Source organism: Lissotriton helveticus, chromosome 2_1 (assembly GCF_964261635.1).
Source record: "Lissotriton helveticus chromosome 2_1, aLisHel1.1, whole genome shotgun sequence".
NCBI lineage: Eukaryota > Metazoa > Chordata > Amphibia > Caudata > Salamandridae > Lissotriton > Lissotriton helveticus.
In genome coordinates, this window is record NC_136059.1 from 1772258295 (window position 1) to 1772330383 (window position 72089).

Consider the following 72089-nt stretch of genomic DNA (forward strand, 5'->3'; position numbering starts at 1 on the left):
ACTCCTGCTCGTCTCAATGCCTGAGTCATTCTGCAAGTGCATAGACAGTGACTGGGTACCTGGAGAGCTATTAGTTGACAGCAGGATAAGTTTATAAGCGCTTATGTTTCAGCAGAGAGATAAGGACATGCTTCTCTCAGGATGATTGTAGGAGTTGACACGGACTCACAGTGTGATTCCAGAGAAGCATGACTATTACCTGGAATTTTGCAGGACTGACTCAGTAGTCTGCAAAGTGTTAGGGGACCGCATACATTGTGCACATTAGATTGTACTACTGCTTGTCTCAATACCTGAGTCATTCTGCAAGTGGATAGACAGTGACTGGGTACTTGGAGTGCTAGTAGTTGACAGCAGGATTCATTTATAAGCGCTTATGTTTCAGCAGAGTGATTAGATAAGGACATCCACTCTCAGGATGATTGTAGGAGTGGACAGAGACTCACAGTGTGATTCCAGACAAGCATGACTATTACCTGAATTTTTGAAGGACTGACTCAGTAGTCTGCAGAGGGTTAGGGGACCGCATATATTGTGCACATTTGACTGTACCACTGCTTATCTCAATGACTGAGTCTTTCTGCAAGCGCATGGACAGTGACTGGGTACCTAGAGTGCTAGTAGTTGACAGCAGGATGAGTTTATACGTGCTTATGTTTCAGCAGAGTGATTAGATAAGGACATTCTTTTCTAAAGATGATTGTAGGAGTGGACACGAACTCACAGTGTGATTCCATGCAAGCAAGACTATTACCTGAATTTTTGCAGGATTGACTCAGTAGTTTGTAGAGGGTTAGGGTACCGCATATATTGTGCACATTAGATTGTACTACTGCTTGTCTCAATACCTGAGTCATTCTGCAAGTGCATAGACAGTGACTGGGTACCTAGAGGGCTAGTAGTTGACAGCAGGATACATTTATAAGCGCTAATGTTTGAGCGGAGTGATTAGATAAGGACATGATTCTCTCAGGATGATTTTTTGAAGTGGACACAGACTCACAGTTTGAATCCAGACAAGCATGACTATTACATGGATTTTTACAGGACTGAATCAGTAGTCTACAAAGGGTTAGGGGACCGCATACATTTTGCACATTTGATTGTACCACTGTTTGTCTCAATACCTTAGTAATTCTGCAAATGCATAGAAAGTGACTGGATACCTAGAGGGATAGTAGTTGACAGCAGGATACATTTATTAGCGCTTATGTTTCAGCAGAGTGATTAGATAAGGACATGCTTCTTTCAGGATGATTGTAGGAGTGGACACAGACTCACAGTGTGATTCCAGACAAGCATGACCATTACTTGGAATTTTGAAAGGACTTACTCAGTAGTCTAAAAAGTATTAGGGGACCGCTTACATTGGGCACATTTGATTGTACTGCTGCTTTTCTCAATGCCTCAGTCATTCTGCAAGGGCATAGACAGTGACTAGGTAAATAGAGTGCTGGTAGTTGACAGCAGGATACGTTTATAAGCGTTTATTTTTCAGCAGAGTGATTAGATAGTGACATGCTTCTCTCAGGATGATTCTAGGAGTGGGCACAGACTCACACTGTGATTCCCAGACAAGAATGACTATAACCTGGATTTTTGCAGGACTGTCTCAGTAGCCTGCAAAGTGTTAGGGGACCGCATACATTGTGCACATTTGATTGTAACACTGCTTTTCTCAATACATCAGTCATTCTGCAAATGCATAGACAGTGAGGTACCTAGAGTGCTGGTAGTTGACTGCAGGATACGTTTATAAGCGCGTATTTTTCAGCAGAGTGAGTAGATAAGGAAATACTTATCTCAGGATATTTGTAGAAGTGGACACAGACTCACAGTGTGATTCCAGACAAGCATGACTATTAACTGAATTTTTGCAGGACTGACTTAGTAGTCTGCAAAGTGTTAGGGTACCGCACGCCTTGTGCACATTTGATTGTACCACTGCTTGCCTCAATGCCAGAGTATTTCTGCAAGTGCATAGACAGTGACTGGGTTTTTAGAGTGCTAGTAGTTGACAGCAGGATACGTTTAAAAGCGCTTAAGTTTCAGCAGAGTGATTAGATAAGGATATGCTTCTCTCAGGATGATTGTAGGAGTCGACACAGACTCACAGTGTGATTCCAGACAAGTATGACTAATAACTGGATTTTTGCAGGACTGACGCAGTAGTCTCCAAAGGGTTAGGGGACCACATACATTGTACACATTTGATTGTACCACTGCTTGTCTCAATCCCTGAGTCAATAGGGAGAGGGGTTGGCCTAACGGCTAGGGCGCTCGACCTCGGACCTGGAGAAACTGGGTTCGAGTCTCGGTAACGACGCTAAACTTCCTGTGATTCTGGGCAAATCACTTAATCTCCCCGTGCCTAAAATGAATGCTTGTCATCATGTAACGTAACTGGTGCTATGTAAAGCGCTCTGATACCTGATTCAGTTCGGGTCTAGTTCGCGCTATATAAACCTCTGCAAAAAAAAAAGAAAAAAAAAAGTGCAAAGACAGTGACTGGGTACCTCGAGTGCTAGTAGTTGACACAAGGATAAGAATATAATCACTTATCTTTCAGCAGAGTGATTAGATAAGTACATGCACTATCTGGATGATTGTAGGAGTGGACATAGACTCACAGTGTGATTCCAGACAAGCATGACTATTACCTGAATTTTAGCAGGACTGACTCAGTAGTCTGCAAAGGGTTAGGGGACCACATATATTGTGCACATTTGATTGTACCACTGCTTATCTCAATGACTGAGTTTCTCTGAAAGTGCATGGAGAGTGACTGGGTACCTAGAGTGCTAGTAGATGACAGCAGGATAAGTTAATAAGCACTTATGTTTCAGCAGAGTGATTAGATAAGGACATGCTATTCTCAGGATAAATCTAGGAGTAGACATAGATTCACAGTGTGATTCCAGACAATCATGACTATTACTTTGACTTTTGCAGGACGGACACAGTAGTCTGCAAAGGGTTAGGGGGACTGCATACATTGTGCGCATTCGGTTGTACTCCTGCTCGTCTCAATGCCTGAGTCATTCTGCAAGTGCATAGACAGTGACTGGGTACCTGGAGAGCTATTAGTTGACAGCAGGATAAGTTTTAAGCGCTTATGTTTCAGCAGAGAGATAAGGACATGCTTCTCTCAGGATGATTGTAGGAGTTGACACGGACTCACAGTGTGATTCCAGAGAAGCATGACTATTACCTGGAATTTTGCAGGACTGACTCAGTAGTCTGCAAAGTGTTAGGGGACCGCATACATTGTGCACATTAGATTGTACTACTGCTTGTCTCAATACCTGAGTCATTCTGCAAGTGGATAGACAGTGACTGGGTACTTGGAGTGCTAGTAGTTGACAGCAGGATTCATTTATAAGCGCTTATGTTTCAGCAGAGTGATTAGATAAGGACATCCACTCTCAGGATGATTGTAGGAGTGGACAGAGACTCACAGTGTGATTCCAGACAAGCATGACTATTACCTGAATTTTTGAAGGACTGACTCAGTAGTCTGCAGAGGGTTAGGGGACCGCATATATTGTGCACATTTGACTGTACCACTGCTTATCTCAATGACTGAGTCTTTCTGCAAGCGCATGGACAGTGACTGGGTACCTAGAGTGCTAGTAGTTGACAGCAGGATGAGTTTATACGTGCTTATGTTTCAGCAGAGTGATTAGATAAGGACATTCTTTTCTAAAGATGATTGTAGGAGTGGACACGAACTCACAGTGTGATTCCATGCAAGCAAGACTATTACCTGAATTTTTGCAGGATTGACTCAGTAGTTTGTAGAGGGTTAGGGTACCGCATATATTGTGCACATTAGATTGTACTACTGCTTGTCTCAATACCTGAGTCATTCTGCAAGTGCATAGACAGTGACTGGGTACCTAGAGGGCTAGTAGTTGACAGCAGGATACATTTATAAGCGCTAATGTTTGAGCGGAGTGATTAGATAAGGACATGATTCTCTCAGGATGATTTTTTGAAGTGGACACAGACTCACAGTTTGAATCCAGACAAGCATGACTATTACATGGATTTTTACAGGACTGAATCAGTAGTCTACAAAGGGTTAGGGGACCGCATACATTTTGCACATTTGATTGTACCACTGTTTGTCTCAATACCTTAGTAATTCTGCAAATGCATAGAAAGTGACTGGATACCTAGAGGGATAGTAGTTGACAGCAGGATACATTTATTAGCGCTTATGTTTCAGCAGAGTGATTAGATAAGGACATGCTTCTTTCAGGATGATTGTAGGAGTGGACACAGACTCACAGTGTGATTCCAGACAAGCATGACCATTACTTGGAATTTTGAAAGGACTTACTCAGTAGTCTAAAAAGTATTAGGGGACCGCTTACATTGGGCACATTTGATTGTACCACTGCTTTTTTTAATGCCTGATGTTGGATTCCGACCAGCCCAAGCACTGCAGGAACGTAGCATGCACCAGTCCCCTTCCCCTGCCCACTGGACACTCGCAGGACAACCACTATGAGTGCGCCAATGAACATGAAAAGAGGGTGGTAATGTTGAGGAGACACCAAGTCTTCCACCCTTTATTTACAATAGGACACAGCTCCCTCCTTCCTTTACGCTTCTGCACCAGTGTGAAGCGCAGGCTTTGCTTCGTAAAGGTATAGAGTACAAAAAATGTGGCACTCTGGAATCTGCAGTAAAGTGTCTTATAGCAGATAATCAGTTGGGAGTACTTTAGTCAGTGTCCTTAATAAATATACAACGAGGGGAAAAAAGGACTTGCAATGAGTAATACAATTGCCAGAAAAAAAACCTTCGTTTTTGCAGGTTTGACCAAGGGGGCAGGAACAGATAATTACAAATTGGGGATACAGAAAATCCCGGCGTTCAACAACAAAGCCTTCGCGGAGTGACCTAAAACGTCACTTCCGCCTAAAACGAAGCACAGCGGCGTCTAAACAAAGACGCACTGAAACGAAGCAAAGCTTTGTTTACTCCTTGCGTTATCCCAAAACCCCACTTAACAAGGGCAGAAAGGTCTTAGAATGCCACAGTGAACGGGAGCCCCCAAACACCCAGAACCAAGGCAAACACAGGGAAAAGCAAACAAGGGACAGAAAGGGAAAGGGAAACCCCGGGACCCGATACTCGCTAACTAAAGGGGGGAAAGGGGGCAGTCAATACCAGCAGGGATTAAAAATACCCTTCTCACGAGCCCGTGAGAAAGGGAAAAAACAAAAGGAATCCGAATAACAGGAATCGTCTTCAAGCAGCAACCAACAGCCAGGATACAGGAATCCGAACAAACGGCAATATCAAGCATTGAAGTAGAGGTAGGACCAAACATTTATCCTACTTGCCACAAGTCATGTGATGTCAAGGCATGGTCACTAAAAAGGGACTAACCCCAAACCCTAACACCTGAGTCATTCTGTAAGTGCATGGACAGTGACTGGGTACCTAGAGTGCTAGAAGTTGACAGCAGGATCAGTTTATAAGCGCTTATGTTTCACAGAGTGATTAGATAGGGACATGCATCTCTCAGGATGATTGTAGGAGTGGACACAGACTCACAGTGAGATTCGAGACAAGCATGACTATTACGTGGATTTTTACAGGACTGATTCAGTAGTCTTGAAAGGGTTAGGGGTCCGCATCTATTGTGCGCATTTGATTGTACCTCAAGGCTAACAACCTGCTCGACCCGTCCCAGTCTGGATTTCGAGCCAACCACAGCACTGAGACTGCCCTCATCGCAGCCACCGACGACATCAGGACCATGATGGACAATGGAGAAACAACCGCCCTCATCCTCCTGGACCTCTCGGCAGCCTTCGATACCATCTGCCACCGCACCCTAATAACCCGCCTCTCCAACACCGGGATCCAAGGAAAGGCCCTGGACTGGATCACCTCGTTCCTCTCCAACAGAACCCAGAGAGTTCGCCTCCCTCCCTTCCAATCAGAGGCCACCAGGATCATCTGCGGCATACCCCAGGGCTCCTAGCTCAGCCCAACCCTCTTCAACATCTACTTTAGCCCCCTCGCCGCCATCGCACGCAAACACATCAACATCATCTCCTACGCCGACGACACCCAGCTGATACTCTCCCTCACCAAAGACCCAACGACCACCAAAACCAACCTCCAGGAAGGAATGAAAGACGTCGCAGAATGGATGAGACTCAGCCGCCTGAAACTGAACTCAGGTTGTACAGGAAACTGTAGGTCCTCATCCTTGGACAATCCCCCTCCGCCTGGGACGACTCCTGGTGGCCCACAGCACTGGGCTCCGCCCCAGCACCAGCAGACAACGCACGCAACCTGGGATTCATCCTGGACACATCCCTCACGATGACCAAGCAAGTCAACACTGTCTCGTCCTCCTGCTTCATCACCCTGCGCATGCTCCGAAAAATCTTCAGATGGATCCCCACCAGAACCAGAAAGACCGTCACCCAGGCCCTCGTCACCAGCCGACTGGACTACGGAAACGCCCTATACGCAGGAACCACCGCCAAACTTCAGAACCGACTACAACGCATACAAAACGCCTCTGCATGACTCATCCTCGACATACCCCGTCACAGCCACATATCCTCCCACCTGGAGAGCCTGCACTGGCTTCCCGTCAACAAGAGTATCACGTTCAGGCTCCTCACCCACCTCCTGTCCTTCTGCCCTCTGTTTCCCTCTATTTTCGTGCCCTTCTGCCCTCTGTTTCAATCTTTTTTCGTGCCCTTCTGCCCTCGGTTTCCATCGTTTTTCGTGCCCTTCTGCCCTCTGTATCCCTCGTTTTTTGTGTCCTTCTGCCCTCTGTTTCAATCGTTTTTTGTGGGCTTCTGCCCTCTGTTTCAATCTTTTTTCATGCCCTTCTGCTGTCATTGGTTTCCATCATTTTTCGTGCCCTTCTGCCCTCTGTATCCGTCGTTTTTTGTGTCTTTCTGCCCTCTGTTTCCCTCTATTTTCGTGCCCTTCTGCCCTCTGTTTCAATCTTTTTCCTGAGCCCTTTAAAATGCAGCGCATGTTATGTGCTTAACCCTGAAACACATTTGCCACTTTCAAAGATTATGCAGAACCAGGGGTTGTTAATGGCTGTATACATGTTGTGAATTGTGTATCAAGTCAAGATACGACATTTGACATGTCCCTTTGGAAGAACCTAATTTCACCCTATTTGTGGACGTCTCTCATTTAAGAGATGGAAGAGGAATTCTGAAAGCAGCTTATGCTGTGTGCACCTTAGAAGGTGTCATGGACGCCTCCTATTTGTACAATGTAACTTTCAAATAGGTGGCTGGACTATCACTCTTACAGAAGCAATGCGAAGAATTGAGTTGTTGGTTGAGAGGGGTGAAACCCTACTCCGTCAACAGGGACAATCCTTGTCAAGGTGAACCACAAAAAGTCTTAAAATTACTTTGAGGCAAAGCCTAAAGTAGTCTAATATTAAGTATTTGGTATTAATGTAATGTAAATAAAATAAAAATGTTCAAACATGTTCTTTTGTATGTTTCTTAATTTCCGCATGGGTCAAGGGTAATTTTCACAATGCATGTTGTAAGTCCATGCGCGCTCACTCACACCCCATACGCCTGCTCCCCCTTCCCCATCTGCGAGCCTGAGCATTCATCCATCCACCATCCATCCACCCATCCATGCATACATACACCCATCCATCTGCCATCCATTCATCCACCCATCCATGCATACACCCATTCATCCATCAGCCATCCACCCATCCATGCATACACCCATTCATCCATCAGCCATCCACCCACCCATCCATGCATACATACACCCATCCATACGCCATCCATTCATCCACCCATCCATGCATACACCCATCCATTCATCCATCCGCCATCCACCCACCCATGCATACATACACCCATCCATTCATCCATCCACCATCCATTCATCCACCCATCCATTCATACACCCATCTATTCATCCATCCGCCATCCATTCATCCACCCATGCATGCATGCACCCATCCATTCATCCATCCGCCATCCATCTCTCCCATCCATGCATACATACAACCATCCATCCATCATCGGTTCATCCACCATCCATGCATACATACACTCATCCATTCATCCATTCTCCATCCACCCATCCATGCATACACCCATCCATTCATCCATCCGCCATCCATTCATCCACCCATGCATGTATACACCCATCCATTCATCCATCCGCCATCCATTTGCCCACCCATCCATGCATACACCCAGCCATTCATCCATCCGCCATCCATCCACCCATCCATTCATCCACCCATCCATGCAAACACCCAGCCATTCATCCATCCGCCATCATTCATCCACCCATCCATGCATACACCCATCCATTCATCCATCCACCATCCATCCACCCATCCATGCATACATACACCCATCCATCCGCCATCCATTCATCCACCCATCCATGCATACAACCATCCATTCATCCTTCCGCCATCCATCCACCCATCCATGCATACATACACCCATCCATCCGCCATCCATTCATCCACCCATCCATGCATACACCCATCCATTCATCCATCCTCCATCCATCCACCCATGCATACATACACCTATCCATTCATCCATCCGCCATCCATTCATCCACCCATCCATTCATACACCCATCTATTCATCCATCCGCCATCCATTCATCCACCCATGCATGCATACACCCATCCATCCGCCATCCATTCATCCACCCATCCATGCATACATGCATCCATTCATCCATCCGCCATCCATCCACCCATCCATGCATACATCCACCCAGCCATCCATTCATCCATGCATACACCCATCTATTCATCCATCCGCCATCCAGCCATCCACCCATCCATGCATACACCCAGCCATTCATCCATCCTTCATCCATCCACCCATCCATTCATCCACCCATCTATGTAAACACCCAGCCATTCATCCATCTGCCATCCATTCATCAACCCACCCATGCATACACCCATCCATTCATCCATCCGCCATCCATCCACCCATCCATGCATACATACACCCATCCATCCGCCATCCATTCATCCACCCATCCATGCATACATGCATCCATTCATCCTTCCGCCATCCATCCACCCATCCATGCATACATACACCCAGCCATCCATTCATCCACCCATCCATGCATACACCCATCTATTCATCCATCCGCCATCCACCCATCCTTGCATACACCCAGCCATTCATCCATCCTTCATCCATCCACCCATCCATTCATCAACCCATCCATGCATACACCCATCCATTCATCCATCTGCCATCCATCCACCCATCCATGCATACATACACCCATCCATCCGCCATCCATTCAAACACCCATCCATGCATACACCCATCCATTCATCCATCTGCCATCCATTCGCCCACTATCCATGCATACACCCAACCATTCATCCATCCTCCATCCACCCATCCATGCATACACCCATCCATTCATCCATCTGCCATCCATTCATCCACCCATGCATGCATACACCCATCCATTCATCCATCCGCCATTCATTCGCCCACTCATCCATGCATACACCCATCCATTCATCCACCCATCCATGCAAACACCCAGCCATTCATCCATCCGCCATCCATTCATCCACCCATCCATGCATACACCCATCCATGCATACACCCATCCATTCATCCACCCATCCATGCATACACCCATCCATTCATCCATCCGCCATCCATTCATCCACCCATCCATGCATACACCCAGCCATTCATCCATCCGCCATCCATCCATTCATCCACCCATCCATGCATACACCCATCCATTCATCCATTCGCCATCCATCCATCCATTCACCCATCCATGCATACACCCATCCATTCATCCATCCTCCATCCATTCGTTCAACCATCCATGCATAGACCCATCCATTCATCCATCCTCCATCCATAATGCCTTAATAAAAATGTAATGTAGCGCTGCACTTTTAAGTTTGGCATCCAGCCCTAATCCAGTAATAAAAAAGTAATGTAGCGCTGTTTTGCGAGTTTATAGGAGGCTCGAACTCTGGTTGACAACACCAAAGCCGGCAGAGCTATCCGTCAGGCTCTATGTGTTAGCCCGTTTTGAAATTGTTTCCATTTAAATACAAGATATGTTAGCGTTTTTTTTTGTCATCCATTATCCTCTTTATAAAATATTGTTTATGAATCCGTTTAGTCCCTGTTTCTGTGGTTTTAGGTGTTTTCCCCCCTTTTCCTTTCTTCGTTAGTTTTTGCTGAATTCTTGCGTTCCAATGGCATAGTCCCATTTTCCGTTTTTCTACAATTTATGTTAGGCCCGGGTTTTAGGTGTTTTTCCCCCTTTTCCTTTCTTCGTTAGTTTTTGCTGAATTCTTGAGTTCTAATGGCATTTTCCGTTTTTCTACAATTTATGTTAGCCGGGGTTTTAGGTGTTTTTCCCCCCTTTTCCTTTCTTCATTAGTTTTTGCTGAATTCTTGAGTTCTAATGGCATTTTAACATCGCATGCGTTGTAATTACATGCGATGTTAATGCCATCGCGCCGTTGTAGCATTCGCACAAAAATGCTGCGATGCCAACGACAATGCGATGTAAACATATCGCACTGCGATGTATTTTCATCGATGTCATTGGTGTTTCCCGCCTCGCCCTCGCCACCATCCCACGGATTCGCAGAATCACCACCGGAGGAAGATCTTTCTCCTACCTAGCAGCCAAAACATGGAAATCCCTCCCCACACACCTACAAACGACCCAGGGCCATCTCAGGAGCAGTAGCAGCAGCAAGTCCTGGCTCTTGAACAGTAGCAGCCCCCCCCTTTTTCTCAGCGCCTTGAGACCCTCACGGGTGAGTAGCGTGCTCTATAAATGCTCTGATTGATTGATTGTACCACTGCTTATCTCAATGACTGAGTCCTTCTGCAAGTGCATAGACAGTGACTGGGTACCTAGTAGTTGACAGCAGGATAGGTTTATAAGCGCTTATGTTGCAGCAGAGTGATTAGATAAGGACTTTCTTCTCCCAGGATGATTGTAGGAGTGGCCACAGACTCACAGTGTAATTCCAGCCAAGCATGACTAATACCTGTTTTTTTGCAGGAATGACTCAGTATTCTGCAAAGGGTTAGGGGACCACATACAATGTACACATTTGATTGTATCACTGCTTGTCTCAATACCTGAGTCATTCTGCAAGTGCATAGTAAGCATGGGCGGCAAATCCGTTACGCCCGCGGATTTTTCGGATTTTTGGTGAATACGCAATCCGTGTATTTTACGTATTTTCCCAAAAATCCGAAAAAAAACGCAGATGTAACGGGTTCAAAAGTTGAACCCCCACCCACGCATGTAATGGCGCCAGCAAGCTGCCAGCGCCGTTGTAAAATAGTTACAAAGTTAGCTTGCACAGGAACCACTAGATAAAACGAAGCAGGTGCTGCTTTATTTTATCTAAGTGCTTCCTGTGCAAGCTAACTTTGTAACTATTTTACAACGGCGCTGGCAGCTTGCTGGCGCCATTGTAAATAGTGACCCCTGCACCCTTCGGCGCGATTGTATAGTAACACACACATGGTCGCTGTAGACAACTCTCTGGCACTTTAGGCAGCTGTAGTGTAGTAAAAGCACTATACATTTACCCAACGAGGAAGCACTTACAGATATCAATAAAGCATGTGCCCTAGTTGAAGCTTAAATTAAGTGACTCATTCATCAGCCCAGAAACAATCGTGAGCGTCGTGGAGGCAGGGCAGGTGTGCCTTCTTCCCAAATCTACCGTCGAAAATCAGCTGTGATGCTGGATAGAGGCCTATGCATCCTTGACTTTCACCAGCAAGCAATCCTCGAGCTGTTCCTGTGACCAGGAGCTTATGTCTCTTGATCTGCTGCTCTGATCGGTCTCTGACCTTTTATACACACAAGAGGCATGTGCACTCGCATGGAAGCCCCGTCCGTTTGGCCATGAGTAGGCACATTGTGTTCGCACGGGTTTCTGCACGTTCGCGAGCGTTTTGTACAATAAAACCCTCGTGAACTTGCAGAAACCCGTGCGAACACGCAAAAAAAAAAATACGCTAGGATTCGCGGATTTTGCGTATTGTCGCAATCCGCAAATCCGCAAATCCGCAGATCCGCGGATTGCCAATCCGCAAAATCCGCCCATGCTTAGTGCATAGACAGTGACTGGGTACCTAGAGTGCTAGTAGTTGACAGCAGGATATGTTTAAAAGCATGTATCTTTCAGCAGAGTGATTACATAAGGACATGCACTCTCAGGATGATTGTAGGAGTGGACAGAGACTCACAGTGTGATTCCAGACAAGCATGACTATTAGATGAATTTTTGCTGGACTGACTCAGTAGTCTGCAAAGGGTGAGGGGACCTCATATATTGTGCGCATTTGATTGTACCACTGCTTATCTCAATGACTGAGTCTTTCTGCAAGTGCATGGACAGTGACTGGGTACCTAGAGTGCTAGTAGTTGACAGCAGGATAAGTTTATAAGTGCTTATGTTTCAGCAGAGTGATTAGATAAGGACAAGCTTCTCTCAGGATGATTGTAGGAGTGGACACAGACTCACAGTGTGTTTCCAGAAAAGCATGACTATTACCTGGATTTTTGCAGGACTGACTCAGTAGCCTGCAAAATGTTAGTGGACCGCTTACATTGTGCACATTTGATTGTATCACTGCTTGTCTCAGTACCTGAGTCATTCTGCATGTGCATAGACAGTGACTGGGTACCTAGAGTGCTAGTGGTTGACAGCAGGATAAGTTTATAAGCGCTTATGTTTCAGCAGAGTGATTAGATACAGACATTCTTCTCTTAGGACGATTGTAGGAGTGGACACAGACTCACAGTGTGATTCCAGACAGTATTGACTATTACTTGGATTTTAGCAGGACTGACTCAGTAGTCTGCATAGGGTTCGGGGGGTGCGTACATTCTGCACATTTTATTGTACCCCTGCTTGTCTCAATGCCTGAGTCATTGTGCAAGTGCATGGACAGTGGCTGGGTACCTAGAGTGTTAGTAGTTGACAGCAGGATACGTTTATAAGCACTTATGTTTCAGCAGAGTGATTATATAAGGGCATGCTTCTCTCAGGATGATTGTAGGAGTGGACAGGGACTCACAGTGTAATTCCAGACAAGCATGACTATTACTTGGATTTTTGCAGGCATGACGCAGTAGTCTGCAAAGGATTAGGGGACCGCATACATTGCGCACATTTGATTGTACCCCTGCTTGTCTCAATGCCTGAGTCATTCTGCAAGTGCATATACAATGACTAGGTATCTAGAGTGCTAGTAGTTGACAGCAGGATAAATCTATAAGCACTTATGTTTCAGCACAGTGATTAGATAAGGACATGCTTCTCTCAGGATGGTTGTAGGAGTGGACACAGACTCACGGTGTGATTCCAGACAAGCATGACTATACCTGGATTTTTGCAGGACTGACTCAGTAGTCTGCAGGGGGTTAGGGGACTGCATACATTGTGCACATTTGACTATACCAAACACAGTGCATAGGGAATTTATACGTTTTTAGATATTACTACACTGAATGAATAAGTATATTGTACTCAATGGGTGATTCGAGGAGTGTCTCAGTACTAACAAGGCAATACCTGCTCAGCAAACAAACTCTTTATGGGATAAAACTACTGCATAAATCTCTACTGCTACATTACCTTTCTACAACTACTTTTAATATTACACGTAGCCAAATACAAAGCAGAAACCATTCACATTTCTCTACTATCAGTCTCTCTACAGAATAGTATCCACACCACATAAATTCACAATACAATCCTCAAATTGAAACCAAACACCAAAAATGATGTTGGATATTTTAACTATACCTCTTTAGGCACTTATAAAGACTACTCTCAACACTAATACCTTAACTCGACATATACATTTCCTATTTGAAATCAACACCTAAAAGTATGCACCATACTACTAATGTATATATCCACACATTAAAACAATCAGTCATAACCTTATCTTATCTTATCTTAAGTGACATTTATAGAGCGCACTGACACCATAAGTTTCCTGGCGCTAGGGTACAGAGTGCGTGGAGTGTGAAGAGGCAGGCTAACCGGTTTGAGTGAAGAGACGGGTTTTAAGGAGCTTAATACACTCGGAGCATACAAGTCCCGGCTTCCGCCTCAGGACAATCACACACACACTATCAATGCACACAATGAATATAGGGGCACATGCATCAACCTATTTAGGAAGTGCAAACGGTGCAAATCGGTAATTCGGCCGTTTGCGCTTCCTAAATACGTTTTTGGAATGCATGAAACAATTTTTCAAAATTTGCTTTTTTTTTGCATTTCCTAAAAATGCGAATGCATTTAAGGAATCGCATTTGTGCGATTCCTTAAATGCAATGCATCAATTTTTAAAAAAATGCGAATTTTGAAATAGGAAGTGCAAATTAACACGAGGTTGACCCTCGTGTTAATTTGCGAAATTCTTTAAAAAAGCACAAAAATGCATTTTGGAAAGTGTCATGAAACATGCACTTTAAAATACATTTCAGGGGTGCAGGGGGGGTCCTTTGGACCCCCCTCTGCACCCTTGCAATGCATCAACAAATTGCGAATTCCCCAAAAAAGAAATGCAAAACGGCATTGATTCCTATGGGCCTCTAGGCCCATAGGAATCAATGTAATGCCATTCCTTAATTGCGATTCGCAATTAAGGAATCGCAAATTCCAAAACTTAAGAAATCCTAAAAAATTTTAGGATTTCTTGATGCATAGGATTTTGCAATTCCTAAATTGCGATTCCTTAATTTTCGCAATTTAGGAAATGCAAATTCCTACATTGATGCATGTGCCCCATAGTGCCCTGCTCTTAGCAAACCAAAAAATGGCAAAGTTTCCCTCTCATTCTGCACACATATACATATAAGTATCAAATCACATTGCTTCCCAGATTAATTAAAATTGAAAGATACATTTCTATTGGTTACATTCCTTGCCAAGTGACCTCTAATTCATCTAAAATTGCTTCTGGAATTTTCTGGAGTCATGCCTGATCCGTGCACCATAAGCGATGGAACCGCTGATCCAGATGAGACTTCAAAAGTATATTACAAGCATTGTTACCATTATATTTTCAAAACACAATACATATTACTTTAATATTTATAAGAAATACACATTTTAATGCCACACATAACTTCCAACCCTACCCCCATTCTGCTTAATGCTGGTTTCCATAGTAACAGTTCATGGAACACTCAACTGAACACAGGTCACAAGTTCAGCACCCAATGTTGCAAATTCAAACAGCAAGTGTGATTGACTTTTCAAAATATCAGCTTATCCTATCTAATGTACCCTTCAAACAGTTTTACTAACCAATAAGAAACATGCTTTTTAAACACAGAAACATGCACCCTATTTTTCACACTATAATGTTCTCAAACAGTCAATCACTTCTCTTCTTTTTTTAAAACTGCATCGTATCCACCATTTTAGATACCTCTTATTCTACCAACTGCCTACTTCACCTACAGACATCTTTTGAGTGCATCCAGACTTCCCTTCAAGATGCTTAGAGTGTGGATTGTGGGACACACACAGCTATATTTCCTGGTGCAAAAGGTATGCTGAAAGCAGGGGTATTGACAAAGACCTAGCTTTGCATAATTTAGACAATAAATGGATTGGACAGAGAGGATTAAACTGGCCCCAATTGATGCCATTGGTTTAATTTGTTTTGCATTTCCAACACCCTGACCTCATAATTGTGCACTGTGGTGGCAATGACCTAGGCACGTTGACTGAGGTAGGTCTGGAAATGCTAATGAAGGACACCTTTGTGGAATTGATGTTACTTTTCCCCCAAACTGCCTTTGTCTACTCTAACATATGTCAAAGACAGAAATGGAACTGGTCCAATCAATTTTGTCCACAGATTGAGAAAGCTAGGAAAAATGTCAATAAAGCTGTTTCTGCTTATCTCAGAGATTATAGTATGGGGCCCATATACAACAACAATGTGCGTTTAAATGTGGATGGCATCAACAGGAGAGATGGTGTACATTTCACTGATGAGGGAAACAGAGTCTTTCTCAACAACTTTAGACTCTGTATAGGCACTTACATGTAGGTACCAAAATCTCCCGATAAACACAAGGGCTCTTTTTAGAGGCACCCAGCGGGTTCACACCAGGGGGTGGTGCTGGGAGTCCCTTCAGTCCTGAGGGTCCCTGGGGTCCAACTAGCCCACCAGGTACCTCCAGCATGCACCACAGAGCATCGTTGCAGAGAGGTGTAAAAAGGTGCGTGGCCTGGACCACCTCTATGCAAAGCAGGCCTCAGGCAGTTACTGGAGGTACCTGGTGAGCTAGTTGGCCCCCAGTGGCCCTCGGGATTGAAGGGAAATTAATTCCACAACTTAAAATGCGCCAAAGGGCGCGTTTGCACATGTCACCTCAGGCCCCGCTCCCTCCCTTTACCACTGTGCAAATGCGTCCCGTGGTGCATTTTAAGTTGGGGTAGAAAGTCCCCTTGAATCCCGAGGGTCCCTGGGGTCCAACTAGCCCACCAGGTACCTCAAGTAAGTGCCACAGAGCTGCATTGCAGAGAGGTGTAAAAACGGGCATTGCCTGGACCACCTCTCTGCAACGCAGGCCTCTGGTGCCTTTTGGAGGTACTGATGGGCTAGTTGGCCCCCAGCGGCCCTCATGATTGAAAGGGAATTAATTCCCCAACTTAAAACATGCTACAGGGCATGTTTGCAAACATGTCACCTTAGGCCCGGCCCCTTCCCTTTACCACTGTGTAAACATGCCCATTACGTGTTTTAAGTTGGGGAATTAAGTCCCCTTGAATCCTGAGGGTCCCTGGGGTCCAACTAGCCCACCAGGTACCTCCAGTAACCGCCACAGAGCTGCATTGCAGAGAGGTGTAAAAAGGGGTGTGGCCTGGACCACCTCTCTGCAACGCAGACCTCTGGTGCTTTTTGGAGGTACCTCATGGGCTAGTTTGCTCCCAGGGACCCTCAGGATTGAAGGGGAATGTATTCCCCAACTTAAAACGCACCACAGGGTGTGTTTGCAGATATATCACCTCAGACCACACTGTCTCCCTTCACCACTGTGCAAACGCACCATGTGGCATATTTTAAGTTGGGGGTTTGGGTCCCCTTGAATCCTAATGGTTCCTGGGTTCCAACTAGCCCACCAGGTATCTCCAGGAAGCGCACAGAGCTGCATTTCAGAGAGGTGTAAAAAAGGGCGTGGCCTCTGAACACCTCTCTGCAACACAGCTCCCTGGCGCATACTGGTGGGCTAGTTGGCCCCGAGGGAACTCCAGTATTCAAAGGGAATTACTCCCCCATCTTACAAGGTGCCAGGGGGCACATTTGCGGGTGGGCACTCCAGGACACTGCAGGAGCTGGCCCTTGGGGGTGGCGGTCCCCAGGGCCATCACTGGCTCCAGGAGGGGAGCCGTACGGCCAGTCCTCCCATTTCATGCAGTGTTCCAGGGAGGTGGTGGTCCCCGGGCATGTGGGGGGCTTGAGGCCCCCCACACAGGTGTTATTTTTTTTAAAGCCCCAGGGGTTGGCAGTCCCCGGGGCAGCGGGGGCCGTCTGCCCCCACAAATTAAACAGTTAAAGCCCCAGGGGTGGCGGTCCCCGGGGCTTGGGGGGGCTGCGTGCCCCCCCAACTATTAAATCTATCTCTGGGGAGGTGGTTGTCACCGGTGTGGGAGGGATTGGGACCCCCCCACACTTGTTTTTCTCACTGCCCCCGGACACTGGTCCACCCAGGGGCTAAACATTAGCGCTTTGTTTTTTTTATTTTCTCGGCTGGATCTATGGATCCTCCACGGATTTTGCTAATTTTAAAAAAAAATGCTTTTTTTGGCCCTGGGGGTCCTTGTGCAGGCCTAGGGAGTCAGGGTGTTTCTACCCTGCCCCTTTTTCTTATTTTACACCTTTCTTTTTCTCTTTTCTTGAAATCAATTTGAAATGAAATGAATTTGTACTTGTAAAACGCATTTATACCCCAACCGGGGTTTTCTGGCGCTGTACGCATACCGCTGTCGAACCCTTCCTGGCTTTTCCCTGTGAAATGTCCACTCCTGGGCACCCCCAAGGTGAAGCCAGGCATTCCAGCGCTGTTGGGGCCATTGTGGAGATTAAGCAAGCTATTGCCCAGAGTTGCAGAGTGGGACCCATGATTAGAATAGGCACCGAGGCGAGAATGATCAGGTCCGAGGAAATTGAGCCCAAGACCCACAGAGGCGGGAATTGAACCCGGGTCCCGGGCCAGACCTCTGCTTCAGGGTCTGCTGCTCTAACCCTTGAGCCACACTTCTTCACAGTGGCATCTTATGCCTCAGTTCTACCGAGGCATGAGATGGCTGCCAACACTTCTTGGTTTGAAGTGTTGACAGGCAATTAGAATACAGCTCATGATTGACAGGGCGCACGGATCTACCGCGCCTCTATATATCGAAACTTTAATTTTTTTATTTTCTCAGCAACTACTGAACGGATTTACAGCATTTAGGAAAGATCATTTTTTCCGAAACAAGGGCTACCTTTATGCCAAATGTGGTATAATTCCGTTTAGCAGTTCGAGCTGTAGCCGTGCCTAAAGTTTGCTATGGGAAATGCATTTTTTTACCTCTTTTTATTTTTTATTTCTCAGGAACTACTGAAGTGATTTACACCATTTAACAAAAAGGGCTCTCTCTGAAGCAAGGGCCACCTTTTCTTTTTTTGGTGTAATTCCGTTCTGCAGTTTCGGGCTGTAGCAGTGTCTAAAGCTTATATGAGGTTAAAACTGCATGTGGAAACAGTTGTTTAGGTGAGTGAATATCTTTATGGGTGCAGTGATGAGTAAATATATTTCTCAATGATACATGTCCAACTAAATTGAAATATAAAAGGCAGTGTATGTGACAGTTCTTGTATTTAAATACGTATAATATAAGACTGAGTGATTGTTTAAGTGACGGCATAGAAAACTGTATACTTATAATAGTGATTTTATAACACAGTAAGTATCACTTTCCATGTATATGAATAAATAAAGTACTGTTTGTATAAGTATATAGCTGAGTAAATGTAAGTATAATCAATTATTTGCATAAGTGAGAAGGATGGATGCATATCTGAATAGGATGTGTGCTGGTGTGTAATGTCAATATAGGTGTATAACTATATTTATAAATATTCTATTGATCTTTGTCAGCATGTATATGTGGATCTATAAATAAGTGTTTAGACGTGTATGTAGATCTACAAATCAGTGAGTGGGTTTTTAGAAAGTTGTATTGGTATGTGATTGTTTTAAATATGGTACTCTATTGACAGCTGTGTGTGTAGGTCCTGAGGCGGAAGCCGGGACTCTGTGTGAGAGGGTGAAGAGATTGTGACTTGTGTACCAATTTTAACGTGTTACTACAATTGTACTCGTTTTTTTAACTTTGCTAATATTTTAAAAATACTCTCTTCTTCGCGCACTCTGAGCTGATATTTACTTATTGGGAATTTCTGTCACCTTCCCGAAGCGCTGTAGCCCCCATTACAGACGGCTAGGGTCTGCCTGGGATCGACTACTTTGGGCGCCATCTTGTGTGAGGCGAGGAGCCGGCGAGCGGTCTAGTGCTCGGCTCCTCCCGCCCCACAGGTATAAATGGTTCCTTGGCACCGGAAGCGCAGCGGACGAGCGCGCCGAAGGCTCACCTAAGGCGAGCCCGTCTGCGCCCGTCCGCGCCAGCTCCGTGCCTAGGGCCAGCTATGCTGCTGGACCTCTCCCATCCCATTATCAATCCTGGTCTCGATCTCAGCTTATGGCACTGAATCAAGGAACCTGCATTCCCGAGACACGGTGTAACTTGGCCTCTCCCTGCAGCCTCCACTTCAAATGTAATCAATGTTCCTTTGTCTTAGGCACTAATAAAAGTCTCCCTTATCCTACCACGAAGCCATCCCCCATGCCTTCACGATCCTACACGGCTGGTTTGCTGAACTGCCGCTCTCTTCCATGCCATTCAAGCGATATATGGCTATTGTTATCATCAACATCCTGGGACTTACTCTTTCTCACTGAGACTTGGATTAAGGACTCGTCCAATCCAGATATTGCTTTAGCTACTCCCCCGGGCTACCGCCTCATAGGAATTAGCCGTGAGGGTTCGAAACCTGGCGGTGGCATTGCCGTTATTCTACGTAATCACCTCACTATCACTTCCAGGAAAGTTCCTAATTTAGGGCCCATAGAGGCTCTTTACTTTTCTATCACTGAGTCATCTGCTGCCATACTCTCGGGCGTGCTGGTATATAATCCCCCGAGCTCCCATCAGTCTGCACTTACCTCGCTGATAGCCGCCACTGCGGATCTCTCCCTCAAGCACCCCGATTTCATTGTGTTGGGGGATTTTAATCATCATGTTGACTTGCATGACTGTACACCTGCTAAAAACCTCCTTGACGCTATGCTAGGTTTGAATCTATCCCAAAGGGTGAGTGGTCCGACCCATTCTGCAGGACATACTCTTGACCTGATCTTCTCCAATCTGCCTGACCTTAAAGTTCTTCCTTCTGTGCCTCTTACGTGGTCTGACCATTACTTGATCCCGTTTGTGGTGCCTATATTTAAGCCACCTAGGATAGAATCTATCTGCAGAGGAAAGGGCAGAAATTGGCGCAAAGTTACCGGCCCTGCTCTGAAGTAGGGGTTTAAGAGTACCCCCGTCTCACCCACCGATGATCTTGATGAACGTGTTTCCTTACTTAATAAAGATCTCCTTGATGCTATTGAGCAAATTGCCCCCTTGAAAAATCTCTCCTCTTTAAGATCTAAACCTTCGGCCCCATGGTTCTCACTGTCGCTACGAGAAAACAGAAGCTGTTGCAAAAAACTGGAGCGCATTTGGCGTCGGGCATATTATCCGGTGGCTAAAGCCCGTTACAGATCTGCTCTTAAAGAGTTCCACAAACTTAAACGCACGGCCATGAAAGAGTATTTTGCAGATAAAATTCAAAGTGCAGAAAATTCCACTAAGACCCTTTTTAACACCTTGAACGCTATGGGGATTTTTCCCCTGTGCTGGAAAAGCAGCAGATGCACTTTACATGACGAGCTGGGCTCGTCATGAGCGTAGCAGGAGGCTACTGCATGACGAGCCCAGCTCGTCATGAGCGTCGAAGGGGTTAATATTGTTAAGGATTTTGCTAATCCTTCTGCTTTGGCCTCCCCAATTATCCCAAGCCAACTACTTAGCGAGGGACTATCCGACTTTTTCTTTGAAAAAATCAAGAATATCACATTAAACATCCAGCATATTTCCACCGCAGCACCGCCAGCTGATGTCACAAGCTGTGCGGAAGTATTTACCTCATTCAAGCCGCTTTCGGAAGAACATGCTCTGACTCTGTTCCGGAAGTGCAAATCTTGCTCTCCACTGGACCCTGCCCCAGCTCATGTCTTGAGTGACTTAGCCCCATTATTGATTAAGCCCTTGTTAGAAATCTGGAATTCTTCTTTGCAGTTAGGCCTTTTCCCCTCTTTGTGGAAACAGGCACTGCTGATACCTATTTTGAAAAAAACAGGCGCTGACCCTCTATGCTTTAACAATTAACGCCCCATCTCTCTTCTCCCCAAGCCGGCAAAGGTGTTGGAGAAAGCGGTACAAGAGCAGCTGTCTGAATATTTAGAAACTAACCACCTCCTGCATGACACTCAGTCAGGATTTAGGCCTGATTTTAGCACAGAATCAGCTTTGCTGGAAGTGTCTGAATCTATCCGTGAGTGTGTGGATAGGGGCGAGGAGGCCATGCTGGTCCTCCTCGACCTATCCGCAGCATTCGATACCATCTCACATGACACTCTACTGATTCGCCTGCAGGAGGTGGGTCTTGGAGGAATTTCCTTGGCTTGGGTGAAATCTTTCCTGTCAGGCAGGTTTCAACAGGTTTCCCTCGGACCCTTTGTTTCCACTAAGAAACCACTGAGATGGGGGGTACCGCAGGGATCTGCCCTCAGTCCTCTTTTATTTAATGTGTACCTAAGGCCACTGGCAGAGCTGGTTGAATCTTGGGGCGTCAGGGTGATCTTTTATGCTGACAACACTCAGCTTGTGTTCTCTTTTAAGGACCACTCTGACAGCTCCCTGGCCCGCTTTCGCCACTGTCTGGTTAACATCGCCTCATGGATGTCCACCAACAACTTAAAATTAAACACTTACAAGACGGAGGTACTATTTTTTTACCAAAAATCTGCTATTCCCTCCAATATCTGGTGGCTTCTCAACTTGATCCCCCTCCTGTACCGGTGCAAGCTGCCCGCAATCTGGGCTTTCAATTCGACACAGCTCTGTCCTGCAAGACCCAAATCAATAAGGTCTCATCATCCTGCTTCGGAAAACTCAGAATGATTAAAAAAATCATCCCTTTTTTGCCTTTTGAGTCCCGCAGAACAGTAGTACATGCTTTAATCACATCCCATCTGGATTACACAAACAGTCTTTACGTCGGCGCCCCTGCATATCTCATTAATCGTCTGCAAATTGTGCAGAACTCGGCGGCGCGGCTGATTTGTAACATCCCCTATCGCCACTCGATTTCACCTCTTCTAGCCAAACTCCATTGGTTACCTGTGAGATATCGCATTCAGTTTAAGGCCCTGGTCTTTGCCTTCAGAGCTCTCAATGGTCGTGGCCCGGCATTCCTAAGACATCGAATCAGGAGGTCTCATGCTACAAGGGATCTTAGATCCAACCATCTTTGCCTTATGTTTTGCCCACGCTTCTGTTTGACACAGGTGGCAGGGCTTTTGCCGTGGCCACTTCCAGACTGTGGAAATCACTACCTTCAGAACTCAGATTCCTTTCATCTGAGGCTATATTCCGCAAGAAACTCAAAACCTGGTTCTTCTCTCGGATCTAGCCAGACGGAGCTCTCTGACTGACCCCATGGACTTCACACACTGTCAGCGCCGGGACACCCCCGTTGGGGGTAGCTGTTTGCGCTTTAGAAATGACTAAATAAATAAAAATAAATTTATAGTGAGTGAAGAAAGGTTATAGCAGTGTATGATGAGGTGTATCAGATTGTCACATGGATGATGTCATCAGTGATGTCATTTGAGATGTCATCAGTGATGACATCAGTGATGTCACTGACCATGTCATGAATGATGTAATATGTGACATCATCAGCAGTGGATTGCGGGTGCGTGAGTTATAGTTAATACAACTAACTTTAACGGAGGAATTTCAATGGCTCTGTATGAGTGAAATGTCCAGCTAACTATAACACCCCTAAAACCTATGTTTTTTTCAGTGAATATCTAAGGTTTTTTAAATGCTAATTCCTAACTATAACATGTCTTAAACCTATGTTTTTTTTGTGAATTTCAAAGGTTTTCTTCAATGACAATTTTTAAATGTATTAATTGTTATATTTATTTCTTTGATACTGATTTACAAAATTGTTTTAATCTATTTATTTTTAGATATCTTATTTTTAGATTAAATTACACATTTTTAATATAATTTCATTTAAAAAAAAATATTTTTAAAACTATATTTATAAAATTTTCTTTATTGTTTTATTTTCCAATTTTTTTGAGGAGTCGCGCAACCAAAGTGCACCTTTCTCGATTACTGCGCGCAACGTAGCCGCCATTTTAGAATTGTTCTGTAGGATCCGCAAAGGGTGTGCGATGTGTGCGTATTTCAATGCGCGATCGCTATGCTATGCGACCCATACGCGACTTCAAGTGCATACGCGATATATATGTATCACACCATGCTCACGCGTTTCTGCATGGTCTGCATGACGTCATCTACGTGTTCAACGCGGTGGGCGTGCGACTTACGCGAAATGTTTTGATGTACAAAAATATATATGTATGTATTTAATATAAATATTTAGGCAAAAATAATATTCTTATAGTTTTAATAAACATATTACTTTTGAATGCAATTTCGTGAAGTTGCACTGGGTGCGTGTTGCATGTATGCACCCAACGCAGATCCCATGTTACAAAAAAAGAGAGATTTGGTTGGTTTATAACACTTACTATTGAAGAACCCCACCAATTTCAATTACTCTACTTAGACCTTCCTAAGGAGAAGACCTGACCTGAGAAGAACCTCATTTTTTCTTCAATGGAAACCTGAATTTCTTTTTCGAAGACAAAAATCGCTATACCACTGGAAAATCTGATTCTGATCATTTTGTTGCAGAAGAATTTCTACCAGAACCTTTCCCTCCCAAAAGATACACACCCATCGTATGGAAATTATTTACTTTTCCGGAGGGTACAAAAGAAATGTAATGCCACCAAGGTGACATGCAAGATTTGCCAGGCAGCGCTGTCCAGAGGAGATCCTAATAAAAAACTACTCCTGTGGCACTGCTAGTATGCGCAAGCACCTCCAATCCCTGCATCCTGTGAACTATGCTCACAAAGAATGTTGAAGACTGCGCCACCGGCAATACCAAGTACCTCTGGGGCATCACCTTCAACATCGCCACCAGACATACATCCCCAATTTTTGATAGTTAGAATGCACTGCGTGAAGTACAATTGTTTAATTTTTTTATGGGGAGCAATCAGTAGACCTAGTTTGCAGAGCAATTGATAACCATAAATGATAGTTTTTTTTTATTCCCTCAAAGTTCATTGTTTTGTTCGTCCTGTTGACTTTTTTTTTCTTAAAAAAAAAAAAAAATCAAGAAATCATAAAAAAATAAAACAAAAAAAAATTATTTTCAGAACTAACTACTCTGGTTAAAGAAAGAGCTAAGTTTGTATGCTAGTGTGTGAAAGTTTAGATGAATGTATACGTTCTGCATAATTGACTGAAATTATGCATTTGTGGTGTATGGTGCATGTATAACTGCAGAACTATAAGGAAGTGCTGCAGCATGACAATGTAAGCTCTTTAGCTACAGCGTGCTGAGGTACTTCCGAACCACAGGGATGCAAACATAGATACATAAATATGTTGCAAGTCTGTGCTTCCCTCTGCACTACTGCTTAATCTACATCCATGTGGTGACACAGGCACCCTTGCACCATGGTGCAAGAATATCTGTGTCATGTGGAGTTTATTTTTGCACAAAAAGGTACACCTTCCTTCACAAAAACAATCAGTGAACACATTTTTCTCTTTCAATCTATGCTGTGCATTGTAGCATATATTGAAAGAGAAAAACTGAGGAGAAATAAAAAGAATTCTCCTGGCTGTGCCTTGCTACATCAATTGGAGGATGCTGCAGTATTCACACACATGTCCAGAATTATCATTTCTGACAGATCTGGTGATGTGTCTTGTTCTGTGAGTGTTCTGTGCAAATACGCAAGACCTGTAGAACGCCCTTTAAACGTAAAGTGGTGTGTTTGATGAAGTCGTATTTACATAGAAGAGAAAAGGTACATAGAAGAGAAAAGGTACACAGACTGTCTTTTCCTCTCCTTGTAAATATGAAAGATTTTTTTGCGCTATCACTTTGTTACAAAAAGTGACATATTGTTGGCACAGGATGCTTTCTATACATATCTGCTGGGTTAGTTGGTCCCCAGTGACACTCAGTATTCATGTTAACCCTTCTCCTGTAACTTAAAACACCCAGAGAGCATCTTTCCACGTTTATCTACTCCGTCCATCTCCATTTTCTTCATCTGTGTGCAAACACAGGCTATTGTGCATTTTAATACTTAGTTAAACTTACCTTCACAGTAATAGAAATAAAAAATGCTAGACTTTTTTTTCAGTTGTTTTTTATAAAATACATTTGTGAAAATTTGATATTTTAGAATTAGAATGTGGAGCCCTAGCTGGTCCGGACACTGCCCTGTACTTTTTACCTGGTCCCTGCAAGCCACCCCACGGGAGGAGTCACGAGCGCAGGAGCGCTGCTTCAGAGACGGGAGAACCGGCGGAGCGGGAGCCCTAGCTGGTCTGGACACTGCCCTGTACTTTTTACCAGGTCCCTGCAAGCCCCCCCACGGGAGGAGTCATGAGTGCAGGAGCGCTACTTCAGAGGCGGGAGAACTGGCGGAGCGGGAGCCCTAGCTGGTCTCGACACTGCCCTGTACTTTTTATCTGGTCCCTGCAAGCCGCCCCACGGGAGGAGTCACGAGCGCAGGAGCGCTACTTCAGAGGCAGGAGAACACGCTACGCAGGGACTCGCGTGCCGACGCCGAGCAAGCGAAGCCCGGGCCAAGACGGGCCCGTCTGAGCCCGTCAGAGGCCGTTTGTGGACGGGCCGGGCCCTTTCTCTTAGTCCTTGTTTAGCGTAGTGGACATTGAAACTGTCGGGACTGACGAACAGTAAGACAGAAAGGTACCGTAACTGAATCTAATCTAAGAGTCCTTGCTGAATGGCAGCCTTCAGCCCCCTTTCTTCTTCCTAGGAAAATTGCTTATTGTTACATATATTGTTTTCATGTATTTTAAATCTTTGATTAGGTTGTTATAAATAATATCTTTTTAGAGGATCTCCTTGAGGAAATCAGTCTCCTGTAAAAATGTGGAAAAGTAAGTTGCCAACCAGTCAGGTACAACCCACGAAAAAGACTATTGGAGATTCACAGCAAACACTACTCTCATACCTGACCGGGGCAATGGGGGCAATTGAAAGGCAGATATCCTTGGTTGAAGAATCATTAGACGCGAATGTGAAATCTTTCGGCGAGAGAAACCTTACACGGGCCGTGGTGGAAATTGATAATATTAACAAGGTGTATTCCATTCCCACCCTGCAAGTAAACAGCTCTGCACAGTACGTAACAGACTCAATAGAACAGAATATATCAAGTGATAGGGAAAGGGACTCCCCCATTCAGCCCCCACAAAAACGAACAAAAAGGCCACCAAATAACACTAGGGCCATTGAAATAGGAGAGAAAACAGACCCCCACATTTAACTGTAATTACCACTCCTATGAGGGTAAAGACGGCTAAAAGAGTAGCACTAGGGAAAAAACGGGCCTGAGGAAGCGCACAGAAAGACATCAGGGGGAGAAAAACACTGGGGTCAAACTAAATGATACCGATTTATTTACAGTGGTGCACAATTTAGATCTCTTCCTTAGGGACTCGTTAGCTAGTATCGAGGGGAGAGTAAAAGCAATAGAGCAAACTCTAGCCGCTTTGTAAATAGGGAAATCCCCAAAAGCAGACCAAGTAATGAGGAGGAGAGGTTACCTGGCAAAGCCAGCTTAAGGGGGAACCAGGAACCAGGAAAGATCACTCATTATGAAGATCAGGCGCTTATAAGTTGCACCCACGGCAATGAGGAGGCCAATAAATGGAGCGTGATCACGAAAAAAAGTAGAAGGACTCTAGACTTGGAAAATCGGCATATAGGGCGGAACTCCCCATATATACAAAGGGATAGTGAACACATCAAGGAGGCACCTATAGATCACCCGTATTTAGACCTCCCGCCAGCTTGTACCCCCTACACAGTAATCTTAGCCAATATCCCCAAGTTGGGACACGATGATAGAGAATATGGGGAAAGTTTAAGAAATAAAACGCTACACTGGCTAAGTAACAGGGTAGGGCTCGCTCAACAACTTTTTAGGGAATTTAAAATGTCGAGAAGAATAAATTGGGTAGGGAAAAGAAAAAAATCCCTCCCCGGGGACTGTATAGTCTTAACTTTTAAAACCCTGGAATTAGTAGAAAGTATTTTAGGGAAAGGAGAGGATGGTCCCTTAAAGACGGATGACATAAACATCCTTCCCTTGGGCTATTTTTATAGGCCCGTAAAAATAATTAGGGAGGACGGGGTGGGAAAATTGTACGATATTACGGATTATCCACTTAATATCATGCTGAATAATTGGTACGCTCCATTGACCTCCCTCGAGGAGAAAGATTGACTTGATAAGTCTCCAAAAAATCTCCAGGAAATTCCTGTAATGTCCTTTGCCGAAAATTTCCAAGCATCCGATAGGTCCAATGATTTGGATAATAGCCATTCTATCCCACAGAATATTTTAATAAATAATCCTGATGGTGAGCTTAGGCCAGAAAACAATAGGCCAGCAACAAACGGGCCTCCCGGGGGAAAGAATAAAGACATTTACATGGGCCTTCAGGAAGGGGTAAACGCTCAGGGCCTTAAGTGCACACCCAAAATTAACTCAGGAAAGACTGTAGTAGATCCAGCCCCCCTTCAAATTTCAACACATACTGGGCCGACATCTACATCTTTTTTACACATCCCCTCAAGAACTGAAAATTTTACACCAGGCACTGATCCCAGACACAGTATTTCGGTCCTTTTCTGGAACATAGCAGGGCTCAGCTCGAAACTATTGAACCAGGTCTGGATACATTTTGTTAAAATATTTGACATACTGTGTCTACAGGAAACTTGGTCTTGAGAAGAACTACACATGAAAGGTTATAGGACCTTCAACACACCAGCTTTACCGTCAAAAAGTGGGAGACCCAAGGGAGGTTTGTGCATTTATGTGTCAAATCTGTTATGGGTAAACAAAGTGTCATTTAACATTTTGAATCCAAACTATCAAGTTTCGACCATAAAAACAGACATGAGGGAGACAATAATCTTGGTAAATTTTTATAACAATGCAAAGAGGGAAGATGTAATAGGTATGTTAAAACAACTTAGAGAAGTAATGTTAAAAAATTTGAACGAACATAGGGGAGATCTACTATTGGTTTCGGGGGTGAATTTTAATACAGTTTTGTGTCCACTTAGTGATGAAATATTGTGTGGCCTAATGGACGTGAGAGAATGTAGTATTCCACACTTTATACATACCCCACAGGGTGATGCCCTAAATGAACTATTATTCTTCTTAGATATGAGTTTTGCAAATGTTATGACTTCACCGCAGTTTTGCAGACTTTTTATGGTAGAGGGACGAATACCATTATTGATTTTAAAACAATTCCACATAGCATGGCCGTGAGGGTACACATTTTTAAAACCCACAAAAATGCTTTAAGTGACCCCAAAGTGTGATGGTATTCGTGGAAACAAAAGCACGGAAAGTATGCTCAGAAAGAACCCTAAGTTTACTTCATTTAGAATTAAATAAACTGAATCATTATTCATTAAAACGGGGCCAGGCAGAACCTTTGGAAATAACGAAAATGGTGGTAGAAAAAAGCATGGATGACATCCTTACATGCCTAGCGGAGTATGCATACTGGGGACATATATTCGTATTACAGAATCCATTAGGGATTCTTTGAAAAAGGAAACAAAAAAAGGGAAAAGACAGAAGGTGGGTTGGTTCGACAAGAATTGTACAAAAGCATATAACAACTTAAAGATTGCCCTACACAAGAAGGAATGGGACAAAGTTGAAATAATTCAAGCAAGGAAAAGTTACAATCAAGTCCTAAAAGCAAAAAAGAAGGAACTAAAAAAGGTTGCGTGGGCTGACTTACACAAGGCAAGTTTAGATAGGGATAGCACTGCGTTCTGGCGTGTGGTCAACTCTCCTTTTATGAGATCAGAGACAACCCTGAGATTGGAAATTGCCATCAGTGAGGATCAATAGGTAGAGCACTTTTCCAGAATGTATGCAAAGAAGAAGGAAGTCAGCCGTCAATATGATTTCCCCTTATTACTTAGTCCTACTAAAGTCTCATTCCCGATTAATATTAATTTTACTTTGGATGATGTACAATTTGCCCTGAAAGCCAGTAAGACTAATAGGGTCCCGGGACCAGATGGGGTGCCGATAGACATATTTAAATATAATCCAGAGCTATAGGGCCCCATTATAAAACAGGTACTTGTAGCGGCCTGCAAAGTCAGATGAATTGGCTCATGGTCAGAATCACTAATGGTCCCAATTTTTTAAAAAACGCAATAGATCAAACCCAACACGCTATCGACCGAGCTCGTTACTAGACTCGGTGGGGAAGGTGTTGGGATGCATTATTTTAAATTGCATTCAGGAATGGGCCAAGGACAATAAAATACTGACCGGCCTGCAATTTGGCTTTAGGGAAGACCTGGGAACTATAGAACAAGGCCTAAATTGAACCTTTATGGTAGAAAAATGCATGAGGGCAAAGCATGGGAAACTGTACCTGGCCTTCGTTGATCTCTCCACAGCCTTTGACTGTGTATGTCACAAGAAACTGTGAAGAACGCTCGAAGCAATGGGAGTCGAAGCGGCCCTAGTACAAGTGGTAAGAGGATTATATTTGAATGCTAGAGCCAGGGTAAGGTTCGGACCTAACGGAGAAAACACCACTTCATTCGGCGTAGAAAGGGGGGTTAGGCAGGAGTGCGTCCTGGCACCGTTCTTATTCACTCTGTACACAACTGGTTTGAGCGGGTGATGCTTGAGGTGTGTCAGGACCTGCCCCATGTACAAAATAGACCAATACCAACCGATGACGCCGTGATAATGGCCCGAACATCAATAGAGCTACAGCAGGCTCTGCATACATACAACAAATATATTGAAAGTCTTGACCTAAAGATAAATGCTACAACAACGTATATAATGGCCTGTGGGAAAGCTACCAGGAAAGAGAAATCTATTTTTATTAGTAGCAGTAAACTTGCATACACAAAATCATATCCATATCTGGGTATTCTCATGGATAACAAGGGTTCCTGGCAGGAGGCCATAAGGGCAAAGAAACTCGTATTTATGAAATCCACGACTGTTCTTGTAAATTTCACCCAGAAGCTAGGAAAAAGACCACCCTTGGATCTGATAAAGATATACAAGGCCAAATGCGTTAGTGCAGTTTTATACGGGGCAGGGATTTGGGGATATTGTAATGTATCAGTAATACAAAAATTAGAAAACGCTTTCATACGCTATGTATTGGCAGTCCTGTCCTCTACTTCAATGTTTGTCTGCCATTCAGAGCTGGGACTGCAGTATATAACGGGTAAAATAAGAGTCCAAATGTAAATGTCATGGTACTTATAGAGCGCACTGTCACCAGACGGTCACCTTGCGGGGTCGCCTATTCGGCTTCCTGGCGCTGATACTCATACCGCTATGGAACCCCTCCTGGCTTTCCCTGTGAAGTGTCCACTCCTGGGCACCCGCAGGGTGAAGCCAGGCATCCTTTGCGCTGTTGGGGCCGGTGTGGAGGCTAAGCAAGCTATTGCCCAGAGTTGCAGCGTGGGACCCGTGATTAGAATAGGCACCGAGGCAAGAATTAACAGGTCCGAGGAAATTGAGCCCGAGACCCCGCCGAGGCAGGAATCGAACCCTGGTCCCTAGCCAGAACTCTGCATCAGGGTCTGCCGCTCTAACCATTGAGCTACACTCCTCCACATGACGGACTTGGAACAGCCTGAGTATTTCAGTAATCCATCAAAGCTGAATAGCGTTTCCAGAAAAGATTTAAAAAAACAGTGTAGGCTTCACATGGTTCCGAGTTAAGATATGTAAGTGAAGCTCACAAGTCAACAGTTCGTCAAAACCACTCGATTCTTTCCACTTTAGGAATGCAACCATATCTTATTAGTTAACTGGATATGAAAGATTCATACTGGTCAGATTTACACTAGATTGCTTTTATCATTCAGTGTCGTTCCCTGTAACAAACGATTGGTCAAGAAACTTAGGACCATGCCCATGTGATGGGGTTGCAGCCCAATCAACAATACACATCGTGTTATTTTGCAAATATTATGGGGTATACAGAAAAAGATGGATCATCCCAATTTTGAAAATGTGGGGTCTGAGGCAATGTCGCCCGGCTTACTTTGAACTTCAATTATTGGAGAATGACTGTTATACACAAAATATAGCATTATGTTTAAAAGCTGTTATCAAATCACGGAAAAATGTAATACATTTTAAAAAAGACTTGTCTATTTTGTACAATGGATGGTTCCCTTTTAAAACTAAAGATTTTAAATGCTTATATTCTGTATTTGTATGCTACGCTTTTATGGTTTTTAAGTCTTGAAAAGAACCCGAATAAAGTGAATTTGATTTGATTCGAATTAGAATATGCAAAAGAGTAGAATAAAGTTATAATACATAATACTATATTATTTACAATACAGAATAATTTTTAAATTTTACAAAATATTGTCTTTGACTTTTTTGCTGTCCTCAGAATATATTGAATTTCACTAGAAACAGTGATTTCAATCGTACTCATCGCATAACAGCGGGCAAAAAAAACCAATCAATAAGATTGTTTAAAAAAAAACAAGAATCCATCCTCAATAAAATACCATATAATGCAAATCACACATATATAAAATGTTTACTGGTGATTAGAGCACGCCTACAGCCTATGTTTACATCCGAAAGTGAACCCTTGCAAGGGAGAGACGCTAATGCTCTAGACAAAATAATCAGCAGAGCATACAGTGCAATTTTCCGTCTGCCAAACTATGTGTCTTCTGCTCAAAATTCGCCACGAATTCGGCATCCAAAAACAAACGGTGGAGAGGAGAGGCACCTACAAAAAATGCTGGCGCAAAATCAAGGGCGCGGAGCAAGGAACCCTAAACGCTCATCCATTGACAGAACTGTCAATACGATCAAATTCACCCGCTAATGAATCCCTTCAAAACTCATTGGAACATCTGGATTTAACAAGCCTTTGGGAATCATCAACTGACAATAATAGTTTTAAAAAGGTGGTAACAAAAGTTACTAAACTGATAATATCTATTGAAGATAAAGAAACCCTGGCCAAGAGGGCACATAGAAGGGCCGTGCTGAAAGACTACAACGCCCTGAAACTGCAAGAATACCTGAAAATGGGTCTCACGCAGAAGACAAAAGATACATTTCTAAACATACGTTTCGGAATTCTACCAATTCTATCTCGCTTGGCACCATGGAAAAGGAAGCCAGAAGATCATCTTTGCCGTCTTTGCAGATCAGGGAATGAGGATTTAATACATATAATCTGCATCTTCTCTAACCTGATAGACATAAGGCGTGCCCTATTTCGATCACTTTGGAATCAAAAAGGTATAACAAGCTGCAGGCAAGCTGTGATGATATGCTTCAAACCTGAAGAGGTCAAGCCAAATTGTAGACTGACGAAGTTCTTTGACATTGTGTCCACAAGACTTATGAACCAACTACATGGCGCAGTGGCTAACAGTATGAAACAATTTGCTAACCAAGAAACAGTCTGCCAAAGTCAACGCATGCACCAGCACTTTTAGTCATACTTTTAACTTTATAGGTGGATTACAGACATTGCAATCGAGAATGATGACTTTATATGGTTTTAATACCTTTCCCTTTTAACAACATATGTGTATTTAAGTTTATAACGATTTTAACTATGAACGTTTTATATTGTGAGTTTTAATTAACTGTACAATAAAGTAATTCTAATGCTTACTGGTAAGAACATTTTATAACTTAAATTTATAAATACTGTAAATGTTGTTGCTTAAAACTATACGCCGAGACAATGTGCAAGAAAAAGCGACATTCTAAACGCCGCATAACCTGCCGTGAGGGGAACGGCCAACTTGCTGTGCATTTCACCCCTGCTTACCTTCAGAACCGCGCCGTGAGGGAAACGGCCAGCGTGCATTTCACCAGCGCCCACACCAGCGCTCACACTGCCATCCACCGCCGTCCACCCGGTGCAGCAGCAGCTGGGGAACTACATCACCCAGCTGCCCCGGGGGTGGACGCGGCGGGTGTGACGACGGCTACGCGCCAGGAGGCGCCTCATTAGCAGGGAGCGCCGAAGCGCTCTTGGGACATTCTAAACGCCGCATAACCTGCCGTGAGGGGAACGGCCAACTTGCTGTGCATTTCACCCCTGCTTACCTACAGAACCGCGCCGTGAGGGAAACGGCCAGCGCGCATTTCACCAGCGCCCACACCAGCGCTCACACCGCCATCCACCGCCGTCCACCCGGTGCAGCAGCAGCTGGGGAACTACATCACCCAGCTGCCCCGGGGGTGGACGCGGCGGGTGTGACGACGGCTACGCGCCAGGAGGCGCCTCATTAGCAGGGAACGCCTCTCCCACACGCGAGTCGCGCGCGGGAGAAGCCCGGGCAAAGGGCGGGCCGTCTGAGGCCGTCCGAGGTCGGCCAAGGTTGGGTTGGGCCAGGGACTCTGCACAACTTCCTATAGGCCCGCAGAGGATTGCTGCGTTCCTGATCCATCGACCCACAGGTATAATTATTACCCCTCATTTTGTTTTGAGCCTTGATTCTGCACTACGTTTTTACATCATTGCACACATGCCTGGTAGAAAGTTAACCCCTGTTACAAACACCATGGAGAACTACCTTGTCCAAGTAGTGACTAGGATAAATAGCGATAGAAGGTCTTCTTTGGGCTTAGATTCATCCACACAATCTCCACTACCAGACAAAGAGACTGAGGATTCCTTTGATCTGCTAAACAGTAGCTTCTCTGGTGTGGCTCATGCTTCTGCTCAGGACTCTGTTACCATCCAGCCCAGTGGTATAGTAGCCAGTACTGCAGATAACAATGAACATGAAGCAGTGACTCTGACCCCTTCAACCAGTGAGTCCAGCATCGTAAAATCTGTTCCTATTCCAGCACCGAGGGTTACTGGGGGCAAAAGGAAAGCTATACAAAAACGGGGGGGACTAAGGTCAGCCAAAAATAAAATTGCTACGCCACCAAGGAAAAATTTTGATGAGGAGGCGGACGATTCGTCTGATGAAACTTACGTGACCTTCTCCAATGCTCAATTCCAGAAATTTTGTAGTTTGATGGACACAAAATTCAAAGGGATAGTTAAACCTTTGATAAGTAAAATTGATAAACTATCCGCAGAGGTATCCAAACTGGAAGGTTTACTTGGAAAAACCCTGGGAGAGGTGGGAAAACTCCCAGAAGTTATTACCTCTAGTGTTCAACCCTTGGTGAGCGAAATTCAATCGATCAAATCTAATGGACTGACTTCTACTGCTGTCCCAAACCTCCTAATGGCCCCATTGATAAATACAACGGATGATACCCATGGTGCTGTACCCTCTGTCCCTCTTATTGGTGAACCTAATACTGCGCAAGGGTCATTTGAGCTGGTGGTGGAAGCCTCACCATTAGTTCTTGTACTAGCTAATGTGCCTCCTTTAGTTTCTGGTGAAGTTGAATCAACATCATCACTTCTTAATAAATCCTTATCTTGGCTATCTGATAACATGTCCATATCTCCGTGGGGCAAACAGCAACTAGCAGAGGAACTGGTAAATGCAAGAAGAGTTGAGTGGATCGGGAATAAGGAAAAAAATTTCAAGGGAGACTGTGTAGTCCTCAATCTTTCTGAGCCTGAGGTTCTACCAAACATCTTGCCTCATATTTTTCCGCCGCAGAGACGATCTACTTCTATTGTTCCATTGACTCTAGACTTTTTCTATCCCCGAAAAGGCAGAGGCCCCAATCCAAGCACTCTAAGAACAAAATGGAATGTTATACCCAAAAGGGGCAGTAAGAATTTTGGCTCCGTTGAGTGGGGTCTAGGTCTGGAAAACAGATTTTCTGCCCTTTCCAATTTAGATGCTTGTGATTGACAAACAATTAGCTGTTTGCCCCTGCTAGAAATTTGTTCAGATGCTTGTATAACCGGGGGGCATAGTCGAGTTACAGGTGCACCAAATGAGCTATGTAACCTTGATGCTGCAGTAGGTCTACTTCCTGCAAACAAAAATGTTAATGCTACTGTTGATGTAGAGTTGAATGGGTCTGATTACAGTTCTGTAATAAGTACGGTACGAGCCTCCGGGAATTTATTATCCTGAAATATAGCTGGGCTTAGTTCCAAAATGGACTGTGGAGAATGGTTTGGGTTTGTCAGTAAGTACGATGTTTGCATTTTTCAAGAAACATGGGCCTGTGATCCTGTCTTTGCTTTGGGGTACTTGAACTTTTACGTACCAGCTTCCAAGGGCCCCAAAGGGAGACCGATGGGGGGCCTCACTATATGGGTCCGCCAGTCCCTGAGGATTGTAGTAAAAAACCTGGAGCTTAACTTTAAAGATATACAGCTTATTAGACTTACGAGGGACTCATCCACCTCCATTGACATTTATAATATATATGCTAGAGGAGGAAGTGGAGGTAAATCTGAAGTCCTATCGTCTCTGTATAATCTCCTAGACACTCACTCCTCTGGGAATAATATTATACTGGCGGGTGACCTAAATCGTACCTTTGAACCCCTTGATACTGGTGAGGCTTTTTTAGGTGCGGAGGAAGATAAGATCTGGGACATCCCCGCACTTGATTCAATCCCAATAACTCGTTGGACTGAGGATGTTCTAGGTTTAAATGCTATGTGCCTCGAACACGGGTTAAGGGCTTTGAATGGTCGTACTAAGTCAGACAGAGCGCCAGCCATGACTTTTAATAATGGTAGATCCGAGAGCCGCATTGACTACGTTATATGCAGTATGTCCTTATGGTCATCTATTATTGATATGGAGGTCAAGGAAAGGCCTGAGAGTGACCATAACCCCCTATGTGTTCTCCATAAACTGTGTCTGTTTGATGTTTTTGCACCTAGTATTTTTGCTGATCCTTTACCCCCAATGATTGTGCCAACTAATGATTTACGCAGGCTAAGGTGGACTAGTGTTAAAACAGATCAGCTGGTTCTAGAAAAAATAAGTATGGCAACTGATAAGGCTATCATGGCCCTTGAGGGTGAGGTTGCGCTCCCCTTTAGCAAAAACACTGTTACCAAGGTCCATGAAGCTCTTTTTAATGAAATCAAATGCCACTTTCTGAAACCGGTAAATAAAAGGCGGATCTGCACCTATAGAGCAGCAAGATGGTACAATCACGAATGTAGGGTGGCAAGAACATTCTTGGGTGATGCAATTAAAAAGAAAAATCTAGAGGTTATTAGATTAGCCAGGAAGCAATACAAACAGTGCATAGCAAAAGCGAAAAAAGATTGGGATGAGGCACATTGGAATAACTTAAAAAGTGCAAGTGACCGAAAGGACTCTAGGTTATTTTGGCATTTAGTCAAATGGGGACATGACAGGTTAGAAGAGGCTAGTTCTAATAATGTCCCTCAGGATGCTTGGGTCAAGTTCTTTTGTGAACAGTATGCTTCTAGAGACCAGGCATTAGATAGAAGATGTATGCCTTCTTTACCAGCAGAGGAGGACATCTTCACGCAGAGCGAAATAGTCACTGCTCTTAATACTGTTCGAAGTGGGCGGGCTCCTGGTATTGACGGGGTTCCGGCAGATGTTTTTTTGAATGACACTGAAAAATGGTGCAAATACATTTATCTGTTAATAAATTATATCACCAGAGGTGCAGACATCCCAGTAACCTGGCGGGGTGCTGTAATTATCCCTATATATAAGAAGGGAGATCGAGCTCAGCCTGGTAATTATCGCCCCATTAGTTTAATTGATACTATCCAGAAGGTAGTGGGGCGAGTAATTGTCAATAGGTTGCTAGATTGGATTGATGATAACAACATCTTATCCCCCTTCCAGGCTGGATTTCGCAGGGCAACCAGCACTGTGGATCAAGTCTTTCGTTTCCAACTGATACAGTGGAAGACCGTGGTGCTAGGCGAGGGTAGCCTGTATGCAGCATTTGTTGACCTGCTGGCTGCGTTCGACCTGGTACCTAGGGCTAAACTGTGGGAAGTGCTAGAGACACTAGGGGTCCCTGGGGACTTGTTGACTTTAATTATGCGTTTGCATGAGGGCACCTATGCCAAGATACGCTGGGGAGGGTATGGGAATGACACTGCCGAATTTCCCGTAGAGCGCGGGGTTCGACAGGGTTGTTCAATGGCCCCTACTTTGTTCACCCTTTTTATTAATGGTGTAGTTGCCCGCATGCAAACTCGGGCTGTGGATGCCCCTTCCTTGGCAGGTGAGAAAGTCCCTATTTTAATGTTCGCCGATGATACTTTAATTTTATCAAAAACACCAAGTGGTCTGCAAAAGGCATTGGCAATATTTGATGAGTTCTGTGTTGATCACGGTCTGGAAGTGAATGCGTCCAAAACAAAACTCATGGCTTTTAATCCACATAGAAATTTTAAATCAAATATTTCCATGAGTGGTCGCATTCTGGAAGTTGTAAAATCTTTCACTTATTTGGGGATTCTTATCTCCAATGACAATAAGTGGCAACAACACCTTAATATTGCTATACTGAGGCACAAGCAGCTAGCTGGCACTATTATCAAGGAACATAGGAAATCACTGACAAAACCTATCAAACCCCCCTTGATAATATACGAGGCAAAAGCAATTGGGTCTGCTTTGTATGGTGCGGAGCTTTGGGGGAATGAAAATCTTCAAGAGCTCCAAATATCAGAAAATAAATTTTTTCGGCTGTTAACAGGTACCCCACAGAGCAGTCCGCTATTGCCCCTGCGTTATGAGTTAGGAAGGAGAGAAATTTCGGAAAAGGCTAAATTACGACCGATTCTATTCTGGCGTAGACTTTGGACCACGCCAGAGCTCTCTCACTACGCGGATGGGTTCATTGATGTTATTAAAGCTGACCATTACCATAAAATCAGATGGTTTAAAACATTAAAAACTGAATTGTCCAACTTAGGACTAAATGCTCTATGGACCGATCCTGCTGGGGCTTTATTCCCCACTAAGATCGCTTTAAAAAACATTTTTTGGGAATATGTTGCCAATAGGAGCATGCTTAATACTAATAGTGGGACCTTGACCACCAGTTTTCTAGAAATCAAGATGTATCCCAACTATGAAAAGTATTGGGATTACATCACGATCCCCATGGACAGAAAACTGTTATTCCAACTGAGGGCAGGCTCGCTCCCTCTTCGTAAATTAACATCTAAATGGAAATCTGGGGGCGTAGCCACTTGCCCAGTCTGTGGGGTAGGAAATGAAACTCTAGGTCACTTTTTGTTTTGTTGCCCAGTATATTCTGTTCCAAGGCGTGTCTGGTTGGCTCCTATGTGTAGGAACTTAGGCACAAAAAGTAGCATGGTGGCGTTGCGTATTGTAAAATCCACTACTGAAGATTGGATCAATATTGCCATTGCAAAGTATTTGGGGTGGGCATGGGTCTTAAGGCAGAGACTGTTGGTAAGTTAATTACCCACTACCAAATTGTTCAGTGACTGCTAGACAAATGTCTATTCTCTGTAACTGTTTATTAATAGTCGAGAGACTGCTAAACTAACTGTTTATTCTCTGTAATTTTTAGCTGATCAGAGACTGCTAGATTTTTGTCTATTTTTTGCTAATGTTTATTTAACGTATCATCGGTTAAAACTTTTAATGCTATGGATTTTAGAGGATTCTCACATTGTCATTATGATTATTATTCCTCTGGCTCTTTTAATAGTAATGATCTTTGCACCTGTATATATGATGTGTCATAGTCTTTTTAATTGTTTAAATTTTGTAAGGTGTCATACTTTTTTAAAATGTTTATATTGTGTATGTGCTTTGTCTAAATTGACTCTGTAAATTTAATCGCTTTTTATTATATGTTTGTATGTCCTGCTTTTATGAGTAAAACTCGAATAAAGCACTTTGAACTTGAAAACTTGCAAGAAAAAGTCTGTAATTCAAACAAACACCTTTTCTCAAGGCCATATCCTTTATATTGAAATTGTCAAATAGTAATCATATTAATACATATCAATAAATTCCACTGAGGCCGAATTATGTTCCTAAAACTTAGGCTTTAAAAATATTAGGTAGGAATTTGGTAATTCGCTTGGCGAACGTTGTTTAAAAACCAACTGAGACTCATTACAAAGTGTCCACCCTTTTTCACATTTTAGATAAGCAGTGTAATGTCCAGATGTTATGGAAGGTCCATCATGGAAAATTATTGCTACTGCTACAAGCGTTCTTCCTGATATTGATAGTTGACTTGCTTCAAAATGTTTTAATAAAGTGTCCAATTTTCTTCCATCAGCTGTACAACGCTGAATCATTAAAATTATATATTGTCCATATCTTTGTATGAATAATGTTGATAACATTTCTGATTTGCATTGGCTACACTCCATGTTCTGATTTGCTGTTTTAACTAGTTTATTGAAAGACACTGATTTACAGTCTGGTAATGTCAAATATATAAATCTTTCAGTGTCTATGTTAGTGCTACACATAGACATACAATTTTAACAATGATGTTCCCGTTTGTAACAAAGGCCAAAAAGATTTTCAATTTCTATACCTTCATTTTCTAATATGGTAAGCATATACATTAGAAATTCCTGAGCATCTTGTTGAATATTCGGTGTAAATTGTGTAGACCCAGAACATACATTCAAAAGATTACGAATATCACAAACACTTTGTATTTTACTTGTATCAATTCTCAATTTTTCATAAATGCAATGCAACAATGAACAAAATGTTTTTTCCCGATTCTGTATAATTTGCTTTTGCAAACCTTCAAGAAAAAAAATTAACATTGACCACTACATTAGCATAGCAGTTGACATCTGAACTATTTTCAAACTGATAACCAACAATCTCTTCAACAGTGTCCTTTTTCTTTTTGCTTGCAACACAACATTATCTTGTTTTTTTCCCTTCTCTATACAATCACTAGAGATGTTCTCATATCTTCTTTACCTCCTACTCCATACTTTTCAAATACAGGATATTGACCTAACTTGAGAGCATACACTCTTCTTAACCTATTATACTCTTTTACACAGTTTGCATCTGCAGTAACCTTTGTGTCATCAAAATCAATGAAAAACAAACCAGATAAAGTTCTGACACGTGACAAAGCAACATATGCCATACCCTCTTTAAACATTTCTACACTTAAACCTTGAGATTTATGAATAGTCACTGCATATGCTAGAGAAACTGGAAACTGATTTCTACAGACATATAAATCTTTAACAAGACTAAACTAAACTAACTGAACAACGACCAATTTGTTTCACTTCTTCAATCTGATCAAAATTAATATTTAAAAATTCAGTACCATCTTTATTCGGATAATTAACAAAATCCCCGAGTTTACCCATTGCTCCATTAACTAAACCTTTTCTACATCCAAATTACGCCTTAAAATTACCGACAGTTTCTACATGTATATAAATTCTTTTCCTAGCCAGCAGTTTTAGATATCGATTTTTCTAAAAAATCCAATTTTGTTTTCAACTTTTCTGTCAAAATAATAGTGATTCCTTCATGCTCTATTTTATCATTGGCTTCCATTTCTATTATTTCTTCATTTTTCAGCTTCAAAAGTTGTTAGTTGAATATAGGACACTCACGCAGTGTTGGCATAAAGCAGATTACAGATTTCTTTTCTGCAATTTTCATATATATTTTCTCAGGAGCTACATTTTCATTTGGAAACAAATTGGAAAGTAATCGACTCTGCAAAGCTGCTCTGCCATGTTCTGTCAGTACGCCAATTCTTATATCTTGAAGAATAGTTCCATAATCAACATAATTTGCCTGTCACATATTTGTAATGAGTTCCTTGTATTCAAAATATTACCAAATGTTAACATTTCCAACACTACCCAGAGACTTTCTGGTGTCTTCATGCGCAAGTGTTTTAAATACTGGTTGTCCTTTTACGGGAGTAAGTTGCAGTAGATCTCCAAAAACTATGACATGCTTTCCTTGAAATAAGACATCATACTCTGTTTTAAGAATTTGCTGCATTCTTAAATGCACAAAAGCATGCATTAGGTTTGAGACCATGCTTACCTCATCAGTAATCAGAAGTTTCATTTTCTTCAGCACTCTTGAAACTTCACAACAAGCTTGTTCAGATAGCTTGTGATATTCCAATTTTTTTCATGCTCCACAGGTAGCATCAGTAAACAATGTAATGTAATTCATTTAACGTCGCGTGCTGCTAACCCAGTAGGAGCAGTTACAACACAAGACAAATGTGACCTAGTTGTTTTCTGTAGATAACTGGTGATTACTTTAATTAAGAAACTTTTTCCTGTTCCAGCTTGTCCACTCACATACATTCGGATAGGTTGAAAAGATGTGCATGTACATTCTATTTTTTCATGAAGAAATCCATGATCAATCTGTTGTGTCACTTGCTGATATATTTCTTTCTGTTCAACATTTAGTTGTTCTTCCAAGTTTGCTAAGTCGTTACATCTTCTTGAGCTTGATGCATTGCTGTTTCCAGCAGAACTTTGACTGTCTTGAGAACTGTCTCTAGCAAACTCAGCTGCAATAGAAGCTTCTTGATCAATTTCATCGTTCAACATTTTCACATAATTTGCAAAAACAGTGCATTGTATGGTATCTTTACAAGCATTGAAGGAATTTTCATAGCTCAGAAATTCTCCAAATAATTCCAATTCTGAAAGCCACAGTTTGAACAGTTGCAAAGGGCTAAATAGTAAAATTCCCTTTTATCAGCAGTGTCACAACTCAGCTTCCTGTGATTTATCAAATTTCCTTTCGTTTGTTTCACCAAACATCCTTTGGAACCAATGCCTGCATATTTTCCATCATTGATGTTCTCTGTAGTATTCCGTTCAAAAGTGTAGTTTTGGAGCACTTCATAGAGACACAGGTTCTCAAGATGAGGACTTCTGTTTGGATAATATGTGTCCAACATATTCGTTTTCAAAATATCTGTAAATTCTGGTTCTTTTTCTGCTAAATATTCAATTTCTTGAACAGATTTCAGTACCCAATTTCACATTGCAGCAAGACCTAGACTCACTCAAATTATTCTTCTAGATTTGGAGTATAGACTTGATAAAGATCAATTTACAATGGTCAGGCAATTTCAGAAGTTGTTTCCTAAGTTAAATTTGCCCGGCGTGGAACGCCTCTAATACCATACGAAGTTACTAAATAAAGAGGCAGGCGCTGGAGACTGGAAGACAGGAAACAAGTTTTATTCCGACGGAGTAGAACACATCAGATCGGACAACGAGGTATCGTCTCGAGGTGCTCTCTCAACCTCTCTGAGACCTGGTCTTTTATACACTGGTTTAAGACATGTGAACGTCCTTTATTACAACAGGGACATTGTAGAGCATGAGAATGACATCAGAACGATATCTCCGACACCCCCCAGTTCCAACCCCTTCCAACACATGACAACAGTAGAGACCCTTTCCCCTCATATGATTGGGAGGGGCTATCACGCAGCTGAGTGTTCTGCCGATCTCTTTGGAATGTGTGCGCCTGATCGAATCTCCGGGGGCGGGGATGTCATGATCAATAGTGGCCTCTTTCAGGAGAGGCGAGGGCGTACGGTAATGGGCAATAAACTGTATCTTCGGGCTAAAGGATGACCAGCAGTCAGTGCTGACGTTCAGGCTCAGAGGAAGGGGACATCAAAGGAGGGGTATTCATGGACGGAAAGGACTGGTGTGGACAATCGAGCGTGGTGGAAGGGTTTATCCACAGAGGGGTATTCATGAGCGGGAAGGAGGTGTTGGTCAGGCGCGGGGTGTGATTCCCTGAGACAGAATCATGGGGGGGTTTCATGGCTTGTGCATGTGAGCACGGGGGCAGCCAGGGTGTGCGGGGAAGGCTTGCATGGTCAGGGAAATTTGCTGACGGGCGATCGTGAACAGGGAGACCATGGTACCTAAAATGGCTGTTGTGTATTCTCATACGTGAGTCTGCAAGATGGCGTAGATAATGTTCAGTACACGAACTAAATTTCCACAGACTTGCGGATGATAACCGATCTGAGCATTCATATGCTCCAATTTCTCGATGGGATAACATCTTCAAACTGGAACTGTATAATTTCTTACTTAGACTCTTTTCATGAGAAATCTCTTCCGACATTTCTTTCAATTCCGTTCTTTTCTGATTTTGTAATGTAGGACGTTACGTATCGAGCAACGGCAATGAAATTGTCCACAACGTACTGAATATCCCTGTTAGCATTCCACATCGACAGAATAACCGGATTGTAGTCGTTCATGTATTTTGACTCTTTGCTTCTTCTTAAATTGTAGGTATTTATTGGAGACTTTCTGGTGATGGTAAGTTGCATAGCTGACATAAAACTGTTCACTCTTCCTTTGGATATTACAGGACGTGGAAAACCAAAACGACATTTGGTATAGAACTTATCCTTAGACTTGTACTTTCATCTGCAGTATTTTCCACATTGATGGCTTTGGAATCGTAACACTTGCTGTCTTAAGTTTTTTTATTCTGTGCTTTTGGGTACAGCACATGTGGCGTATTCTTCAATTAAAGAGACAAAACAGTATCATCTGAATCTGTTCCGAATTTTGGGGCATCCTTGTTCCATAATAGCATATGTATATGAGGAGCACCTCTTGCTTGATATTCTTTTCTCCGAAAGAAATCCACAACTTCTTCAAGAGGAGGATTTTTTTTATTGCAGATAGAAGACGTCATAGCTTCAAATCTATGATTAAAATACCTGCATACATTAACAGAATATAAAGAGCACAATTCTTCAGGTGTCTTGTATTCAATATTTTTATATTGGAATTTGCTTCTCGAAGAAATTCAAGTAAATCATCCCAAGCGTACTCAGCACAGCTTAGGGTAAAGAACCGTGTAGGAGTTCCTAAGTTCCGTAGCATATATTTCAGTTCTCCATGACGGCAGTACCAATATTCGTCAGTGCCACGCTGACATGCCATCAGATTATTCAGCTGAGATTCTAAATGATCATCTCTCTGATGCACGTTATCCATAAAATCCTTTGCAGAAACATTTTGCAGATGTACTCCTGTTTTTAATATGTGATTGACTGCATATGAAAGTCCAGACAAGTCACTTTCAAACAAAAGATGAAATATATATTGGATACATTGTCAAAATCTTGGATCTTCTGCATACAATCTTGTTGTCCGATATTAAGATGGAGGAATCTGCACAGGTTGTTCATCATATCGTCCTCCTTTTCCTGTTGGGAACAACTGCGGAAAACAATGAGCTTATAAGCTTTCTTCCCATACACTCATGGGACTTCCGTTCGCTTTTTCATTTGGAATAACTCAATTGTATTTCCCTTCACTTCTTTTGAATGAAGTGGATGTACACTGTAATGTTCATAGCTTTCTTCACTTCTTGACATATCCACTTTTTCAATTTGTCCACTTGACGTTTCAGTATCTTTTGCTAAAAGTATTTCTTCTTCTCTCCTATAAACAATTTAATAGTACTCATTGTTTTTTATTAAATACAAAGTCGCCTTCTGTACTTTCTTAACATGCACTAACTCCTGCCAGATTTTCTTACTCTTAGTAGTAACGCCATTAACTAGAATGACTAGTGGTTCATTTTTTACACACTCTACATCAATAGTTTCAACATTTTTCTTTCAATCTAATAGTAAATATACAACTCTTCCTTTTAATCCTCTCTCTAAATCTGAAGGACGCAATTTACCTGTTTTAGGCTCCATACGAACAATAGCCTGAAACAGGTGCACACACTGAATGAGAATAGACTCAGAGCTATTTAAATCTATCAGTTCTGGAGGAATAGCAACCAACTCTAGGTTCTTATGCACAGCTCTAGCGGGCATTTTATTCTCATCTAATTTGTTGTAACAATATTTACAAATATGCTGATGAAAACCCAAATCAAAACAATTCTCTACCAACAAATAAGTTGCAAATTCCTTCCACATATCATTATTTTCTCTTTCACTTTTAAATACAAATTAACGCTCCTAGTCTGATTTTTATATTGAATTCGCCGGCAACAAATTCAAGAATAATTTGGCCTTTTACCTGAAATCACCTTAAACTTTGTAATTTCACCTTCAAATATTTTTGGACTACTATGTTCTGCATTCTCTTCAACATTTTCTTCTATTAATGTATCAGTTTCTGTACTCTCTTGTTCAGCACCAAAGTAACAAAACTCAATGTCATCACAAATCTTCTTCACATCAGAAACTGACCCACGCAAAAGAGCACTGTTCAACTCATTTAATTTTAGTGCTGGACTTTTTGCATAATACAATCTTCTGACTAACTTCCGCATTTGAGTATGATGTACTGCTAACATTCTGAAATGATGAAAAACAATTTGACATACTTTTCAAGAAAGACATGCCAGAGAATGACCTTGCAAACCAGTAATTTTTCTAACTCTGCAAGGGTCTAGTCCTTGCAACATCTTAATCTTATGTTTAACACTTTTATTCACTATATTCTCGTGAGAAATTACGTAAAAGATCAATAAATTCTTGTTGTACACTACAAATACTATTGCAATCCCAAGTGTACACTGGGGCATTAGCACATCTGCCTAGAACTTCATCAGCTATCACTTCCTCTGCATTTCTAGGAACCATTTTTTCTTTGTCAATTGGACAACCATTTCTAACCTAATAAGCTCGACCACTGGAGTCAACTGCATGCAACAAATCATTGGCCTGAAAATAAATCTCTTCATTAAAGAAAGGCTCTGAACTTGAACTGTGTTTCCATTCACCCAACAATAATGACAAAAATTTGTTCTGTTAATTACTCTTTTCCTCTTACTTTTGGCCTTCATTGAATGGATTGGTTTATCTTGTGATCGAATTCTGTTTAAAACTAAAATAAATAGTTTCCTTTTTACTTCAAAAGCTTTTTCAACAATATACTTCTTTTTATAAAATAGTGATCTAGTTTTATATTTCTTCTAATCTTTCAGCAAATTATGTACTACTCTAATATAAAATCTTTTTTCATATCTCTTTATACTGATTTTGTCTTTTTTTTTTATTCTACATTTGCTTTTTTTCCTTTCCTATTATTTAGATTTTTTTTGTGGTTGAAGCGTTGTCACTGGTTTCAACATTCTGAACATTCTTTTTGGGTCTAGAAAGATTTTTAATACATTTCTTAGTAATATTACCAGAAGATTTTGTCTTTTTGGCCACATTATGTTGCTCATCCAATACTTGTTGTTGAGTTTTATTCAAGTGACTGTCGTTTAGATCTCTTTTTCTCTTTCTAGATTATTCAGGTATGATAACTTTATTTTAATGATGATAAACAATATCTGTGAAAAAAAAAAAAGTATATTACTAACCTTATTAATTATACTTTTCTATTACTATGCAAACACATTTTATATAGATACTGACAGAGGATTTGTAGACCTTAAATACAAGTGTGAAGGTGGTTACACCACTGAATGCATGGGGGCGGATTTACAAGCCCCTTGCCCCTCTTTTACGCCGCCGTTGCATCACTTTTGCCATGCTGCGGGGTATTTACAACGTGATACATCTGGGAAATGCGTCATGTTGTAAATCCCTGCACCAGAAGTAGTCGTTCCTGCGCAGGGGGGGGCGTTCCGGTGCAGGAACGCCTCCCAAAAGTGGCTGAGTGAAATCTACAAGATTTCACTCAGTCACTTTTGAGGCCATGCTGTGTCAAAACCCTGTGCCTGCTTGAAGCAGGCGTAAGGATTGACACAGCATTGTGAAGATAGAGCCGCCCGGAGCATTGCTGGAGCTGCATCATGCTTACGACGGAACTCCATCAATGCGCCGCCTTTACGGCAAAGATGCGTCACGCATCTGAGCCGTATTTGCCTCCTGGTGCACCGCATTGTAAATCCGGCTCATCAATGGTGGCGAAGCAGTGGCGCACAATAACTGGCGCATCCCTGCTGATATGCAGGGATGCGTCAGTTATTGTAAATCTGCCCTATAGTGCATAGGAGTTTGAAGCTCTCTGTGCCCTAAAGCCTGGCTCACTGTATGAGTACATGCATAGTAACTGAATAATTAGAGTAGTACAAGAAAAGACACTGGGTGAATTTATAACTGGTTGAGTTTTACTTTACTGAATGGATTAAAACATAGTACTAAAAGATTCACTATGGCATTGCAAGAGCAGTGACAGCGTGTTTTTTGTAGTGTAGGTATATTGACTATGGAATTGTAGGCCTGAAACACACCTGTAAAGGTGTTTAGACAAGTACATGCATAGTGTACAGGAGTTTAAAACAGTCCATGTCCTAAAGCATGTTTTTTTTTTTTTTAAACAGAGAAATGTGCGCAGGTTGTATGGATCCGCCATAGAAAAAAATAAAAAGGAAGTACGGGCTCCTGTGCTTGTTTAAAAATTAGGTACTTGGGGAGGGCCAAATCCCGGGGTCTAAAATATTAATGGGCAGATCTACAAGAAAGTGCCACAGCGTGGCACCGCAAGCCCTTTGGCTGCGCCAAGCTGCGGCAATTTCAGAGCACAGGAATGCGACATATCTACAATGATATGTCTCATTCCTGTGCTCACCCCTTGCATAATGGTGCGAGTATGCCTGCGCCATGGGGAGATTGTTTTTGTGCAGGAAGGGGCACCTTCCTGCACAAAAACAATCAATAAAAGCTTTTTCCTCTTTCAATACGTGCTGTAGAATGCAACAGGTATTGAAAGAGGAAAAAACGAGGAGAAATGAAAACATTTCTCCTCGTTGCGCCTCCCTACGCCACCTCTAGGGTGGCATAGCATTCAGACACATCTCCAGACTGACGATTTCTCGTAAATCTGAAGATGTGTCCTTTTCCTTGAGTGTTGCGTGGGAACACCCACAGCAACACCCATGGAACGCCCCTTCACTGCAGATTGTGAATGGGCCGTATTTACAAGGAAAGGAAAAGTCATGCAGGGTGACTTTTCCTCCCCTTGTAAATATGGAGGAGCCCCCTGCGCCACCCGTACTTCACGAAAAGTGACGTACTGGTGGCACAGAGAGCTTGTAAATCTGCCCCAAAATTTGATGGTGGTCCAGAGGGGCCCTGTAGCCCAGGGACTGACATCCCTCAGTCCTACAAAATAAACGGATGGGGGGACTCAAAGGTACTCCCCAGTAAAATAGTTGGGTAGGAGGGGCTTAAAGGCCCCGTCCAACTCCAGAAACCGCTACTCTTCGAGGCTTTGAAAAACAATGAGTCAGAGGGCTTAAAGGTCCTTTTAAGCCCCGGTGATCACCACCCTCCGGGCCTTTTTATATTGTAGGAGAGAGGCCGCGTGGCCCCCATTTTGGAGCAGTCAAGGGCCTTGGGGAGCACCACTCCCCAGGGCCGGCTCCTACTGTGTCTCGGGGTGTCTACCCCCGGGACACTACTGTTTGCTATAGCAGGAGTCGACATTCCAGGTCTGTCATAGCAAACTTGACGGCATATTAACAAGTGCCATTTCGCTGCATTTTTTTTTTTAAAAAGCCAAGACTGTGGTAAAAATTATATCACCCTATTTATTAGGTGACGCTAAGATGCATTAACTTATGTTAGCAGCCGGTATGGTAACGGCTAACCTCGCAGCTCCAATAAGATGCAATGTAGGCGTTCCCAGATGCAAGGTAGGTTTTCCTATGACAATAGAACATGGAAGAGGGGAGTGCGACAATAGCATTGTATTTACAAGGTAACCCTGCACTTGAGGAGCAATAGCAAAACTCTCTCTAATTGCGGTTTATGCAGGATCCTAACATGTGCTCTGAAGTAGACTTAAGCATGTTAAATATGCAAGGTGGATTGATACTTGATAACTTAACAACAATAAAATGTTTTAAGCACGTATATGCCTGCAAACACATGAGGTACCCAAATGCTCCTCTCACAATTTTCCCAAATACACACTGACTCACAGTGTGATTCTAGACAAATAACAGTATCCTTTCACTTTACCCAAAAACATTTACTAGTCTGCAACAAGTGAGATGACTGCACACATCCCACGGAGGAGATCTACAAGAAAGTGCCGCAGCGCGGCACTGCAAACCCTTTAGCTGCACCACGCTGCGGCACATGTACATGTATAGTGTATAGGAGTTTAAAACAGTCCGCGTCCTAAAGCATGTTTTTTTTTAACGGAGAAATTTGTGCAGGGCGCATGGATCCACCATAAAGAAAATAAAAGCGAAGTACAGGCTCCTCTGCTTGTTTAAAAAATTATATACCTGGGGAGGGCCAAATCCCGGGGTCTAAAATATTAAGGCACAGATCTACAAGAAAGTGCCACAGCGTGGCACTTCAATCCCTTTGGCTGTGCCACACTACAACACTTTCAGAGAAGAGGAATGCTACATATGTACAATGATATTTCGCATTCAGTGGTCTCCCCTGCGCTAGCGCAGAAACAGCTGCCGTGCGTTGGCGCAGGCACCCTTGCACCATTGTACAAGGATGCCTGTGCAATGGGGAGATTGCTTTTCTGAATAAAAGGTCCCCTTCCTGCACAAAACCAATAACTGCACGCATTTTGCTCTTTCAAAGCCTGCTGTAGAATACAGCATGCTTTGAAAGAGGGAAAAACGAGGACAAATGAAAACATTTCTTCTCGTTTCTCTAGCCTACGCCACGCCTATAGTGGCGCAGCAAACTGACGCATTTCCCGGTTTACAATTTCTCTTAAATCTGGAAATGCATCATTAGAAATGGGTGTTGCGTGGGAACACCCAAAGCAACACCCATGTCACGCTCTTAACACGCAAAATGTTGTGTGAACAAGGGCAATATTTAATAGCACAGGTTAAATCATGCAGGGTCACTTTACCTGTGCTTGTAAATATCCCTTAGCAGGCTGCGCCACCGGTGCGTCACGCAAAGTGATACAATGGCGGCGCAAGGGACTTATAAATCTCACAATGTAATTCTAGACAACCAACACTACTACCTGGATTTTACCAGGAAAACACATTAATCATATTAAAAACAAAAACTCCACATAAAACTCCTCACAAATTACTAATTTACATTTCAAATTGATTTGTAGATTAAGAATGTCAGTAATACACCAGATTTTCGGATACAGAATCTCTGTACTGCACGCAAAACCAAAAAAATTGCAAAGTTTCCCTCTCATTCTGCACACATATACATGTAAATATCAAATCATATTGCTTCCCGCATTAATTCAAAAACACACATTTCTATTGGTTACACATTTCAACCCTTTCCAATTGATATAAGTTTGAACCCTACCCCCAATCTGCTTACTGCCTGTTACCATGGTAACATTACATGGAGCACTCAACTCACCACACAGGTAACAAGTACAGCACACAATGTTGCTAATCCAAACAGCAAGTGTGCTTGACTTTTCAAAATATCACCTTATCTAATGTAATGTTCCATTCAAACAGTTTATATTAACCAATGAGAAACATGCTTTTAAAAAACAGAAATATGCACCCTACTTTTCATACTAGGATGTTTTTAAACAGACAATCATTTCTATTCTTTTTTCAAAACTGCACCTTATCCACCATTTTAGAAAAAATCTTACTTTTCAAACTGCCATTTTATTTACAGAGACCATCTGAGTGCATCTAGACCTCCTTTCAAGATGCTTAGAGTGTGGATTGTGGGACACAGCTAAATCTTCTGGAGCCAAAGGTATGCAGAAAATAGAGCCATTGACAAAGACCTAGGTTTGCCAAATGTAGACATTAAATGGATTGGACAGAGAGGGTTAAAGTGGCACCAATTGATGTCATTGGTTAAATCCTTTCTACATCTCCAACACCCTGACCTCATAATTGTGCGCTGTGGTGGCAATGACCAAGGCACTATAACTGGGGTAGGTCTGGAAATGCTTATGAAGGACACATTTGGAGAATTTATGTCACTTTTCCCCAAAACTGCCTTTGTGTATTCTAACATATGCTAAAGGCAAAACTGGAACTGGTCCAATAAATTGTGTCCACAGATTGAGAAAGCTAGGAAACATGTCAATAAATCTGTTTCTGCTTTTCTCCAAGATTATAGGATGGGGTCAATTTACCACAACAATCTGCGTTTCAAAATGGATGGCATCTATAGGACAGATGGTGTACATTTTACAGATGAGGGTAACAGAGTCTTCCTCATCAACTTTAGACTCTGCAGAGGTACTTACTTGTAATTACCAAAATCTCTCAATAAACAAAAGGGCTCTTTTTAGAACCACCCAAAATCTATACACATAAGCTTCATGTTTATCTGAAAAATATTACTTTTTATTCCATGGAGTCACGCACCCAACTCTTTAGAGTCATGCACACCAGGGAGCGCGCCTAATTTTACCATAATAAAAAGCAGCTTTCACTAATTTCTACTCTCCCTGGAAGCCCATTGCCCGGGGCTCATATATAACGTCGGGGCCCATGGGGGGAGACCCAATACCCCCACAGTCCCAGCCGGCTCCCCGCGTCCTTCGGGAACCGGCATTCCATTTAATTCCAATTCTGAAAGCCACAGTTTGAACAGTTGCAAAGGGCTAAATAGTAAAATTCCCTTTTATCAGCAGTGTCACAACTCAGCTTCCTGTGATTTATCAAATTTCCTTTCGTTTGTTTCACCAAACATCCTTTGGAACCAATGCCTGCATATTTCCATCATTGATGTTCTCTGTAGTATTCCGTTCAAAAGTGTAGTTTTGGCGCACTTCATAGAGACACAGGTTCTCAAGATGAGGACTTCTGTTTGGATAATATGTGTCTAACATATTCGTTTTCAAAATATCTGTAAATTCTGGTTCTTTTTCTGCTAAATATTCAACTTCTTGAACAGATTTCAGTACCCAATTTCACATTGCAGCAAGACCTAGACTCACTCAAATTATTCTTCTAGATTTGGAGTATAGACTTGCAGATGATAACCGATCTGAGCATTCATATGCTCCAATTTCTCGATGGGATAACATCTTCAAACTGGAACTGTATAATTTCTTACTTAGACTCTTTTCATGAGAAATCTCTTCCGACATTTCTTTCAATTCCGTTCTTTTCTGATTTTGTAATGTAGGACATTACATATCGAGCAACAGCAATGAAATTGTCCACAACGTACTGAATATCCCTGTTAGCATTCCACATCGACAGAATAACCGGATTGTAGTTGTTTATGTATTTTGACTCTTTGCTTCTTCTTAAATTGGAGGTATTTATTGGAGACTTTCTGGTGATGGTAAGTTGCATAGCTGACATAAAACTGTTCACTCTTCCTTTGGATATTACAGGACGTGGAAAACCAAAACGACATTTGGTATAGAACTTATCCTTAGACTTGTACTTTCGTCTGCAGTATTTTCCACATTGATGGCTTTGGAATCGTAATACTTGTTGTCTTAAGTTTTTTTATTCTGTGCTTTTGGGTACAGCACATGTGGCATATTCTTCAATTAAAGAGACAAAACAGTATCATCTGAATCTGTTCCGAATTTTGGGGCATCCTTGTTCCATAATAGCATATGTATATGAGGAGCACCTCTTGCTTGATATTCTTTTCTCCAAAAGAAATCCACAACTTCTCCAAGAGGAGGATTTTTTTTATTGCAGATAGAAGACGTCATAGCTTCAAATCTATGATTAAAATACCTGCATACATTAACAGAATCTAAAGAGCACAATTCTTCAGGTGTCTTGTATTCAATATTTTTATATTGGAATTTGCTTCTCGAAGAAATTCAAGTAAACCATCCCAAGCGTACTCAGCACAGCTTAGGGTAAAGAACCATGTAGGAGTTCCTAAGTCCCGTAGCATATATTTCAGTTCTCCATTACGGCAGTACCAATATTCGTCAGTGCCACGCTGACATGCCATCAGATTATTCAGCTGAGATTCTAAATGATCATCTCTCTGATGCACGTTATCCATAAAATCCTTTGCAGAAACATTTTGCAGATGTACTCCTGTTTTTAATATGTGATTGACTGCATATGAAAGTCCAGACAAGTCACTTTCAAACAAAAGATGAAATATATATGGGATACATTGTCAAAATCTTGGATCTTCTGCATACAATCTTGTTGTCCGATATTAAGATGGAGGAATCTGCACAGGTTGTTCATCATATCGTCCTCCTTTTCCTGTTGGGAACAACTGCGGAAAACAATGAGCTTATAAGCTTTCTTCCCATACACTCATGGGACTTCCGTTCGCTTTTTTCATTTGGAATAACTCAATTGTATTTCCCTTCACTTCTTTTGAATGAAGTGGATGTACACTGTAATGTTCATAGCTTTCTTCACTTCTTGACATATCCACTTTTTCAATTTGTCCACTTGACGTTTCAGTATCTTTTGCTAAAAGCATTTCTTCTTCTCTCCTATAAACAATTTAATAGTACTCATTGTTTTTTATTAAATACAAAGTCGCCTTCTGTACTTTCTTAACATGCACTAACTCCTGCCAGATTTTCTTACTCTTAGTAGTAACGCCATTAACTAGAATGACTAGTTGTTCATTTTTTACACACTCTACATCAATAGTTTCAATATTTTTCTTTCAATCTAATAGTAAATATACAACTCTTCCTTTTAATCCTCTCTCTAAATCTGAAGGACGCAATTTACCTGTTTTAGGCTCCATACGAACAATAGCCTGAAACAGGTGCACACACTGAATGAGAATAGACTCAGAGCTATTTAAATCTATCAGTTCTGGAGGAATAGCAACCAACTCTAGGTTATTATGCACAGCTCTAGCGGGCATTTTATTCTCATCTAATTTGTTGTAACAATATTTACAAATATGCTGATGAAAACCCAAATCAAAACAATTCTCTACCAACAAATAAGTTGCAAATTCCTTCCACATATCAATATTTTCTCTTTCACTTTTAAATACAAATTAACGCTCCTAGTCTGATTTTTATAGTGAATTCGCCGGCAACAAATTCAAGAATAATTTGGCCTTTCACCTGAAATCACCGTAAACTTTGTAATTTCACCTTCAAATATTTTTGGACTACTATGTTCTGCATTCTCTTCAACATTTTCTTCTATTAATGCATCAGTTTCTGTACTCTCTTGTTCAGCACCAAAGTAACAAAACTCAATGTCATCACAAATCTTCTTCACATCAGAAACTGACCCACGCAAAAGAGCACTGTTCAACTCATTTAATTTTAGTGCTGGACTTTTTGCATAATACAATCTTCTGACTAACTTCCGCGTTTGAGTATGATGTACTGCTAACATTCTTAAATGATGAAAAACACTTTGACATACTTCTCAAGAAAGACATGCCAGAGAATGACCTTGCAAACCAGTAATTTTTCTAACTCTGCAAGGGTCTAGTCCTTGCAACATCTTAATCTTATGTTTAACACTTTTATTCACTATATTCTCGTGAGAAATTACGTAAAAGATCAATAAATTCTTGTTGTACACTACAAATACTACTGCAATCCCAAGTGTACACTGGGGCATTAGCACATCTGCCTAGAACTTCATCAGCTATCACTTCTTCTGCATTTCTGGGAACCATTTTTTCTTTGTCAATTGGACAACCATTTCTAACCTCATAAGCTCGACCACTGGAGTCAACTGCATGCAACAAATCATTGGCCTGAAAATAAATCTCTTCATTAAAGAAAGGCTCTGAACTTGAACTGTGTTTCCATTCACCCAACAATAATGACAAAAATTTGTGCTGTTAATTACTCTTTTCCTCTTACTTTTGGCCTTCATTGAATGGATTGGTTTATCTTGTGATCGAATTCTGTTTAAAACTAAAATAAATAGTTTCCTTTTTACTTCAAAAGCTTTTTCAACAATATACTTCTTTTTATAAAATAGTGATCTAGTTTTATATTTCTTCTAATCTTTCAGCAAATTATGTACTACTCTAATATAAAATCTTTTTTCATATCTCTTTATACTGATTTTGTCTTCTTTTTTTTATTCTACATTTGCTTTTTTTCCTTTCCTATTATTTAGATTTTTTTTGTGGTTGAAGCGTTGTCACTGGTTTCAACATTCTGAACATTCTTTTTGGGTCTAGAAAGATTTTTAATACATTTCTTAGTAATCTTACCAGAAGATTTTGTCTTTTTGGCCACATTATGTTGCTCATCCAATACTTGTTGTTGAGTTTTCTTCAAGTGACTGTCGTTTAGCTCTCTTTTTCTCTTTCTAGATTATTCAGGCATGATAACTTTATTTTAATGATGATAAACAATATCTGTAAAAAATAAAAATAAATAAAAGTATATTACTAACCTTATTAATTATACTTTTCTATTACTATGCAAACACATTTTATATAGATACTGACAGAGGAATTGTAGACCTTAAATACAAGTGTGAAGGTGGTTACACCACTACATGCGTGGGGGCAGATTTACAAGCCCCTTGCCCCTCTTTTACGCCGCCGTTGCATCACTTTTGTGCCGCAGCGGCGGCGCAAAAGATGCGCCATGCTGCGGGGTATTTACAACGTGATACATCTGGGAAATGCGTCATGTTGTAAATCCCTGCCCCAGAAGTAGTCGTTCCGGTGCAGGAACGCCTCCCAAAAGTGGCTGAGTGAAATCTACAAGATTTCACTCAGTCACTTTTGAGGCCATGCTGTGTCAAAACCCTGTGCCTGCTTGAAGCAGGCGTAAGGATTGACGCAGCATTGTGAATATAGAGCTGCCCAGAGCATTGTTGGAGCTGCGTCATGCTTATGACGCAATTCCATCAATGCGCCGCCTTTACTGCAAAGATGCGTCACGCATCTGAGCCGTATTTGCCCCCTGGTGCACCGCATTGTAAATCCGGCTCATCAATGGTGGCGAAGCAGTGGCGCACAATAACTGGCGCATCCCTGCTGATATGCAGGGATGCGTCAGTTATTGTAAATCTGCCCTATAGTGCATAGGAGTTTGTAGCTCTCTGTATGTATGTATGTATGTATGTTTGGATTTATATAGCGCTTATAACCCAGGGGTCTCTAAGCGCTTTGCCTTGGGAACCCGTCCTGGCTTTTCCCTGTGAGATAGCCCCTACAGGGTATCCCCAAGGTGAAAGCCAGGCATCCCGCCGCGGGGGGCCGTTGTGGAGATTAAGCAAGCTTAATGCCCAGAGTTGCAGAGTGTGAACCCATGATTAGGTCAGGCACTGAAGCGAGAATTATCGAGTCCGTGGACATTTGAGTTCGAGACCCTGCCGCGTCGGGAATTGAACCCTGGTCCCGGGTCTGACCTCTGCTTCAGGGTCTGCCTGCTCTAACCAGTGAGCCACTCTTCTCCACTCTTCTCTGTGCCCTAAAGCCTGGCTCACTGTATGAGTACATGCATAGTAACTGAATAATTAGAGTAGTACAAGAAAAGACACTGGGTGAATTTATAACTGGTTGAGTTTTACTTTACTGAATGGATTAAAACATAGTGCTGAAAGATTCACTATGGCATTGCAAGAGCAGTGACAGGGTGTTTTTTGTAGTGTAGGTATATTGACTATGGAATTGTAGGCCTGAAACACACCTGTAAAGGTGTTTAGACAAGTACATGCATAGTGTATAGGAGTTTAAAACAGTCCATGTCCTAAAGCATGTTTTTTTTTTTTTTAAACAGAGAAATGTGCGCAGGTTGCATGGATCCGCCATAGAAAAAAATAAAAAAGAAGTACGGGCTCCTGTGCTTGTTTAAAAATTAGCTACTTGGGGAGGGCCAAATCCCGGGGTCTAAAATATTAATGGGCAGATCTACAAGAAAGTGCCACAGCGTGGCACCGCAAGCCCTTTGGCTGCGCCAAGCTGCGGCAATTTCAGAGCACAGGAATGCGACATATCTACAATGATATGTCTCATTCCTGTGCTCACCCCTTGCATAATGGTGCGAGGATGCCTGCGCCATGGGGAGATTGTTTTTGTGCAGGAAGGGGCACCTTCCTGCACAAAAACAATCAATAAAAGCTTTTTCCTCTTTCAATGCGTGCTGTAGAATGCAACAGGTATTGAAAGAGGAAAAAACGAGGAGAAATGAAAACATTTCTCCTCGTTGCGCCTCCCTACGCCACCTCTAGGGTGGCATAGCATTCAGACACATCTCCAGACTGACGATTTCTCGTAAATCTGGAGATGTGTCCTTTTCCTTGGGTGTTGCGTGGGAACACCCACAGCAACACCCATGGAACGCCCCTTCACTGCAAAATGCTGATTGTGAATGGGCCGTATTTACAAGGAAAGGAAAAGTCATGCAGGGTGACTTTTCCTCCCCTTGTAAATATGGAGGAGCCCCCTGCGCCACCCGTACTTCACGAAAAGTGACGTACTGGTGGCGCAGAGAGCTTGTAAATCTGCCCCAAAATTTGATGGTGGTCCAGAGGGGCCCTGTAGCCCAGGGACTGACATCCCTCAGTCCTACAAAATAAACGGATGGGGGGACTCAAAGGTACTCCCCAGTAAAATAGTTGGGTAGGAGGGGCTTAAAGGCCCCGTCCAACTCCAGAAACCGCTACTATTCGAGGCTTTGAAAAACAATGGGTCAGAGGGCTTAAAGGTCCTTTTAAGCCCCGGTGATCACCACCCTCCGGGGCTTTTTATATTGTAGGAGAGAGGCCACGTGGCCCCCATTTTGGAGCAGTCAAGGGCCTTTGGGAGCACCACTCCCCAGGGTCTGTTCCTACTGTGTCTCGGGGTGCCTACCCTCGGGACACTACTGTTTGCTATAGCAGGAGTCGACATTCCAGGTCTGTCATAGCAAACTTGACGGCATATTAACAAGTGCCATTTCGCTGCATTTTTTTTTTTTAAAAGCCAAAACTGCGGTAAAAATTATATCACCCTATTTATTAGGTGACGCTAAGATGCATTAACTTATGTTAGCAGCCGGTTTGGTAACGGCTAGCCTCGCAGCTCCAATGAGATGCAATGTAGGCGTTCCCAGATGCAAGGTAGGTTTTCCTATGACAGTAGAACATGGAAGAGGGGAGTGCGACAATAGCATTGTATTTACAAGGTAACCCTCCACTTGAGGAGCGATAGCAAAACTCTCGTTAATTGCGGTTTATGCAGGATCCTAACATGTGCTCTGAAGTAGACTTAAGCATGTTAAATATGGAAGGTGGATTGATACTTGATAACTTAACAACAATAAAATGTTTTAAGCACTTATATGCCTGCAAACACATGAGGTACCCAAATGCTCCTCTCACAATTTTCCCAAATACACACTGACTCACAGTGTGATTCTAGACAAATAACAGTATCCTTTCACTTTACCCAAAAACATTTACTAGTCTGCAACAAGTGAGATGACTGCACACATCCCATGGAGGAGATCTACAAGAAAGTGCCACAGCGCGGCACTGCAAACCCTTTAGCTGCACCACGCTGCGGCACATGTACATGCATAGTGTATAGGAGTTTAAAACAGTCCATGTCCTAAAGCATGTTTTTTTTTTAACGGAGAAATTTGTGCAGGGTGCATGGATCCACCGTAAAAAAAATAAAAGCAAAGTATGGGCTCCTCTGCTTGTTTAAAAAATTAGATACCTGGGGAGGGCCAAATCCCGGGGTCTAAAATATTAAGGCACAGATCTACAAGAAAGTGCCACAGCGTGGCACTTCAATCCCTTTGGCTGTGCCACACTACGACACTTTCAGAGAAGAGGAATGCTACATATGTACAATGATATTTCGCATTCAGTGGTCTCCCCTGCGCCAGCGCAGAAACAGCTGCCGTGCGTTGGCGCAGGCACCCTTGCACCATTGTACAAGGATGCCTGTGCAATGGGGAGATTGCTTTGCTAAATACAAATTCTTAATTTGTGAGGCAAAGAAAAAGTACTATTGTGAGAGAATCGAATCAGCAAAAAATTCAAACAAAGCATTATACGATACCACCAAACAGCTAGCTGGATTTTCTCCCAATCTGACACCTCCCCCCTCTCAATCACTCTGCGACGATCTGTCTAACTTTTTTTATAGTAAAGTCGAGGATATCTATCTGGTCTTTGCAAATAATGCTAATATTTCCTTGAAACCGCCTACCCCCTACTCTGGTCCTATCTTCGAGCAGTTCACAGATGTTTCTAGCCCTCAGGTATTGAACATCATATCCTCTATAAAATCGGGCTCTGCTTTAGACCCATGTCCTCTGAAAGTTTTGTTCCCGATCATAGAGGTAGTTCTCCCGGCTATGACTGCAATCTGTAACGCCATGTTTAGTACAGGCGTTTACCCAGAGATTTAAAAAAAGACCCTTATAAAACCCCTCCTCAAAAAACCGAACCTCGATAAGGAAGAATTAAAAAGTTATCGTCCAATTGCTAGTCTTCCACTCTTGGCAAAAATAGTTAAAAAATTATGAATTTCCAAATATCAACCTTTATCGAGGAACACAAGTTACTGGATGAATCGCAGTTCGGCTTCCGCCAATACCATGGAACAGAAACCGCCCTGGTTAAAGCGGCGGACGATATTAGATCTATCCGGGATCTGGGAGGAACAGCAGTCCTGATACTGCTGGACCTATCTGCGGCCTTCGACACGGTCGACCACGTCACCTTGGTCGATCGTGTCGAAAACATGGGCATCCTACATAACGCCAAGAAACTTCTTGCTTCTTTTCTTGCGAATAGGTCCCAGGTCGTCACCATTGGACCCTTTGAATCATCCTCCTTGTCACTGCCATGTGGAGTTCCCCAAGGCTCATCCCTTAGTCCGACACTATTTAACATTTATGTGTCGGACCTTGCCAAAGTCATTCGGGCGCATGGGATGAGCCTCACGTCTTATGCAGATGACACCCAGTTGGTCCTCGCAGTTAGGAAGGATGGGCAAAAAACTGCCAACGATTTCAATCAGTGTATGCGGGCAATAGGGAATTGGATGGCCTCCAATTGCCTGAAATTAAATTCCGATAAATCGGAAGTTGTCATTTTCGGCAATTTAGCCCCGGAATGGTCCTCCCTCTGGTGGCCATCATCTATGGGCCAGCCTCCGGCTCCAGTTAGCAAAGTGAGGAATCTAGGAGTCATGTTTGATAACCGCCTCAATTTTCTACCTCATGCAAACCAGATCTCATCTTCGGCGTTCCACAAATTACGGCTCATAAAAAAAATCTTGCCATTTCTACCCGAGAATGCCGGAAAAACCCTGGTGAGCTCCCTGGTTTTGTCTACATTAGACTATTGTAACACTCTGTTTTTAGGTGCCCAAGAAAGAGTGTTAAAAAAAATGCAAATTATTCAAAATGCAGCTGCCAGGCTTCTTGGGCGTATCCCTAAACACCAATCTGCGTCAGAAACCATTAGACAGTTGCACTGGCTGCCTGTGAGGAAGAGAATTAAGTTCAAGGCCCTTTGCTTAGTATATAGGCTCTACACAATGTCGGACCTGCATTCTTTACTCAAAATCTCATCCCCTACAGTCCCTCCAGAACGCTACGCTCATCCAGTTCACATGAACTGGTGGTACCAGGCACCAAATCTGTCTCATGGGGAGACAGAAGATTTCTTGTAGCTGCGCCTAAACTCTGGAACACCTTACCACACTCGATCAAAACAAGTACCTCCCTCTGGTCTTTTCGTAAGCAACTCAAGACCTGGCTTTTTAATCAATACATTTTAGGTTCCCTATTAGTTAAACATTGCAGAGACTCTTAGCGCCGAGATGCCCAAGGGCCTTCGTTCGCGCTTTATAAGTGTTTTAATAATAATAATAATAATAATAATAATAATAAAAGGTCCCAAACTGACGCATTTCCAGGTTTACGATTTCTCTTAAATCTGGAAATGCATCATTAGAAATGGGTGTTGCGTGGGAACACCCAAAGCAACACCCATGTCACGCTCTTAACACGCAAAATGTTGTGTGAACAAGGACAATATTTAATAGCACAGGTTAAATCATGCAGGGTCACTTTACCTGTGCTTGTGAATATCCCTTAGCAGGCTGCGCCACCGGTGCGTCACGCAAAGTGATACAATGGCGTTGCAAGGGACTTATAAATCTCACAATGTAATTCCAGACAAGCAACACTACTACCTGGATTTTACCAGGAAAAACACATTAATCATATTAAAAACAAAAACTCGACATAAAACTCCTCACAAATTACTAATTTACATTTCAAATTGATTTGCAGATTAAGAATGTCAGTAATACACCAGATTTTCGGATACAGAATCTCTGTACTGCACGCAAAACCAAAAAAATTGCAAAGTTTCCCTCTCATTCTGCACACATATACATGTAAATATCAAATCATATTGCTTCCCGCATTAATTCAAAAACACACATTTCTATTGGTTACACATTTCAACCCTTTCCAATTGACATAAGTTTGAACCCTACCCCCAATCTGCTTACTGCCTGTTACCATGGTAACATTACATGGAGCACTCAACTCACCACACAGGTAACAAGTACAGCACACAATGTTGCTAATCCAAACAGCAAGTGTGCTTGACTTTTCAAAATATCACCTTATCTAATGTAATGTTCCATTTAAACAGTTTTTCTTAACCAATGAGAAACATGCTTTTAAAAAACAGAAATATGCACCCTACTTTTCATACTAGGATGTTTTTAAACAGCCAATCATTTCTATTCTTTTTTCAAAACTGCATCTTATCCACCATTTTAGAACAAATCTTACTTTTCAAACTGCCATTTTATTTACAGAGACCATCTGAGTGCATCTAGACCTCCTTTCAAGATGCTTAGAGTGTGGATTGTGGGACACAGCTAAATCTTCTGGAGCCAAAGGTATGCAGAAAATAGAGCCATTGACAAAGACCTAGGTTTGCCAAATGTAGACATTAAATGGATTGGACAGAGAGGGTTAAAGTGGCACCAATTGATGTCATTGGTTAAATCTTTTTTACATCTCCAACACCCTGACCTCATAATTGTGCGCTGTGGTGGCAATGACCAAGGCACTATCACTGGGGTAGGTCTGGAAATGCTTATGAAGGACACCTTTGGAGAATTTATGTCACTTTTCCCCAAAACTGCCTTTGTGTATTCTAACACATGCTAAAGGCAAAACTGGAACTGGTCCAATAAATTGTGTCCACAGATTGAGAAAGCTAGGAAACATGTCAATAAATCTGTTTCTGCTTTTCTCCGAGATTATAGGATGGGGTCAATTTACCAAAACAATCTGCGTTTCAAAATGGATGGCATCTATAGGACAGATGGTGTACATTTTACAGATGAGGGTAACAGAGTCTTCCTCATCAACTTTAGACTCTGCAGAGGTACTTACTTGTAAGTACCAAAATCTCTCAATAAACAAAAGGGCTCTTTTTAGAACCACCCAAAATCTATACACATAAGCTTCAAGTTTATCTGAAAAATATTACTTTTTATTCCATGGAGTCACGCACCAAACTCTTTAGAGTCATGCACACCAGGGAGCGCGCCTAATTTTACCATAATAAAAAGCAGCTATCACTAATTTCTATTCTCCCTGGAAGCCCATACCCCCGGGCTCATATATAACGTCGGGGCCCATGGGGGGAGACCCAATACCCCCACAGTCCCAGCCGGCTCCCCGCGTCCTTCGGGAACCGGCATTGCTTTTCCACAAGGGGAGCTGTTAACATGCAGCTCCCCATGTGGTCATCTGCTTGCGTGGGGGGTTGTTCCCTCCCGCCCCCCCCCCCATTTTTCTTTTTGGTATATGTTGCATGACGCGCTGGTAGATATGGTTGCTGCCTCCTTTATTACTGTAAAATGTAAAATGAAACCTCTTTATCCTGGCGCTGGCGATGTCCTGACTTTTTTGCTTCCATCCTGTATTCATCCTGTCGTATACATTGCTTTATTTTTTCGACTCTCCTGACTTTGCGGCCGGCCCCTGCGGTTGTGGGCCAGCGCTTGTACTTATACCTGTCTTTCAATAAAGGTTTTAATAAAAAAAAAAAAAAAAAAACTTTGAAATTCACTGAAAAAACCATAGGTTTCGTTAGGAATTAGCATTTAAAAAACCTTTGAAATTCACTGAAAAAACCATAGGTTTCAGGCCTTATATAGTTAGGAATTAGCATTTAAAAAACCTTGCGAATTCACTGAAAAAACCATATGTTTCAGGCCTTATATAGTTAGGAATTAGCATTTAAAAAACCTTGCGAATTCACTGAAAAAACCATAGGTTTCAGGCCTTATATAGTTAGGAATTAGCATTTTAAAAAACCTTGCAAATTCACTGAAAAAACCATAGGTTTCAGGCCTTATATAGTTAGGAATTGGCATTTAAAAAACCTTGCAAATTCACTGAAAAAACCATAGGTTTCAGGAGTTATATAGTTAGGAATTAGATTTTAAAAAACCTTTGAAATTCACTGAAAAAACCATAGGTTTCAGGAGTTATATAGTTAGGAATTAGCTTTTACAAAACCTTTGAAATTCACTCAAAAAACTATAAGTTTTAGTGGTGTTATAGTTAGCTGGACATTTTACTCATACAAAACCATTGAAATTGCTCCTATATAGTTAGTTGTACTAACTATATTTCGCGCACCCGCAATCCACTGCTGATCATGTCACATATTAGATCATTCATGACATGGTCAGTGACATCACTGAATTTCAAAGGTTTTTTAAATGCTAATTCCTAACTATATAAGGCCTGAAACCTATGGTTTTTTCAGTGAATATATATATATATATATATATATATATATATGACTTCAATGCTTTATTTGCGTGCGAGGACGCATTTCTGCGTCTGCCTTCTTCTGTTCGCATATGCAATTCACACAGTGTGTGAGTGTCGGTACAGTTTTAAAATGCTAGATCACTTCTCATTGGATACAGCAGATCAGAGGAGGGAAGTAATCTAGCAATTTAAAACTGTACCAACACTGACAAAGTGTGTGAATTGCATATGCGAGCAGAAGAAGGCAAAACGCCGAAATGCGTCTTCGTACGCAAATAAAGCACTGAAGTACCCCCGCGAGTGCAGAGTTTTTCTGACACATGAGCCTTTATATTATAGATGGACCCACCTCCATTCTTAAATTTGCCCGTCAGGAAGAGTGCAGTAGGCGCCGAGGTGGACATTTGGAGCCGTGATCCATACTAATATTATAAAGAGAGAGCCCAAACCTTTGAGGCGGGTAATCTCAGTAACCACAGCACCAATCACAACACCCAATACAGCGCTGGAAAGGGCAGTTGCAGCAGAAGGACATAGGCTATGCAGACGGCCACCATATACATTTAAAAGGTAAAAGAACCGTGCCAGCAAAGTAGTCCCTTGTGGCCGTGTCTGCCTTCTGCTGTGGGTATGTGCTGGGGGCGTGACAAACGCTGGGGGCGTGTGGTACCTTCCGCCCTTCATGCCATGTGAGTCATAATTGGGCCGCATCAAGGGGCACGCTGGGGGCGTGACACGCTGGGGCCGTGACAAACGTTGTGAGCGTGTGTCCGCGCTGTGGGCGTGTGTCCGCTCTTCATGCCATGTGAAGCGCCAATTACGCAATTGCGCCGCATCAAGGGGCACGCTGGGGGCGTGTCGTACGCTCCGCCCTTCATGCCATGTGAGTCTTAATTGCGTCGCATCAAGGGGCACGCTGGGGGCGTGACACGCTGTGCCGTGACAAACACTGTGGGCGTGTGTCCGCGCTGTGGGCGTGTGTTTGTCCTTCATGCCATGTGAAGCGCCAATTACGCAATTGCTCCGCATCAAGGGGCACGCTGGGGGCGTGACAAAAGCTGGGGGCGTGTGGTACGTTCTGCCCTTCATGCCATGTGAGTCATAATTGCGCCGCATCAAGGGGCACCCTGGGGGCGTGACAAACGTTGTGGGTGTGAGTCCGCACTGTGGGCATGTGTCCGCCCTTCATGCCATGTGAAGCGCCAATTACGCAATTGCGCATCATCAAGGGGCACGCTGGGGGCATGACAAACGCTCGGGCATGTGCTACGTTCCGCACTTCATGCCATCTGGGTCGTACATTAATCAGATCGTCTGCTGTGGCCGTGTGCTGGGGGCGTCAGAAAGGCGTTCACCTCGAAGCGTGGTAAGTAACCATTTGCAAGACTCCCTTGGGGGACTGCCCATTGTCTCACACATACTGGGGGTGCCGAATGCAATGTGTGCCTTGGCCTGGGTATGTCTGAAAGGGCCGAACGCAGTGTGTGGCTTGGCCTGGGTGCGTCTAAAAAGCACTCGGGCCGAAGAGCGGCAATGTGGATCGTAAAAAACATAAGAACAGCGGAAAACAATCCTTCAAGGCTCACACAATTCTAATTGTTAGATGGTCACCGCTGGCCCTCAAGCGGGGGCACACGTGACTGAGTGTGTCTGCGGGGACTCATGCGCGCTGTTACTGAACTATCACATTAAACCAAATTACACGCGCCTGCTAACATCAGCCAGGGCTGTAGCCTGGCTCAGGGGTCGGATCACTACACTAATTACATGCGCCTGCTAACATGAACCAGGGCTGCAGCTGAGCCTCAAACGGGGGGACACGCGCCTGCTAACATCAACCAGGGCTGCAGCTGGGCCTCAACCGGGGGAACACGTGAATGATCGTATCTGAATACACACATTACACACATTCTATTTCATACCCGGAAAACGTCGGGACGGGCTGCTGGTATATATATATATATATATATATATATATATATATATATATATATATATATATATATATATATATATATATATATATATATATATATATATATATATATATATATATATTTTTTTTTTTTTTTTTTTTTTTGGGGGGGGGCAGTTAGCCAAACCAAAAAAACTGTTGTTAATTAGCCCCTCAACAGGCGTAGTAACCTTGTAAGCTTTGCCCAATAATAAGATAACATAGCCCTAAGCTTTTGCAATAAATAATCGGAAAATAAAGTCCATATGGCCATGAATAAGGGAGAAGGTTTCTGTAAATTGGAAACCTGCATACAATAACTAAAAGAAAGACAACCACATAAAGATATTACAGATATTAATTTGGGGATACGTATCTGTTTGGAGCCGGATTTAAAGGAGGCAGATTGTACTGTGGGATGTCTATTAGGGTCGCTCTGTATTGTGTTCTAGAAAAATTTCATTTGTGATGTAATACTTCAAAGTGGCTGTGTGGAGTTGGTTTTAAAGGAATAATGCATAATGGTAGTCTCCAGTCCTGCAATGAAGTTTACACATTTACCCCTGCAAACTGCAACCCTTTGAAACTCACATGTGAATATGTTTGCTCATCTTTAGCCTTTAGTCAAAATTCCAGGATTTATGTTGTCTATTTGAGAAATGTTGCAAAATATTGAGAAACGGTGTTAAAAATGTACTAAAAATCTCATTATTGTTCATTTATGCTGTCTTAATGCAATTGCATGTCAACATTTGTGTTGAATCAAACAAGTGTGGGAAAAAGCTGTATATGTTGTACTGTGCAAACGACAGTAAAGGGGGGGAACATGTTTGAACGTAACCAAGTTGTGGAAAAAATCATGCAAAGGGGTTTGCAAACACCTTGGCAGTTAAAATGTTAGGTTTGTAGAATGAGCATACACAATATATATTGAGAGTTTTTGAAAGTTAGGGATATTGAGAATTACCTAGCCTCCAGCAGTTGGATGCCTATCTAAGTCTATGAACAGCACAACCCCTGGTTCTGCATATTCTTTATCTCTGTGTTCCTCTTTCCTGAAACTTGAAAAATCCAATTTATATTAACTGAATTCACAATTTCTGATGGTTTTAAAACTGTAGCTAGAGATAGCGACTTCCGCTAGTATCTCCTCTCCAGGGGCCTAATTTATGAGGCCTTGCGTGAGTTTTGCGCTTCCGATGCGTCACTTTTTGTGCCGCATCGGCGGCGTAAAACATGCCTCCTGATGCGCACTATTTACAAAGTGACGCATCTAAGCAGATGCATCACTTTGTAAACCCCTGCGCTACATTATACCTGCATCAGGTATAATGTATGCAGAGGGGGCGTTTACCCACAAAAGGCCTCGTAATAGTGACGCAGTGAAATCTATGAGATTTCACTGCGTCACTTGTAGGATGCTGTTGCCTCACAGCAGGCGTAAGACTGACGCAAGCCCTTTCACATGGGGATTTCCCCATGTGAAAGGAAGCATTGCTGGAGTTGCGTCACTTTTGTGACACACTCCAGCAATGCGTCACTTTTGCGCCTACAGATACGTCAGAAATACTGACGTATCTGTAACTCCTTGCGACATATTATAAATATGACGCATCAATCATGTCGCAGGGAGAGCGCAGTGAAAAGTGACGCATCGCTGTTTTCACGCAGCGATGCATCACTTTTCATAAATGAGGCCCCACTTACTTACCATCACAACCCTAGAATCCGGAACAAACTGCGACAACGCAGAATTGTTGGGATTATTACTGCACTGCACTTAGAAGTTGGAAAATGTGCGCAGAAAGTATATGATTTCTCCAGGTGCTCTTGTACGCAATGTAGAGTTCCTTAAAAATTGTTAATAATGATCACGCTGCACAACTTTGAATGATGTGATGTTCAGTACAAAAGAGACAGAAGCAATAAAATGAAAGGTCTCATTTGGTAATCCGTTTTCAGCCATAATCCTACATTTAAGTTCGAAAATGGCTCACTTTATTCCTGAAAGAGATTTGTAACATTTTACCTGGCAGGTATAAAAGCTTTTAGCACTGCATAATTGTAAAGCAAAACTGTGTATAATTCTGCACTACTGAACTCTATGAAATAATGAAATCGAAGAGGAGGAATGTTGTATGACTTGCCCTTCAATTTCTTTTTATTTATTGGCATTCACAAACTACTTTCTGCCCATTTGTCAGCTAGAAACTGGTTGGGTTTTTGCTTCAACAGAGGGATGGAGAATATCCATTTCAGTATTAGAAATTCAATTTGCATAGTGGTTTGTCCCTCCCATTTTGGAGTTGCACTATGTCTACATCTCCGTATTAGAGAAACAGCAAATCAGAAAAATATTACATGTCATTCCCAGTAGGAACACATATGACAACATCCATTCAATTTACGACTAAGGTAAACATAAAATCGCATACTAAAAGAATCTTTTTCCAACTTTACTGCAAAACAGAGCCCATGTACTGCAACACCTCCCAATTCATCCCATATGGCCTACATTGAGGCTTTTTTTTACAGCAAATGAAGCTTGTTTTTCGATCATGGTCATAATGCCACGAATCCCTTGTAGATTGGCAAACCAAACTTAACAATGAGCACCTCCCTATAAATATACTGTTACTCCCAGAAGTAATTAACATTCGGGACGGGAGAGACGTGAGAGATGCATGCGCCGTGTGGTTCGTACTCAGGGCCCGATTACGATTGCGGTGAATCCGCATCCTCCGGGCCGGCGGAAGCCACCGCTGGCCCGGAGGATGCAGATTCATAGCTGTGGTGTGTTGGAAGACCCCCCCCGCCAGATTAGGATAGCCGGGGGTCATCGGCGGACGGGAAGACACCGCCAGCCATATTAGGATATGCGCTGGGACATGCCTTTCCGCGGCGGCAATGCCGCCAGGAAAAGGCATACGGTCTTTTCTTTGGGGGCCCGTTGCGGGCCCGCAAGGTGAAGGAGGGGTTGGGGGTGCACATGGGGGGTACCTATGGTATCCCCCTGCATTTGCATGCATGAAGCATCAGACACCGCGCGGTGCCTGCTGCTTTGTGCATGCCAATGCACTGCTTGCATTTTTAACATTGCGGCGGGTGCTGCTTCAAGCAGCACCCGCCGCAATGTTAAACATACAGGATGTGACCGCCAGGGTGGTGGTCACATCCTAATTTGCACGGAGGGACCGCCGCTGCCCCTGCGGATGGTCCCTCCACCTCTGGGGTCCGTCCGCCATCCTATTAGGGCCCTAAGTAAGTGGGAATCAAAACAAAGGGCGATTTTACTTCTTAAAGGTTATTTATACATTATAGACGTTTGCTGCATTGTGTCAAACTGTGGTTTATTAATACTGCTAAATCAACACGACTTTGCCAGCAGGTAAACACAGAACCTTCCAGATCTACCTTTTCAGGCAACGCAGTGAGAATCTGGAACTCACTTCCACCTCAGCTCCGGACCACCACCTCCTCCCATGCCTTCAAACCTGACCTCAAATTTCTCCTCCTTCAAAGACACTTCCAAATTTAATTCACGCCCTCTCTATTATCTGAAGGAAGACCTTCCATTATAGAAAATTCTATTCTCCATGACTATGGAAGTGCCTTCCCAGTGTGTTCTTGTGGTTGGAGTGTTTGCCATTTATTGCAGTATTATCCTTCTACCTGTGTTTGGTACTCTTTTATAACATGCACAAGTCCCTTTTCTCGTGTAACACACTGTTTCTTACCTCTTACATTTTGTTTGCTTTAGATACTTGCACAAGTGCCACCATTGCCTACGTAACGTTTGTTCTTGTGTTTGAGTGTCTGCCAATTATTGCAGTATTATACCTCTACTGGTACTTTGTACGCTTTTGTAACTTGCACACATGTCACCTTTTTTCCTACCTCTTGTATTTTGTTTGCTCACAATTGCCACTTTTGCCTCATGTAATTTAACCTTTGCTTTTGTAATTTGTTCACTTGTAATTTTCTCCTCATGTATCATTACTGTTCCTATTGTGAAGCGCTCTGACACCTTTGGGTAAAGTCTGCGTTATATAAAAATGCACAAATAAATAAATAAATAAAATCTCATAGGGCAATCCAGACCCTGTGTAGAGGTACTTTCATGTTTTCTTTCTACTTTTTTTTCCAGTTTGTCAACACAAGTCCTTTTAACCTACACTCTACACTCAGATGCTCAACTAGGCGCAATTCGTAAGGGAGAGTGTGTACGCGTGCGAGCACTGTCAACTACCTATTACCATTTCGTAATAAAACATGAATACTAGCCCTTACATAAAAAATCACATGATGGTCAATAATAAAAACCTGGGGGCAGATTTATGTTAACTGGCGCATCCCGAGGGATGCGCCAGCTAATGTGCGCCACAGTGCGCCACAGCTCCGCCACCCATGGTGCGCCGCATTTACAATGCGGCGCACCATGGGGCAAAAACGGCATAGATGCGTGACGCATCTGTGGCGTAAAGGTGGCGCATTGCTGGAGTTGCGTCGCAAGAGCGACGCAGCTCCAGCAAGGCTCGGGGGTGCCCCATCTTCACAATGCTGCGTCAAGACCTACACCTGCTTCAAGCAGGCGCAGGGTTTTGACGCAGCATTGGCCTGAAAGTCTTATAGATTTCACTCAGCCACTTTTAGGAGGCGTTCCTGCGCAGGAACGCCCCCCCCCCCTGCGCAGGAACGCCTCCTTATGGCGCAGGGCTTTACAACGTGAGGCATCTCCTAGATGCGTCATGTTGTAAATAGGGCGCATTGTTTGCACCGCCGTTGCGTCAAATAAAGTGACGCAATTGCGGTGCAAAGAGGCGCAAGGGCCTCATAAATCTGCCCCTAGGTCTTACACTAAGATGGTGTAGACACAACGATATAGATCACTGTGAACTGAAACATGCAGATCACACTTTGTGAGAAATCGGTCAGCCACATCAATCGAATTTAGCCACTTTATTTATGAGGCTATGGACAGAGTCCACTTTGAAAAGAGGAACATGTGTTGGCTCTCCGAGTCCACAAGCCCACCGCGTCTTAATAGGAAGGGCAAACGTAGTGCATAAATCATGTGGCACCTATGAAGAGATATTAGAACACCAGCACAACATTAGCATCTTCCATGGGGCGTGGCTTGGTGGCAACCAAGGTGGCCGCATAAATAAAAAGCTCCACGGCAACCCTCCTTCCTGCCACAATCCACCTTACTTTGCCTCACGTAGTGTTCGATTGCCAGGGAGCCGTTTTTGGATTCGAGGTTGCGCTCTGAAGCAGCAACAGAGATTGGAATCTACATCGGTGCGGGGCGATAACTGCAGCTCTCCCCATAGGATGGCAAGTTGGGCCAAGTGACAACTGCTGGGGGCAGATTGCCCCGAACCAGAGTGGCACTTGGGAGTGTCTGTTGCCTGCAAAATCAATCCTGAGAGGCCTGCTGTCTCTCCAGTCTCCCCCCTCAGCTGCCTACTTGCAGCTGCCGGTTTGGCTCTGCGTGCGCCGAGGAGGGAGCCGTGGCAAAGATCGCAGACCGCTGTCCGTCTTTTAAGTGGGATGAGGACGGAGGAAACTGCACTGGGGAGGCATGTTGCAGGACAGACTAGGGATGGCTACAAGACAGACACAAATCCTGCCCTGCATATACTGGAGAATAGGAGCCAGCACACATTCCCTGAACATGGCCTGCTCTGCCCAATGAAGGGTGAGAAATAGCACTGAATGGAGCAGATAGACCATGCAACACCCGATCAGCGATCTGGGTGGAACACATAAACTATAAGACTCTGCCCTTAAGTGATAAGGCTTGGTTGGCAACAGAGCATTCACCATGGAGTGGAGCTGCGGAACTAACGCTTGGAAAGAATCACTGTGGGCCCGACGGCCATGACCCCCCGGTGTCGG